General features: G+C 47.1%; 4 protein-coding genes across 7 annotated transcripts in view; 1 reads left to right on the top strand and 3 right to left on the bottom strand.

The window, feature by feature from the left end:
* Positions 1-17,695, bottom strand: part of FBXL16 (F-box and leucine rich repeat protein 16) — a 64,874-nt gene extending 47,179 nt beyond the window's left edge. The window contains exon 1 of the mRNA XM_044304292.1: positions 17,676-17,695. Coding sequence (XP_044160227.1) covers positions 17,676-17,681 — 6 coding nt within the window. The 5' untranslated portion in view covers positions 17,682-17,695. The remainder of the gene's footprint in view (positions 1-17,675) is intronic.
* Positions 17,696-27,157: 9,462 nt separating this feature from the next.
* On the top strand, positions 27,158-40,476 carry WDR24 (WD repeat domain 24). The gene is made up of 10 exons (XM_044303003.1): positions 27,158-27,392; positions 28,674-29,324; positions 31,034-31,211; positions 31,501-32,176; positions 33,750-33,865; positions 33,941-34,056; positions 34,137-34,241; positions 37,685-38,022; positions 38,384-38,568; positions 39,209-40,476. The coding sequence occupies exons 2-10, from the start codon at positions 28,844-28,846 to the stop codon at positions 39,375-39,377; spliced, it is 2,364 nt and encodes a 787-aa protein (XP_044158938.1). The 5' UTR covers positions 27,158-27,392; positions 28,674-28,843; the 3' UTR covers positions 39,378-40,476.
* A 4,940-nt stretch (positions 40,477-45,416) lies between these two features.
* LOC122945026 (scavenger receptor cysteine-rich type 1 protein M130-like) lies at positions 45,417-52,889 on the bottom strand. 4 transcript variants are annotated; one of them, XM_044303831.1, is made up of 8 exons: positions 52,745-52,889; positions 51,399-51,719; positions 48,896-49,213; positions 47,883-48,221; positions 47,299-47,613; positions 46,886-47,203; positions 46,472-46,780; positions 45,417-45,955 (listed from the first exon to the last, which is right to left on the bottom strand). In XM_044303831.1, exons 1-8 carry the CDS (start codon positions 52,809-52,811, stop codon positions 45,627-45,629), a joined length of 2,316 nt encoding a protein of 771 aa, XP_044159766.1. In that variant the 5' UTR covers positions 52,812-52,889; the 3' UTR covers positions 45,417-45,626. The 4 variants fall into 4 exon arrangements, with proteins under 4 accessions (XP_044159766.1, XP_044159767.1, XP_044159768.1 ...); XM_044303832.1 differs by having other exon boundaries at positions 52,699-52,830; XM_044303833.1 differs by lacking the exon at positions 48,896-49,213.
* Positions 52,890-57,815: 4,926 nt separating this feature from the next.
* LOC122945522 (tripartite motif-containing protein 16-like) lies at positions 57,816-59,168 on the bottom strand. The gene has a single exon (XM_044304586.1). The coding sequence runs from the start codon at positions 59,166-59,168 to the stop codon at positions 57,816-57,818; it is 1,353 nt and encodes a 450-aa protein (XP_044160521.1).
* Positions 59,169-71,618: the final 12,450 nt, after the last annotated feature.

Here is a 71,618-nt window from a genome sequence, read left to right as displayed (position 1 = left end):
GTAATTTCCCCCAAACTGCCCCCCTATAGTAGTTTGCCCCCACACAGTAATTTCCCCCAAACTGCCCCCCTATAGTAGTTTGCCCCCACACAGTAATTTCCCCCAAACTGCCCCCCTATAGTAGTTTGCCCCCACACAGTAATTTCCCCCAAACTGCCCCCCTATAGTAGTTTGCCCCCACACAGTAATTTCCCCCAAACTGCCCCCCTATAGTAGTTTGCCCCCACACAGTAATTTCCCCCAAACTGCCCCCCTATAGTAGTTTGCCCCCACACAGTAATTTGTCCCTCACTGCCCCTACATAGTAGTTTGCCCCCACACTGCCCCCACATAGCAATTTCCCCACACTGCCCCCACATAGTAATTTGCCCCCACATAGCAATTTTCCCACTGTCCCCACATAGAAATTACCCCCATACTGCCCCCACACAATAGTTTCCCCCACACTGCCACCATATAGAAATTTGCCCCCACATAGTAGTCCCTCCCATAATAATTTGCCCCCACATAGTATTCCCTCCCATAATAATTTAGCCCCATACAGCGCCCACATTCCCCCCCCATGTACTCGATTTATCTTCCCTAATATGTCCTCCTGTGTGTCCCCCCCACAAGTCCCCCAAAGTAGGCACATGAAATAAACCTATGTCCAGGGCCATTCGCTTGCTCGCAGAGGAAGGCGGGATGAGTCAGCCGCATCACAGTGCTGCGTCCCGGCGCAGGTGCGCGATGACATCATCACGCACGCGTGCGCCGGGATTTCACTACCGCATAGGCCTCAGGCCTACAAGGCCTGAAGCCTATGGCGGTGATCGGCGACGGGACAGGGAGCTATGCGCTCCCGTGCCCCGCCGCAGTATGTGGGCGTTCGGGTCAGCGTTGGGCCCCCCAGCGGTGCTGGGCCCGGACGTCCCTATTGTAATCCGCCACTGATGCTGAGGACAGACACTCGGGGGGGGTTTGAACCCCCCTATCCCCCCCTTATCTACGCCCCTGGCTCATTATCACTGATGGAGTGTGAACAAAAACATTAAAATCAATGGGTATGTGGAAAATGCGGACAGCACATGTCAGTAAAAAACGGAAATGTGAATGAAGCTCATGCACATGACCGTTGTTTGCGGCTCGGATGCGGACCTATTCACTTCAATGTGGCCACAAAAGATGCGGATAGCACTCCATGAGCTGTCCGCATCCGTCGCTCCATGACTCAGCAAAAAAATTGAATATGTCCTATTCTTGTCCGTTTGCAGACAATAATAGGCATATCTATCCTGGGCAGTCCGTTCCATATATTATTGCGGAATGCACACATCCGGCATTCTTGTTTTGCGTTGTCGTGTGCATGAGCCCCCTGCTTGGCAATATTCGCAGCTAAAGGGAAAAATAAACCAAAGTGACAGTGACCCGAGGATTGTGCTGTACAGTGATAATCATGAGACTCGTTCCAAAACATGGAGACTATGAAACATAAACCTGATGTGGAGATTAATGGAGGAGCCGGCAGGGAGCAGAAGACCTCTGGATGTATCATCTGTTTGCACCATTAGAACATACTGCAGGGTTAGCTTCCTGGAGACCACACAGTAGAAGACAAAAGTATGTGCACCCCCTTCCTTTTAGTCAGCCCCTACCATGGCTTGAAGAAATGTAAGCTTCACCATACAGCCATGGAGCGGCGGCAGAGCTCAGTGACACGGTGCTGCCATGGGACACAGAATCACCAACAAACACCAGGACTACTCCGTGCTGAAACGTACAAGAAGCAACCGTCCTCGATAGCGCCATAAACTTCTACTTACCTATTACCTCCAGAAGCATCGAAGGTCAGTACATGAACTGTCCATCCAGGTCTTTTTGGATTGGGTTCCCACGGTCATGCATCTATGAGTTCATTGTGCTCAATGCCAGGTGTAGGCTGGAATGGGATGAAGCCACCTCACTAGATCCTAGAGCATGGGTTCTGCAGAGATGAAACACAATTCAGGATCAATTAGTCCTGTAGGTGGTTCAGGGTTGGTGTAACGACGGTTGCTGACCGCCTATGATCCCTTACTCACCACCACGGTCCTCCCTGTCCGCCTGCGGCTGCTTTAAAGGGCAGGTAGCTGCGGTAATCTGCTACCAGTGTCTTCCCATTCACTGCTGCGGTCCTTGCAGCCGTTGTCCTTACTAGAATCCGCTATTCCGCTCCATGGTTTCCTTCCAGCATGTTCCCTCTAGCACCTCGTTAAGGGCGGGCGCATGTCACTTCCTGTGATTTAAAGGGGTTGCTGCACAAAAGATATTCTAGTTTTCAAACCCGCACCTGGATCTGAATTCTTTTGTAACTGCATGTATTTACAAATTTAGCACAGCCACTGAGTTATTCCATAAAATATATCTGTATAGTGCCACCTGCTGTTTTTCTTATTTCTTTGACCTGCCCACTGAGAAGGCCGCACATGCTCAGTTTCATCCGTTAACTGCCCCCTTAGCTGTGATAGGGAGCGCTGAGACACGCCCCCTGGGCTGTGATAGGGAGAACTCAGACACGCCCCTTAGCTGTGATAGGGAGAGCTCAGACACGCCCCCTTAGCTGTGATAGGGAGAGCTCAGGCACGCCCCCTTAGCTGTGATAGGGAGAGCTCAGACACGCCCCTTAGCTGAGATAGGGAGAGCTCAGACACGCCCCTTAGCTGTGATAGGGAGAGCTCAGACACGCCCCCTGGGCACTAGCAGAAAAGACCTCCCCTTGAGCTTCCAGCTTGATATAAATCTAGCAGAGCAATGAATGGGGAGATCTCTAGATCCAGGTGAGGTACAGGGCTGGTTCTAGTTTTCTAACAAAGATATTGCACTATTGCAGTGTACTACATGATATCCGATTCTCATTTTTAAAATTAATCATGGAATAACCACTTTAAGGTTTTGCAATTGACCTGTGACCAATCCCAGCCCTCCTGCACCTATATAAGTGGTCCAGCCCCCTTCCCAGGTGTCTGAGCGTCAAAGGTCCTTGTGTCCTACAAAGTTGCTGTTGTTTGCGCTCGTGTTTCTGCATTCCTGACCCATGCTTATATTCTAGACTTCATTCCTGTTTGATCCTTATCTGCCCTGTCTCGTCTCTCCTGTTGCTGATGCGTATTGCCTGCCCTGTACACGGACCCGCCTTCCCTTACCCATTGCTTGTTCGACTCCATCTCATCCTTCGGTCCTCCACTGTTACTCCGGGTTACGATTCGGCCTGGTACCCCTGGACCAGCAGCTTAGTGTGCCAATCCACCTCAACAGGTAGCGACCTGGTCCTCCCCTTGGGAAAGTCTGTCCCCACCGTCTGGCGTACCGTGAAGAACACGAGTGGTTCTCTTGGACAGCGCCCTTGGAGGAGGTTGGTTACATGGCACAGTACGTTCACATCCGTTGGTTTGTGACAGTTGGATGGATTCCAGGAGAATAACTGGTGGGAAAAGAAAAATGTTTGAGGACTGTTCTCTGTGGTTTGAACTCAATAGAAAACCATGAAGTTCCAGCATAAAACGAAATTCCACCTCACCCTTTCCACTAATGTGTCCTTCTAACCAGCCACAAGGAGTGGGACATTTTACGTCTGCATTTCCAAGCCCCTCTCTTTCACATTGCCATATTTTCAGTTTGGTTTCTCCACTACTAAGTTCCATCAGGAGGTATCATGTTTTCCTTCCACTCAGACCAGTCAAAAGCAGGACGTAATGGAGATTCAACACTCTGTGTACTTTCGTCCAAGACCATTGGTAAGTCCTATATAGTCTCTCAGTCACAAGGATTCATCTCACATTTACTTCCTGACTTGCTAGAAGTAGGAACATTCATATTTCCCCATCTTTTCATTAGAAATAAAAAAGTGCTGGATTTTCCCACATCTTGGACCTGCACAATTAACAAATATGTTGCTTTTCCCAACGCTTTATACTTTCTTTTATGCACCCAAGGAAGACCCACATTGTTTCTTTGTCAATCACAAACATTTGGATGTTTTACATGTCTTCTCTACTCATCAGATTTACTAGAAGATTCACATTTTCCTCACCTCTTACACTCAGTTGAAGCTAAGCGGTTCTAGATCTAGTAGTGGTTCTACCAATTCTAAATTTGGCCATGCACATTACACAGAAATTGGTTAATGGTAAAACGACTGTTTGGTGGAATATCCTATTGCAGATGAGGCCATTCTCATTTTAGTCCATCAAAGCAATTACAGTTCACAAGCACCCCATACACGTTCAATGACAAGCAAGGGATGAAACATCTTTTGAAGAACTTTCATCCACACGACCTTTCTTTGAACAGAAGAACTTTTGTCTGACTATAGGCCCTTTTATGAGGTCCAATGATCAGGAATGAACATTTGTAGAAGCAATTGATCATCGTCCCTTCTAAACACCACATCAATCAGCTGACAGATGAGGAACCGGGTGTTCGTTGAGGCATCAGATCTTTTGCGAAGCTGCAAAAATAATAGTTTGTCAGCAGCATAGCTCCTCTTGTACGGGTGCATCTCCATAAAATAGAATTATCGAAAGGTTTATTTATTTCAGTAATTCAATTAAAAAAGTGAAGCTCATATATTCTGTAGATTCATTTCACACAGAGTGATCTAGTTCAAGCATTTATTTCTTTTGATTTGATGATTATGTATTACAGCTAATGACAACCCAAAAGTCAGGATCTCAGATAAATAGAATACAGTGAAAAAGTTCAATACTGTAGACTTCTGGTGCCGCGCTTTAATCAGCTTATCAACACCAAATACCTTCAAAAGGTTCTTAAGCCTTAAAATGGTCCGTCAATCTGGTTCAGTAGGCTACACAATATGGGGAAGACTGCTGACTGGACAGTTGTCCAGAAGACAGTCACTCACACTCTCCATAAGGAGGGTAAGCCACAGAAGGTCATTTATAAAGAAGCTGGCTATTCCCAGAGTGCTGTATACAAGTTAATTAATGGAAAGTCAAGTGGAAGGAAAAAGTGTGGGAGAAAAATGTGCGCAAGCAACAGCCTTGAAAGGATTGTCACAAAAAGGCCATTCAAGAATTTGGGGGAGACTCACAAGGAGTGGACTGTAGCTGGAGTCAGTGCTTCAAGAGCCACCACACACAGACGTATTCAGGACATGGACTCCTTGGGTGAAGCCACTCATGAACCAGAGACAACGTCTGAAGCGTCTTACCTGGACTAAGGAGAAAGAGGACTGGACTGTTGATCAATGGTCCAAAGTCCTGTTTTCAGATGAAAAGAAATTGAGCATTTTATTTGGAAATCAAGGTCACAGAGTCTGGAGGAAGAGTGGAGAGGTGCACAATCCAAGTTGCTTGAGGTCTAGTGTAGAGTTTCCACAGTCAGTGATGGTTTGGGGAGCCACGTCATCAGCTGGTGTTGGTCCACTGTTATATCAAGTCCAAAATCAGCACAGCCGTCAACCAGGTCGTTTTAGAGCTCTCCATGCTTCCCTCTGCTGACAAACTTCATGGAGATGCTGATTTTATTTTCCAGCAGGACTTTGCACCGGCCCACACTGCCAAAGGTACCAATATCTGGTCTAATGACTGGATTGCCAGCAAACTCGCATGACCTAAACCCATAGAAAATCTATGGGGTATTGTCCAGAGGAAGATGAGGGACACCAGACCCAACATACAGATGAGCTGAAGGTCGCTATGAAAGCAACCTGGACTTCCATAGCCCCTCAGGAGTGACACAGGGAGATGGCCTCCCTGCCGCGCCGCATTCATATTCTATTTTATTGAGACCTGTAAATAGTTGACAATTTGCAAATTATCTGAGGGACGCCCACCATGCACTTTCTATTGGCCCGGGTGAAGGCATTTTAGGTGGGTGCCAATCAACGTGTTAATTAGTGACCGGCGCTTGGCATGGCCCCACACTGGACTGTATAAAAAGATCTTTTTAGATGAAATTTTGAACACGGTTGAAAACCTTTCTGATGATTACAGTTTGTCATCGGTCAGCTGCAATGACCGCCTGTTGTTGAATTTCACCCAAAGACTGATCATTGCGGTTGAATTTGTCTGTCTTTGCTGTACGACTCCCACAATTGTTGCCGCAGGTTTATAGATGTGGCAGTGGTATAGTGCCGCCCCACTACCACTGAACCATCTCCCTTTCAGATATGTTCACGTTGCGAGGGCGATGCAGTCCACACGTATATGTTCCTCTATATTCCACGTCCACAATGAAAGCCGATAGAAGAACAGGATCCGGTGTTTTCTGGCATCTGATGAGCAATCCCCTAATAAAACATCCACACATGATTAACACTGCTATATGAAACGCTTCCTTCTCCTCCAGTAATTAAGCCCCGCACTCATTTATATTTCAGCCGTCATCCCCCCTCCCCGTGACTACAACTCTATTAAAGTTTAATTAGAATCAAATAAAACATATCAGGCTTTATAATAAAAAGCTGAAGATGGATATGCAGAACATCGATATTTAATAGTTCCACATGAGCCAAGTGGAGGCAGCTAAACTGTGAGCGGCGGTAATAATCAGACACTGCCATCAACAAGCGAGAGGTAAATCAGATTGTGACAATGGGAAATGGAACATCAAAGGAAAAAGAGGGAGATACAGTATTACATATTGGTGTATGATGGTTATAGTCTTCTACATACTGTATTATAGCAGTTATATTCTTGTACATAGGAGCAGTATTATAGTAGTTATATTCTTGTACACAGGAGCAGTATTATAGTAGTTATATTCTTGTACATAGGGGGCAGTATTATAGTAGTTATATTCTTGTACACAGGAGCAGTATTATAGTAGTTATATTCTTGTACATAGGAGGCAGTATTATAGTAGTTATATTCTTGTACATAGGAGCAGCATTATAGTAGTTATATTCTTGTACATAGGAGCAGTATTATAGTAGTTATATTCTTGTACATAGGAGCAGTATTATAGTAGTTATATTCTTGTACATAGGAGCAGTATTATAGTAGTTATATTCTTGTACATAGGAGGCAGTATTATAGTAGTTATATTCTTGTACATAGGAGGCAGTATTATAGTAGTTATATTCTTGTACATAGGAGGCAGTATTATAGTAGTTATATTCTTGTACATAGGAGGCAGTATTATAGTAGTTATATTCCTGTACATAGGAGGCAGTATTATAGTAGTTATATTCTTGTACATAGGAGCAGTATTATAGTAGTTATATTCTTGTACATAGGAGGCAGTATTATAGTAGTTATATTCTTGTACATAGGAGGCAGTATTATAGTAGTTATATTCTTGTACATAGGAGGCAGTATTATAGTAGTTATATTCTTGTACATAGGAGGCAGTATTATAGTAGTTATATTCCTGTACATAGGAGGCAGTATTATAGTAGTTATATTCTTGTACATAGGAGCAGTATTATAGTAGTTATATTCTTGTACATAGGAGCAGTATTATAGTAGTTATAGTCTTGTACATAGCAGCAGTATTATAGTAGTTATATTCTTGTACATAGGAGGCAGTATTATAGTAGTTATAGTCTTGTACATAGGAGCAGTATTATAGTAGTTATATGTACATAGGAGCAGTATTATAGTAGTTATATTCCTGTACATAGGAGGCAGTATTATAGTAGTTATAGTCTTGTACATAGGAGCAGTATTATAGTAGTTATATGTACATAGGAGCAGTATTATAGTAGTTATATTCCTGTACATAGGAGCAGTATTATAGTAGTTATATTCTTGTACATAGGAGCAGTATTATAGTAGTTATATTCTTGTACATAGGAGGCAGTATTATAGTAGTTATATACTTGTACATAGGAGGCAGTATTATAGTAGTTATATTCTTGTACATAGGAGGCAGTATTATAGTAGTTATATTCTTGTACATAGGAGCAGTATTATAGTAGTTATATTCTTGTACATAGGAGGAGTATTATAGTAGTTATATTCCTGTACATAGGAGCAGTATTATAGTAGATATATTATTGTACATAGGAGCAGTATTATAGTAGTTATATTCCTGTACCTAGGATGCAGTATTATAGTAGTTATATTCTTGTACATAGGAGCAGTATTATAGTAGTTATATTCCTGTACATAGGAGCAGTATTATAGTAGTTATATTCTTGTATATAGGAGCAGTATTATAGTAGTTATATTCTTGTACATAGGAGCAGTATTATAGTAGTTATATTCTTGTACATAGGAGCAGTATTATAGTAGTTATATTCTTGTACATAGGAGGCAGTATTATAGTAGTTATATTCTTGTACATAGGGGGGCAGTATTATAGTAGTTATATTCTTGTACATAGGAGCAGTATTATAGTAGTTATATTCTTGTACATAGGAGCAGTATTATAGTAGTTATATTCTTGTACATAGGAGCAGTATTATAGTAGTTATATTCTTGTACATAGGAGCAGTATTATAGTAGTTATATTCTTGTACATAGGAGCAGTATTATAGTAGTTATATTCTTGTACATAGGAGGCAGTATTATAGTAGTTATATTCCTGTACATAGGAGGCAGTATTATAGTAGTTATATTCTTGTACATAGGAGCAGTATTATAGTAGATATATTCTTGTACATAGGAGCAGTATAATAATAGTTATATCCCACACCATAGTTCTGGGAGTAGGACAAGTGTGATGTTCCCTTGTGAAGGCCTCTTCATAGCGTTACCCACATGGTCTGCAGACCAATCTCTGGCTATCACTGTGTCTGTGACAAAAGTGGCACCCATCACTGAACAGGATAGACCTCCATTCTTTGACATCTTGCTGTGCAACATGAAAGCCTATGAGCGCGGTGGATGTTGGGTTCGTAGCCGAATGTCATGGAAATGCCTTCTGATGGTTTGTCTTGACACTATTTGCCGCCCTAGGCTTGGGATGGAAGGTCCAATTTCACTTGCAGTACAGAATTGATCACCACTTCTAATCAGACGATCCGTCCGTGTACAGGTTCGCCTCTCTGCACCTCTTGCTGTCATTCCAGTTCGTCGTTGTTCTCTCCACATTGACCAGTGCTGACATCTTGACCATGACGCGTGGCGATCTGCCGGAATGATAAATCAAGGTCTCTCAGATCAAGGATTCTGTCCCTCTAATTCTGCGACAGGTGGAGATAACTGTCAAGTCACTTTACAGGAGGCTTCATCCAATCACCCCACACAACCTGATCCAATTTTTTGAGGAATCCTGTGGCTAAAAAAAAGTTTGCTTTCAATCTGCTTTATGCCCCTCCCACATGCCACAAGGTGGAGCTAGGTGCTTGAAAATCTGATCATCTGTAGATCTTACTAACACCGGTTACTTTCTCGATTTGCATAACCTTACAGCTTGTTCTTGGTTTTGCATCGTCAATGTTGAGGAGTTTAGGAGACAGTATTATAGTAGGTGCGTTCTTGTCATAGGGGGCAGGCTTCTTGTTAGGGCCCCGTGTATAGCTCCCGCCAATCATCCGACCAAACAAGCAAATACTTATTTCTCGGGTAATTGTATCTTTTATGCAGCACTTCGTCCAAGTGCATTCAGCTTGTATAATAGGGCACTTACAAGACCTTGAAGCAAGTTTATATAACAGAAGCCTATAACAATGTAGAACCGAATGGGAGAGGGTCCCAGCTCATAGACCCCACTAATGACAGCATCTTTTGTCTTGTTAGGTTGGATTACCCCTTTAAAAAATTAAAGGGGGCATTCTGGTTGTTAGAAGTTATCCCCTATCCACAGGGGATAACTACTAGATTGGTTGGGGTCCTACCACCAATCCCGAGAGCGGGGACATCGTACCCCCGTGATATGAACGGAGCGGTAGGTCGCGCATGTGAACTGGTGCGCCCTTCATCTCTATGGGAGCTTCGAAAATAGCAGAACCCTTTACTTGGGCGTCTCGAATAGTTATCCCCAATTGGAATACCCCTCTAACACCATTTTAAAATATATTGATAGGTATTATTTATTCCCCGCGCTTGGACATGCGACTAGTAGGTCGTGATTACGAGAGCGCCCACATCTGCTCCCCGTTGACGTGACACCTTGCATCAGCCCTGGGCTTTGGATGAGTCTTTCTCTTCTCTGCTCGATTATTTAAGAGTCTGATCAGGTTTCTCTGGTGTAAGGTGATGGGAGGAGGGAGCGGGGCCGAAAATAGAAACTCGCTCACACGACACGCTTTCCCGCTCTGCACGCACCTCAGTCTCCCTTTACCCCCCCCCCCCCATTGTTATTGTCATCAAGTATGTGAGGCTTAGTGCTGTATCAATGCCGTGCCAAGACGCAGCAGAGGATTCTGGGAGACTGGCAGCTGCAATATTTCATTTGCCAAAATGAATGGGTTTCCCCGTCATATTGATGTGTGAAGATGTCAATGTGCGATCACTGGGGGGACAACCCCCCCCTACAATATGGTGGTTTTGCTGTAATGGGTGTGACCTCATTTTTAGAGTGGTACAAGGTCATCACGTGATCCACCATTCGCCAGGTAGAGGGTAAAAAGGTACGTTTTTATACCCACGTAGCCTGAGCAATCGTGGCGATGATCTGACAAGAGTTGGCTCCAGTCCATGGAGATGTACGTTTCTGTGCGAGCACGATCAGGACGGGTTTTGTGCCTTTTTAGATACAAGATTTCCATTCACTAACAGCAAGCAGAGAACCTATAAATTGGCGAGGAACAGCATCTGGTGTGATTTCTGACCAGTTACCATTATGTGAGATGTCGCTGCTGCCTCTTGTAGGTTCCTGAAAAAGAAAATGTCAAGAGTGGAACAATCGTATAACGCGGTGGGTGACACCCAAACATCTTCATGGTCCTTTGGGTCCCAATGTTGTCTCCTCCAGGCTGCTTCCCCCGAGCTATCACCTGCAGTGGGCTGGAGATTACACACTGCCTGTGACATGCATGCTGCTGCGCAGTGCAGCGTCTCCTGGGCCTTACCCCTGCATATGGTTCTTCAACTTTCCCAAACAACTGGAGCTTCTGGTAGATGTCGTCAGGCCCACTCATGCCCTGGGCAAGACTTCACGGGACACGTAGTGACCAGAGGAACTCCCTGAAGACAGTGACTTCTATAATTAAGAGAGAGAACAAAAAATGGATGATTCTCTTCTAAGGCTAGTTCCACACTTGCGGCTGTCCTCTACGGGAGGCAGTTCTGGCATTGAGCAACCTGCCGAGGTTCTCCGGATCCAGCATTGCCGGATACTGCCGCCATCGACTACAAGGCAAATATGTCTGAAATCAGTCGGACAAAATCCACTGCCCACAAGTTTCTGTCTGGCTAAATCCTGGCATTCTATGCCGGGGAGGACAGCCAAAACTAGCCGAGAAAAGCAGCATAGCCGGGGGAGGGGGACAGAGGAGCACTAGAATACTATGGGCGAGGTTAGGGGTGCTGGAAAAGATCTCACATCTTCACTGGTGTTTCCATTACCGGTCAGTCACCTCTTTAGTTTTTGTTAGGTCTCTCGTCCAGTTGTACAGCATTAGGGTCCAGTCACACGTCCGCGTCCATTCTGCAATTTTGCGAAACTGGTGTGGACACATTAATTTCAATGGGGCCGCAAAAAATGAGGACAGCACACCGTGTGCCGTCTGCATCCGTACTTCCGTTCCGTGGGCACGTCCTATTCTTACCCGCAGCCACGGACAAAAACAGGCATTTCTATAATGGGCCGGCCATGTGCAGTCCACAAAATGTGGAGCGCACACAGGTGGTGTCCGTGTTTTGAGGGTCCGCAATTTGCAGACCACAAAACACTTGCGGACATGTGAATGGACCCTTACACTGGTGACTTTTCGCTACAATTGTATCCGATCGAGACTATCCTTTTGTAAGCTACACACAGCACAAGCCTCTGTCCTGCTCTGATCATTTGTTACAATGTATCATTGGAACAATTAGAAATATTTTCTACATAAACAAGAAGATCAATAGATAGAAAAAAGATAGAAGATAGATAAATAATAGATATAAATATAGATAGATATGAGATACATAGATATTAGATAAATAATAGATACATAGATAGATAGATATGAGAGACATAGATAGATAGATAATAGATAGGAGATAGATATGAGAGAGAGATATGAGAGCGATAGATATGAGAGCGATAGATAATAGATATGAGATAGATAGATATGAGAGACATAGATAGATAGATAATAGATAGATATGAGAGCGATAGATAATAGATAGATAGATATGAGATAGATAGATAATAGATAGATAAGAGAGCGATAGATATGAGAGCGATAGATATGAGGGATAGATAATAGATAGATATGAGAGGGATAGATAATAGATAGATATGAGAGAGAGATATGACAGAGATAGATAGATAGATATGAGAGAGATAGATAATAGATAGATATGAGATAGACAGACGGATAGACAGATGTCCAGTGTATATGTGGAGTGGGTCAGGTGTATATATATATATCTGATCGGTTTCTTCCTCGGTCTCCGCTCATTATACTTGTACACACAATGTCGCCGTCATCTGCAGAACGTTGCTGGAGCCGCCCGGGGACTTCGATATCATCATCATCATCATCGTTCCATCCTTGACGACATGTTTGGTCCAACTGCACTGCGGATGAGACGGGCCCCTGCTGTCGCCTCGGCAACTGCCGTCACCTGGCAATGGCTGTCTCCCCCAGTAACAGCGGTCGCCTGGCAACAGGATATTTCTCACCGCTCTCTTGATGCAAAGGGGGGGAGGGGGAGAGGCGCGAGTCTGCGTCTATTTATAGTGGAGAGCGGGGGCTCCTACCGGAGGACGCTTCTGAGGACAAATAAAAGTGTCTATAAAATACATGGGTCCTTAGTAATAATCAGGGCACGGCGTTGACCGATCGGATGCAGGGGCGGACACCATGGGGCAGGGATCGGTAACGAGTGTCGCGGCGCCGCCTCACGGTTCTCAGATGCCACTGAAATGAACATCAGCCTTGAAATCTGCTCGTCATCTTCTGGTGGAGATCTGTCGCCATACGCAGGTGGACGGGATCCATGTGTAATCCACGGTGGACGTGACGAGAATGAGATGATGGGGGGGGGGGGAGAGGAAATTCTGTGCCATGTGAGTCTCTATAGGTTTTCTGTATCTGGGAAAGCTGAGTACCCAACAAGTGCTCCTATCATAGCGGTCACCCAGCTTTCCCGAGGTCCTGAAGCACCATGGCGGCCAATACAGCACCTCAGGGCTGTGAACCATTCAGGACACCACCAGCGCTACTAAAGAAATTGTCACCCAGCTTTCCTAGGGTCTTAAACCAACTCTGCCACCGCTGAGATACCATTCAGCTTTCCATAAACCACTATGAAGGACACCAGTGACTCCACAGGAGCGGTCACCCACCATTCTGGACAAATATGGGAGTGGGAAAGCTGGGTGGCAACAAGTTGGAGCCACATTGGTTGTAACGCAATGTCACATGCCACCATATCGTCCCTTACCAGTGCTCCTGACCCGAGTCCAGTGCCCAGAATTACATGGGGGGGTGCTCCAGGCTTCATCTGGGACTGTTCACACGACGGGTTTCACTGCAGAATGACAGCCGCATTGACATTTCGCCGGCACCCGCGTGGTTAATTTCAATGGGAGGCAGCATTAAGGATCGGCGGCTCAATGTCGCAGTCACGCCCAGAATGGACATGTCCGCCATGATCCTCACGGGTGAAATTTCAGCTCGAGAGTCCGCGCCAAAGTTCCAAAAGATGCCATGTGAACATACCCTAAGGATGAAGAGAAACTGTCGTGTTAGTGTATGACCTGCAGATGAACGTCCACCAGAAGCTATCACTTATGGACCACGAGTGCTGGCTAAGATGTCCTATGATCATCCCTGAGGCGCCTCATGACTCAAACCATGGCAAGGACAGGTAGCCTGCACCTCCAGCCCACGCCGGCCCCAGCTGTATGGTCGGTCTGGAGCCACCTAAGCTTAATGGTCTCAAACAAACAGCTATGCAACATCCGACCCTCTACGTGATGGTGGAAGCCATGACCTGCTGGGAAGGATGCATTAGGTGGCAGTGTGGGTGGATCACCCAGCAGAGTGATGATCTATGGCTACGCTGGTGAGGTTTCCCAACTCACAGTACAGGCCGTTATCTGGGACGGACCCCCCCCCCTATAATTATCTGCCTGAGGAAACACTAAGCAGGAACCCATGGGGAGAGCAGATGGTGGAGAAACACAAGAGTGTCACACCCTGCATGTCACACTGACAGGAGAAGGGAGCATTAGAACCACGAGGCGGAGCCCGGGCCCAAGGGCATTGTAAAAGAGGAGCTCCCTGGATTTCATCTACTAAAAGGACAATTCTAGTCACACAAAATAATAACATCACTGCAATCTCTAAAACCTCTTCAAAAATTCACATATTTCACAAATCACTCTGAGGGCTCATTCAGATGGCCGTAGGTTGACCGCAAAAATCCATTTTTTTGCGGACAGTTCACCATGCATTATTTTTGCGAACCCATAGACTTCAATGGGGCCACGTCCTGATATTCACTGACAAGTATAAGACATGTTTTATTTGTTTGGCAGAGCCACAGAACGAAAGAAAAGGGCCCCATAGAAGTAAATAGGTCCGCAACTAATCCGCCAAAAAATGGGCCGTCTGAATGACCTCTTATTGTAATACTATCCCCTACTTTCAAAAATATAACTACTATAGAACTGCTCCTATGTATAGGAATATAACTGCTATAATACTGTTCCTATGTACAAGAATATAAATACTATAATACTGCTCCTATGTACAAGAATATAACTACTATAATACTGCTCCTATGTACAAGAATATAACTACTATAATACTGCTCCTATGTACAAGAATATAACTACTATAATACTGCCCCTATGTACAAGAATATTACTACTATAATACTGCCCCTATGTACAGGAATATAACTACTATAATACTGCCTCCTATGTACAAGACTATAACTACTATAATACTGCTCCTATGTACAAGACTATAACTACTATAATACTGCTCCTATGTACAAGAATATAACTACTATAATACTGCCTCCTATGTACAGGAATATAACTACTATAATACTGCTCCTATGTACAAGAATATAACTACTATAATACTGCCTCCTATGTACAAGAATATAACTACTATAATACTGCTCCTATGTACAAGAATATAACTACTATAATACTGCTCCTATGTACAAGAATATAACTACTATAATACTGCTCCTATGTACAAGAATATAACTACTATAATACTGCCTCCTATGTACAGGAATATAACTACTATAATACTGCTCCTATGTACAAGAATATAACTACTATAATACTGCTCCTATGTACAAGAATATAACTACTATAATACTGCCTCCTATGTACAAGAATATAACTACTATAATACTGCTCCTATGTACAAGAATATAACTACTATAATACTGCCTCCTATGTACAAGAATATAACTACTATAATACTGCTCCTATGTACAGGGATATAACTACTATAATACTGCTCCTATGTACAGGGATATAACTACTATAATACTGCTCCTATGTACAAGCATATAACTACTATAATACTGCTCCTATGTACAGGGATATAACTACTATAATACTGCACCTATGTACAGGGATATAACTACTATAACACTGCTCCTATGTACAAGAATATAACTACTATAATACTGCTCCTATGTACAAGAATATAACTACTATAACACTGCCTCCCATGTACAAGAATATAACTACTATAATACTGCTCCTATGTACCAGAATATAACTACTATAATACTGCTCCTATGTACAAGAATATAACTACTATAACACTGCTCCTATGTACAAGAATATAACTACTATAATACTGCTCCTATGTACAAGAATATAACTACTATAACACTGCCTCCCATGTACAAGAATATAACTACTATAATACTGCTCCTATGTACAAGAATATAACTACTATAATACTGCTCCTATGTACCAGAATATAACTACTATAATACTGCTCCTATGTACAAGAATATAACTACTATAATACTGCCTCCCATGTACAAGACTATAACTACTATAATACTGCTCCTATGTACCAGAATATAACTACTATAATACTGCTCCTATGTACAAGAATATAACTACTATAATACTGCTCCTATGTACAAGAATATAACTACTATAATACTGCTCCTATGTACCAGAATATAACTACTATAATACTGCTCCTATGTACAAGAATATAACTACTATAATACTGCTCCTATGTACAAGAATATAACTACTATAATACTGCCTCCCATGTACCAGAATATAACTACTATAATACTGCTCCTATGTACCAGAATATAACTACTATAATACTGCTCCTATGTACAAGAATATAACTACTATAATACTGCTCCTATGTACAAGAATATAACTACTATAATACTGCTCCTATGTACAGGAATATAACTACTATAATACTGCTCCTATGTACCAGAATATAACTACTATAATACTGCCTCCTATGTACAGGAATATATCTACTATAATACTGCTTCTATGTACAATAATATAACTACTATAATACTGCTCCTATATACAAGAATATAACTACTATAATACTGCCTCCTATGTACAAGAGTATAACTACTATAATACTGCCTCCTATGTACAGGAATATAACTACTATAATACTGCTCCTATGTACAAGAATATAACTACTATAATACTGCTCCTATGTACAAGAATATAACTACTATAATACTGCTCCTATGTACAAGAATATAACTACTATAATACTGCTCCTATGTACAGGAATATAACTACTATAATACTGCTCCTATGTACAAGAATATAACTACTATAGTACTGCTCCTATGTACAAGAATATAACTACTATAATACTGCCTCCCATGTACAAGAATATAACACTGCTCGTAAAGTTTGTGCACTGTGATATATACCGCCATGTGTGGTATCTTTACTTCTGTGTAGATGTTTGTGCAGATTTTAATTAACATAAACCCTTTCTTAGTATCATATGTAAATCCCCTTTTTCCACTGTAGTATAATACCGCCCCCTAGTAACATCCTGGATGCTGCTGTCTCTGGTACAGGTGAGGCGTCGCCTAGGTTCAGTGCACACAGTCGGCGGTACGTCTATGATCAGATCACGATGTGACGGTCACTGGGGGTCAGTGCAGCTATTAGTGGGCCCAGGGGAGCGGCATTGTCTGGATGTATGGCGCCCCCTATGCCACCCCCCCCCCCCCCCAACTGGTGACCACTTTAAGCCTCTATTATACTGGAATTAACAGAGATAAAACCGCCACTGGGAAAGGATGAGCAGCGGGTGCCGCTGGCTGCTACACATGGCGATGCCAGGCTACGCCCGCCGGGTCCTGCCTACAACAGCAGAACTGGGCAGCTGTCAGCTCATGGGGCCACGCCCATTCAGGGGCGTGATCACGCCTGCTACGTTTAGGTCTCCATGATACGGGTTTTAAAATAAAGACGGTGGTCCACACTGAATATTGGGCGCAGTCACCCAGCACAGCTCTACCAAATGGTGCAGGGTGGAATTAGAGGGCGTCACTACATGTAGCTAGGAATTCCTAAAAAACGCTGGGAGTTGTAGTTCTCCACCTCTTGTCAGGCAATATTGGTTTCCATAGACATCAACCAAAAGAAAACACAACCTCCATCCTCCTCCGCACTGCCTGCGGCTCGGTGACCCTGCCATAGAGAACAGGAGCGCCGTGACGTCACAATGACGCACGCACAGAGCCAGCCGCCTCCGGGCAGAAGGAGGACGTCTGCAGTGAGGGCGGAAGTGTCTTCGTCAGCTGTTACGACGACTTCCGGGGATTCTGCCAATGACCGAACAGGATGGAGCAGTGCGCGGCGGCCATGTTTATTGTGGGCAGCAGTCAATTATCTTTCTCATGTAAGGAAATAGGAATTTTTGCTGATAACATGGGGATAATTATGCTGATAGAAAATATAAAAATATTTTACACAGAAAATTTCCAGTGAAACATATGACAGGAGGAAGCACTTGTTTCCATGGAGACAGGATGTAGAATGACATTTTTTTTGTTTTATTACTAGACAGAACTGCCAATAAAAAAACGACATATACACTTACAGACTTGTGTATTTTCAATGGCACTCTATAAATGTGCCAAGTACCTACCTCACAAGTACTGTAAGTGCCTGCCACAGATTCCAGGTACCGGCTCAGCGCCTGCCTCAGATGTCCGTGTAAAGGGGCTGCCGTAAAGGGGTTGTGTCACCTCTCACAAAATGGTGGCATTTAGCTAGGATTAGCCGCCAGTGTCAGAGGGGTGCGGGTCCCCGAGCTAGCCATCTCTAGTACGGGGCCCCCAAAGTGAACCAAGGGGCATCGCGTATGTGCAGCGGCCTCCATTCACTTCTATGGCTGTTCCGAAAATAGTTGAGCTCGGCTAATTTCAGACCTCCTATAGAAATCAATGGAAGCAGGCGGCGCATGACGGCGCATTCTCATCCCCTTTAAGGGGCTCCCAGACGTTAGTGCCGACCCCTGGACTGTATACAATTTTATCAAACCTCACCTTGCCCCGTTTCCCCGGTAAACAAATTTGAGACAGTTGGGAACCACCCCACCGATCGGGTGAATGGGTGCCCCGTACCCCTCAGAGCGTCCGGTCAAGCGTGCGGCCGCTCCATTCATCTAATGGCAGCGCGGGGGGGGGGGGGGGGGGGAGGCATATCCTAGCGATATGCCCCCATTGTTTAAAATGGCCACGTGGTATTGGGGGGTGCTGCACTGTTTAGTCGGCCTGCATTGTTAATGGCCCCGTGGTATTACCGGTGCTGCACTGTTTAGTCAGTCTGCATTGTTAATGGCCCCGTGGTATTACCGGTGCTGCACTGTTTAGTCAGTCTGCATTGTTAATGGCCCCGTGGTATTACCGGTGCTGCACTGTTTAGTCGGCCTGCATTGTTAATGGCCCCGTGGTATTACCGGTGCTGCACTGTTTAGTCAGTCTGCATTGTTAATGGCCCCGTGGTATTACCGGTGCTGCACTGTTTAGTCAGTCTGCATTGTTAATGGCCACGTGGTATTACCGGTGCTGCACTGTTTAGTCGGCCTGCATTGTTAGTGGCCACGTGGTATTACCGGTGCTGCACTGTTTAGTCGGTCTGCATTGTTAATGGCCACGTGGTATTACCGGTGCTGCACTGTTTAGTCAGTCTGCATTGTTAATGGCCACGTGGCATTACCGGTGCTGCACTGTTTAGTCGGCCTGCATTGTTAATGGCCCCGTGGTATTACCGGTGCTGCACTGTTTAGTCGGCCTGCATTGTTAATGGCCCCGTGGTATTACCGGTGCTGCACTGTTTAGTCGGCCTGCATTGTTAATTGCCCCGTGGTATTACCGGTGCTGCACTGTTTAGTCAGTCTGCATTGTTAATGGCCATGTGGTATTACCGGTGCTGCACTGTTTAGTCGGCCTGCATTGTTAATGGCCACGTGGTATTACCGGTGCTGCACTCTTTAGTCAGTCTGCATTGTTAATGGCCCCGTGGTATTACCGGTGCTGCACTGTTTAGTCGGCCTGCATTGTTAATGGCCCCGTGGTATTACCGGTGCTGCACTGTTTAGTCGGCCTGCATTGTTAATGGCCACGTGGTATTACCGGTGCTGCACTCTTTAGTCAGTCTGCATTGTTAATGGCCACGTGGTATTACCGGTGCTGCACTGTTTAGTCGGCCTGCATTGTTAATGGCCACGTGGTATTACCGGTGCTGCACTGTTTAGTCAGTCTGCATTGTTAATGGCCCCGTGGTATTACCGGTGCTGCACTGTTTAGTCGGCCTGCATTGTTAATGGCCACGTGGTATTACCGGTGCTGCACTGTTTAGTGAGTCTGCATTGTTAATGGCCACGTGGTATTACCGGTGCTGCACTGTTTAGTCGGCCTGCATTGTTAATGGCCACGTGGTATTACCGGTGCTGCACTGTTTAGTCAGTCTGCATTGTTAATGGCCACGTGGTATTACCGATGCTGCACTGTTTAGTCGGCCTGCATTGTTAATGGCCACGTGGTATTATGGTTGCTGCACTGTTTAGTCGGCCTGCATTGTTAATGGCCACGTGGCATTACCGGTGCTGCACTGTTTAGTCGGCCTGCATTGTTAATGGCCACGTGGTATTACCGGTGCTGCACTGTTTAGTCAGTCTGCATTGTTAATGGCCACGTGGTATTACCGATGCTGCACTGTTTAGTCGGCCTGCATTGTTAATGGCCACGTGGTATTATGGTTGCTGCACTGTTTAGTCGGCCTGCATTGTTAATGGCCACGTGGTATTACCGGTGCTGTGTGGTCATTAACAATGCAGAGCAACTACACAGTGCAGTCCTAGTTAGATTGTTGTAGTCCGCTGCAGCTCATACGGTTTGCGCGGTAGTCGACCGCAGGGCGTCCACGTCGCAACCTCCCGTGTCTTGTCACAATCACGCCGTGTGGTCTTGCCCTGAATGCTGAGGATTTCCCGCACAATTCCACGGAGGAATGTCTGCAGCGTATCCGCCCCATGTGGTAAGTTGACCCAGGCAGGAGGATAACCTTCGAGCATCTGCTTGCTGGAGTCAGGCGTGATCTCCAGCTCTGGCGTGAAGCGACGTTGCGATCTGGCCGCAGGGTGAGCTGCCACAGGTGACAGGTGGCCCGTACCCTGCCCCCATCTGGGGTCCCCAGACCACGCTGACTCCCCGTGGTTCTCCCTTGTCTCAGAGTGTGACGAGCGGCACAATGTGCGAATAAAGATTCTGCTGAGTGTAAAGGAAATAATCTCATTCTGATTGCATTTAACCCCCGCGGTGTCAGCAGGACTGGGTGGGGGAGACGCTCAGCCCCTTCGTACCTAGTGCTGGCTGCAGGGGGGAGACCCAGCAATTACAAGGCATCGGCGCCACCTAGTGGAGGTTTAGGGTCACCACTGCAGACTCAATGTGGTGTAGATTTGCCGTGGATTCCACCCCGTGCATTGCAGAAATTGACAAGCAGCAGATTTAAAATCTCCTATGTGGAGAATCGCACGTGGATTCTGTGTCGGACCCCCATGGCCTATCCTAAGGATAAACCATCGACATCAAAGACCTGGAAAATCCCTTTAAGAATAACCTGGATGTCTAGTCTTAAAGGGGTTGTCTTACGAAAAACATGTATTTCCTATTCACAGAACATGGAATAAGTGTCTGATCAGCTGTATGGGACCGTGGGAGCACTTACCTGTCTGGAGCGGCAGGGGGGTGCGGGAGCACTTACCTGTCTGGAGCGGCAGGGGACCGCGGGAGCACTTACCTGTCTGGAGCGGCAGGGGACCGCGGGAGCACTTACCTGTCTGGAGCGGCAGGGGGTCATTCAGAGGGGACACTCAGGACAGACGCTTGTCCCCTATTCTCAGGGGACACACGGACCCTCTTAAAGGGATGGTCCTTCTCCTTGAATATTGTTCCTGAAAAGCTTGAGCTACTTTCACACTGGCGTTTTGGCTTTCCGTTTCTGAGATCCGTCATGGGCTCTCACACGCGGTCCAAAACGGATCCGTTTAGCCCCAATGCATTCTGAATGGAAAAGGATCCGCTCAGAATGGATCAGTTTCCCTCCGTTCCGCTCTGGAGGCGCCTGCAGCGTCTTGGTGTCCGTCTGACGAAACTGAGCCAAACGGATCCGTCCTGACACACAATGTAAGTCAATGGGGACGGATCCGTTTAAATGGTCTAAAATAACAAGCTGAGCGGTACTTACCCCCCCCCCCCCCCCGCGTCCCCCCCCCCAGTCTCTGGCGTCCAGTGATGATGTTTCTATAAGGACATGAGACCGCTGTGGTGGCGGCAGCAGTGACCTCAGAGGCGGCTGTCATTATGGGGGCACCCTGCCTGTCAGTATGGGGGCTCTCTGGCTGTCATTATGGGGACACTGGCTGTCATTATGGGGGCTCTCTGGCTGTCATTATGGGGACACTGGCTGTCATTATGGGGGCTCTCTGGCTGTCATTATGGGGGCTCTCTGGCTGTCATTATGGGGGCTCTCTGGATGTCATTATGGGGACACTGGCTGTCATTATGGGGGCTCTCTGCCTGTCATTATGAGAGCTCTCTGACTGTCATTATGAGAGCTCTCTGGCTGTCATTATGGGGACACCCTGCCTGTCATTATGAGAGCTCTCTGGCTGTCATTATGAGAGCTCTCTGGCTGTCATTATGGGGGCTCTCTGGCTGTCATTATGGGGGCTCTCTGGCTGTCATTATGGGGGCTCTCTGCCTGTCAATATGGGGGCACTCTGCCTGTCATTATGGGGGCACTCTGACTGTCATTATGAGAGCTCTCTGGCTGTCATTATGGGGACACTGGCTGTCATTATGGGGGCTCTCTGACTGTCATTATGAGAGCTCTCTGGCTGTCATTATGGGGGCACTGGCTGTCATTATGGGGGCTCTCTGGCTGTCATTATGGGGGCTCTCTGGCTGTCATTATGGGGACACCCTGCCTGTCATTATGGGGGCTCTCTGGCTGTCATTATGGGGGCACTCTGCCTGTCATTATGGGGGCACTCTGGCTGTCATTATGGGGGCTCTCTGGCTGTCATTATGGGGGCACTGGCTGTCATTATGGGGGCTCTCTGGCTATCATTATGGGGGCACTCTGCCTGTCATTATGGGGGCACTCTGCCTGTCATTATGGGGACACTCTGGCTGTCATTATGGGGGCACTCTGCCTGTCATTATGGGGGCACTCTGCCTGTCATTATGGGGACACTCTGGCTGTCATTATGGGGGCACTGGCTGTCATTATGGGGGCTCTCTGGCTGTCATTATGGGGGCACTCTGCCTGTCATTATGGGGGCACTCTGGCTGTCATTATGGGGGCACTCTGCCTGTCATTATGGGGGCACTCTGCCTGTCATTATGGGGACACTCTGGCTGTCATTATGGGGGCACTGGCTGTCATTATGGGGGCTCTCTGGCTGTCATTATGGGGGCTCTCTGGATGTCATTATGGGGACACTGGCTGTCATTATGGGGGCTCTCTGCCTGTCATTATGAGAGCTCTCTGGCTGTCATTATGGGGGCTCTCTGGCTGTCATTATGGGGACACTGGCTGTCATTATGGGGGCACTCTGCCTGTAATTATGGGGGCACTCTGGCTGTCATTATGGGGGCTCTCTGGCTGTCATTATGGGGACACTGGCTGTCATTATGGGGGCTCTCTGGCTGTCATTATGGGGACACCCTGCCTGTCATTATGGGGGCTCTCTGGCTGTCATTATGGGGACACCCTGCCTGTCTTTATAGGGTCTCTCTGGCTGTCATTATGGGGACACTGGCTGTCATTATGGGGACACCCTGCCTGTCATTATGAGAGCTCTCTGGCTGTCATTATGAGAGCTCTCTGGCTGTCATTATGGGGGCTCTCTGGCTGTCATTATGGGGGCTCTCTGGCTGTCATTATGGGGGCTCTCTGCCTGTCAATATGGGGGCACTCTGCCTGTCATTATGGGGGCACTCTGACTGTCATTATGAGAGCTCTCTGGCTGTCATTATGGGGACACTGGCTGTCATTATGGGGGCTCTCTGACTGTCATTATGAGAGCTCTCTGGCTGTCATTATGGGGGCACTGGCTGTCATTATGGGGGCTCTCTGGCTGTCATTATGGGGGCTCTCTGCCTGTCAATATGGGGGCACTCTGCCTGTCATTATGGGGGCACTCTGACTGTCATTATGAGAGCTCTCTGGCTGTCATTATGGGGACACTGGCTGTCATTATGGGGGCTCTCTGACTGTCATTATGAGAGCTCTCTGGCTGTCATTATGGGGGCACTGGCTGTCATTATGGGGGCTCTCTGGCTGTCATTATGGGGGCTCTCTGGCTGTCATTATGGGGGCACTCTGGCTGTCATTATGGGGACACCCTGCCTGTCATTATGGGGGCTCTCTGGCTGTCATTATGGGGGCACTCTGCCTGTCATTATGGGGGCACTCTGGCTGTCATTATGGGGGCTCTCTGGCTGTCATTATGGGGGCACTGGCTGTCATTATGGGGGCTCTCTGGCTATCATTATGGGGGCACTCTGCCTGTCATTATGGGGGCACTCTGCCTGTCATTATGGGGACACTCTGGCTGTCATTATGGGGGCACTCTGCCTGTCATTATGGGGGCACTCTGCCTGTCATTATGGGGACACTCTGGCTGTCATTATGGGGGCACTGGCTGTCATTATGGGGGCTCTCTGGCTGTCATTATGGGGGCACTCTGCCTGTCATTATGGGGGCACTCTGGCTGTCATTATGGGGGCACTCTGCCTGTCATTATGGGGGCACTCTGCCTGTCATTATGGGGACACTCTGGCTGTCATTATGGGGGCACTGGCTGTCATTATGGGGGCTCTCTGGCTGTCATTATGGGGGCACTCTGCCTGTCATTATGGGGGCACTCTGCCTGTCATTATGGGGGCACTCTGCCTGTCATTATGGGGACACTCTGGCTGTCATTATGGGGGCACTGGCTGTCATTATGGGGGCTCTCTGGCTGTCATTATGGGGGCTCTCTGGCTGTCATTATGGGGGCACTCTGCCTGTCATTATTGGGGCACATCTGCCTGTCATTATGGGGGCACTCTGGCTGTCATTATGGGGGCACTCTGGCTGTCATTATGGGGGCACTCTGACTGTCATTATGAGAGCTCTCTGGCTGTCATTATGGGGGCTCTCTGGCTGTCATTATGGGGGCACTGGCTGTCATTATGGGGGCTCTCTGGCTGTCATTATGGGGGCTCTCTGGATGTCATTATGGGGACACTGGCTGTCATTATGGGGGCTCTCTGGCTGTCATTATGGGGGCTCTCTGGCTGTCATTATGGGGACACTGGCTGTCATTATGGGGGCTCTCTGGCTGTCATTATGGGGACACCCTGCCTGTCATTATGGGGGCTCTCTGGCTGTCATTATGGGGACACTGGCTGTCATTATGGGGGCTCTCTGGCTGTCATTATGGGGACACTGGCTGTCATTATGGGGGCTCTCTGGCTGTCATTATGGGGGCTCTCTGGATGTCATTATGGGGGCTCTCTGGCTGTCATTATGGGGGCTCTCTGGCTGTCATTATGGGGACACTGGCTGTCATTATGGGGGCTCTCTGGCTGTCATTATGGGGACACCCTGCCTGTCATTATGGGGGCTCTCTGGCTGTCATTATGGGGACACTGGCTGTCATTATGGGGGCTCTCTGGCTGTCATTATGGGGACACCCTGCCTGTCATTATGAGAGCTCTCTGGCTGTCATTATGGGGGCTCTCTGGCTGTCATTATGGGGGCTCTCTGCCTGTCATTATGGGGACACTGGCTGTCATTATGGGGGCTCTCTGGCTGTCATTATGGGGCACTCTGCCTGTCATTATGGGGGCACTCTGGCTGTCATTATGGGGGCACTCTGACTGTCATTATGAGAGCTCTCTGGCTGTCATTATGGGGGCTCTCTGGCTGTCATTATGGGGGCTCTCTGGCTGTCATTATGGGGACACCCTGCCTGTCATTATGGGGGCTCTCTGGCTGTCATTATGGGGACACTGGCTGTCATTATGGGGGCTCTCTGGCTGTCATTATGGGGACACTGGCTGTCATTATGGGGGCTCTCTGGCTGTCATTATGGGGACACCCTGCCTGTCATTATGGGGGCTCTCTGGCTGTCATTATGGGGACACTGGCTGTCATTATGGGGGCTCTCTGGCTGTCATTATGGGGACACTGGCTGTCATTATGGGGACACTGGCTGTCATTATGGGGGCTCTCTGGCTGTCATTATGGGGACACCCTGCCTGTCATTATGGGGGCTCTCTGGCTGTCATTATGGGGACACTGGCTGTCATTATGGGGGCTCTCTGGCTGTCATTATGGGGACACCGGCTGTCATTATGGGGGCTCTCTGGCTGTCATTATGGGGACACCCTGCCTGTCATTATGGGGACACTGGCTGTCATTATGGGGGCTCTCTGGCTGTCATTATGGGGACACTGGCTGTCATTATGGGGGCTCTCTGGCTGTCATTATGGGGACACCCTGCCTGTCATTATGGGGACACTGGCTGTCATTATGGGGGCTCTCTGGCTGTCATTATGGGGCACTCTGCCTGTCATTATGGGGGCACTCTGGCTGTCATTATGGGGGCACTCTGACTGTCATTATGAGAGCTCTCTGGCTGTCATTATGGGGGCTCTCTGGCTGTCATTATGGGGGCTCTCTGGCTGTCATTATGGGGACACCCTGCCTGTCATTATGGGGGCTCTCTGGCTGTCATTATGGGGACACTGGCTGTCATTATGGGGGCTCTCTGGCTGTCATTATGGGGACACTGGCTGTCATTATGGGGGCTCTCTGGCTGTCATTATGGGGACACCCTGCCTGTCATTATGGGGGCTCTCTGGCTGTCATTATGGGGACACTGGCTGTCATTATGGGGGCTCTCTGGCTGTCATTATGGGGACACTGGCTGTCATTATGGGGACACTGGCTGTCATTATGGGGGCTCTCTGGCTGTCATTATGGGGACACCCTGCCTGTCATTATGGGGGCTCTCTGGCTGTCATTATGGGGACACTGGCTGTCATTATGGGGGCTCTCTGGCTGTCATTATGGGGACACTGGCTGTCATTATGGGGGCTCTCTGGCTGTCATTATGGGACACCCTGCCTGTCATTATGGGGACACTGGCTGTCATTATGGGGGCTCTCTGGCTGTCATTATGGGGACACTGGCTGTCATTATGGGGGCTCTCTGGCTGTCATTATGGGGACACCCTGCCTGTCATTATGGGGACACTGGCTGTCATTATGGGGGCTCTCTGGCTGTCATTATGGGGACACCCTGCCTGTCATTATGGGGGCTCTCTGGCTGTAGTCCGTGGTCTCCCGGACACGTTCAGTACACGTGGTGCAAAGTAAACCGTGAGGGAAATTTAAGGATCAAAAAGAGGGACACTTGGGAGGAGACTGTACGTCCTGATATGTGACCCGTCTATAGACTGACACAATGCAGCGGGCGGAACGCTCTGAGCGCGGAACCTTTATTCTTTTATGTCCGAGCATGTGGGGAAGAAAATAAGCGTCGGACCATTTACACTTTCGGCTGTTTCCGGTGTCAGGTGCGAGCCTGTGAGTGTCCCGTGTTCCCGGTGGCCCTGGCGGGGTGTGGTCAGTGACCGGTGACCCGGGTTTTGTGCCTCTTCTCCCGGGGTTAGTGGCCGGACACGGCGGGTGCACTCTCCTTTTGCTTCCCTCCTGCAACTTTTCTCCTTGTTTCCAGCCACAGGCGGCGCCGTCCTGGTTGTTATTTGTAGACAGCCTCGTCTCCCAGAGATGTCCGCACAGGTCAGTCCTCCATAGTCTGAGAGTTGTAGTCCTCTCATTGCTGATTGTGTGGGAGTAGTAGTTCTTCCCATATCTGATCCCGTGGGAGTTGTTGTTCCCCCATATCTGATTGTGTGGGAGTTGTAGTCCCCCCGTATCTGATTGTGTGGGAGTTGTAGTCCGTCCCGTCCCCCCCGTATCTGATTGTGTGGGAGTTGTAGCCCCCCCCCCGTATCTGATTGTGTGGGAGTTGTAGTCCCCCCCCGTATCTGATTGTGTGGGAGTTGTAGTCCCCCCCCGTATCTGATTGTGTGGGAGTTGTAGTCCCCCCCCGTATCTGATTGTGTGGGAGTTGTAGTCCCCCCCGTATCTGATTGTGTGGGAGTTGTAGTCCCCCCCGTATCTGATTGTGTGGGAGTTGTAGTCCCCCCCGTATCTGATTGTGTGGGAGTTGTAGTCCCCCCCGTATCTGATTGTGTGGGAGTTGTAGTCCCCCCCCGTATCTGATTGTGTGGGAGTTGTAGTCCCCCCCGTATCTGATTGTGTGGGAGTTGTAGTCCCCCCCGTATCTGATTGTGTGGGAGTTGTATTGTGTGGGAGTTGTAGTCCCCCCCGTATCTGATTGTGTGGGAGTTGTAGTCCCCCCCGTATCTGATTGTGTGCGAGTTGTAGTCCCCCCCGTATCTGATTGTGTGGGAGTTGTAGTCCCCCCCCCCCGTATCTGATTGTGTGGGAGTTGTAGTCCCCCCCCGTATCTGATTGTGTGGGAGTTGTAGTCCCCCCCGTATCTGATTGTGTGGGAGTTGTAGTCCCCCCCGTATCTGATTGTGTGGGAGTTGTAGTCCCCCCCGTATCTGATTGTGTGGGAGTTGTAGTCCCCCCCGTATCTGATTGTGTGGGAGCTGTAGTCCCCCCGTATCTGATTGTGTGGGAGTTGTAGTCCCCCCCGTATCTGATTGTGTGGGAGTTGTAGTCCCCCCCGTATCTGATTGTGTGGGAGTTGTAGTCCCCCCCGTATTTGATTGTGTGGGAGTTGTAGTGTCCCCCCCCGTATCTTCTTCTTCTTCTTCTTCTTTTTTTTTTTTTTCTTCCTCTCTGCTGTTTGGGGGAAGGGAGCTGACAACCTGACAACCCCACCTGATTAGTGAATGCATGTAAATTAGAAAGTTGTCAGATTGCCTAGGTATCTGGTGGACATGGTGAGAACAGTCCGCCATAGTCCCGGCACACTCCACCGGACGCCCTCTAGTCCCTCCATACTCATTAGACTAATCCCAGAATCCTCTGCTCTTCCTTCTGTAGGTCCGGTTCTTCGGAGGGTCGGTGTAGTATCTGTACCAGAGGCGGCTCCTCGCCGGAACGTCCGTCGCGCTCGCGGAGCAGCATGGTTTTTCTCACCGCTGGTCTGTAGAACCGCTCTTGTGGAGACCCTCAGCGGCGTTTGGAAGGGGGCCAGCGGCCGGGTACCCGCCATGGAGAAGATGGCGAGGGTCACCACGGCCCTAGGCGGTAACACCCTGACAGGGCGCACCATGTTCTGTCACCTCGATGCCCCCGCCAATGCCATAAGCGTCTGCCGCGATGCCACCCAAGTGGTGGTGGCCGGTCGTAACATCTTCAAGATCTACTCCATGGAGGAAGACCACTTTGTGGAGAAGCTGAACCTGAGAGTGGGCCGCAAGACGTCCCTCAATTTCAGCTGTGCCGATGTGGTGTGGCATCAGATGGATGAAAACCTTCTGGCCACGGCTGCCACCAATGGCGTGGTGGTGACATGGAACCTAGGCAAGCCGTCCCGGAACAAGCAGGACCAACTCTTTACGGAGCACAAGAGGACGGTGAATAAAGTCTGCTTCCACCCCACCGAGGTCTACATGCTGCTCAGCGGCTCCCAGGACGGATTCATGAAGTGCTTTGACCTCCGGAAGAAGGACTCGGTCAGCACCTTCTCAGGTGATTGGGTTACGATATCTCGGGACGCATCTACGTGCGAGACCGAGGACGCTTCTTGAACTGATCTTGAAGGAATGTTTCAGTCTTGTCTGGAGGGGTTGTCCCACTATAAGAACTTTTCACTGTCCATAAGTGTCTGATCGTGGGGGTCTGACACGTGAGACCCCCAGAGATTACAAGAATGAGCTGCTGGAACGGTGGTTGCGCTGCCGCTTAGTTTATCTGTATGGCACTGCCGGGGATAGGCGAGCGCTGGACGCGGCTTCTCTTCGACAGTCCCATAGAGTTGAATGGAGCGGCAGCAGGTATGTGTGACCTCCTCTGGGAACTCCGACACCTCGTTCTTGTCATCAGTGGGGGTCCCAGCAGTCCGACCCCCGGCGATCAGATGCTTTGCTCCGATTCTGTGGATAAGTTCCCATTTACACTGCCGTAGTGCCGCCGTGCCAGTGTTGCGGTCTCCAAACCATTTAAACTCTGCATCGTAGTGTGGGCCCATTGACTTCAATGTGTCTGTGATCTGCAAGCTATGGCGAAAGTTTGGACCTGTCCTATTTTGCGGAGCCCATGGAAACACCCAGAAGCCCTTCCAGGTGCCTCCTCTCCGCAGAAGATAGGACAGGTCTGAACTTTCGCCATATCTTGCGGATCATGGACCCATTGAAGTCGATGGGTCTGCACTATGATGCACAATTCACGCGCCCAGTCCGCAAAACGGGCATAGCGGCACTACGGCCGTGTAAGTGGGCCTAAAGGGACCTTGAACTGTCTAATGGACTTTTTATTTCAGTTCCTCCCCAGAATCTCGTCAGGGAATCTCGTCTTGTTCCCCTCCAGAGGTTGACAAAAAAATGTAAAGACTTAAAGGGGTATTCCCATCTCAGACAATGGGGGCATATCGCTAGGATATGCCCCCATTGTCTGATAGGTGCTGGACTCGCACCTACAAGGAGAATGGAGCGGAGAAAGTTGAGGAGGGCTCATGCGCCGCAGCCCTCCATTCATTTCTATAGAGCCGCCGAAAATAGCCAAGCGCTGGCTCGTCTATTTCCGTCGGGCCCCATAGAAATGAATGGGAGCGGTGGCCGCGCATGCGCGGTGCACTCCCATTCACTTCAGTGGGAGAGGCGGGGAGCTGCGCCTGGTGGTGGACAGACCCCGGAGCCCAGGGTCCTCCAGCCACAACTCTCCCTGACTCCGTTCTCCTTGTAGGTGCGGGTCCCAGAGATGGGATATGCCCCCATTGTCTAAGATAGGATAACCCCCAACCTGTTACCCCCCTCTGTACCCTTACTGCAGACTGCTAGCAATTCATTCATAACTTCTAGTGCAAATAATAAAGGAAGGGCCCAACAAGATCAGAGGCTCCAGAATTGTTATTACATGAGGAATGCATAAAGCTATTAAAACAGGCATGTCAGGAGCGGTGAGAGGTCCTGTTTAATACTTGTGAAAGCTGAGGGTTTGTTACAGTTGCTTCTGGTTCAGGCAAATGTCTGTGAGCTAAACTCAGCAGCTGCTCAGTTCTGTCTTCTCGTTTGTTACAGTGTATCAGTCCAGAGTCCGCAGAGGGATACCATAGTAACGAGCCCATCAGCTGTGAGAGCACGGCGAGGGCCGTACAGATTTTCCGCCGCCGACAGCAAGCAGAGATCTTTAAAATGTCATTCTCTGTGCCGACGTTCTGACTGTTTTCCTCCCGTCCCCAGGTCAGTCAGAGAGTGTGAGGGACGTCCAGTTCAGCATCCGGGACTACTTCACCTTCGCCGCCACCTTTGAGAATGGAAACGTCCAACTCTGGGACATCCGAAGGCCGGACCGATTTGAGCGCATGTTTACCGCCCATAACGGCCCGGTGTTCTGCTGCGACTGGCACCCTGAGGACAGGTAGGTACCCCAGAATCACATTGTAGGACATAGAGGCTCTATTCTCGTTCGAGATTATCTCCAGGATGTGTTTGTGGTCCTCTAGGTTCACGCCCGCAGTCGGTGACCTCTGTACACCCTACCTGAGACTTGTATGTGGTCTTCGCCCCCTTGCCTCCTGAACAGGTTGTCTGTTCCTGGTCTGATGCTACAGCTGCTCGCTCTCCCCTCTCACAGCGTTGAGAACCTGCAGCTGCATCTCCCTCCTCCTTGCCTTCTACCTACTATGTCTTTGATCCCTTCCTTGCAGGGGATGGCTGGCCACTGGCGGGCGTGATAAGATGGTGAAAGTGTGGGACATGAACACCAACCGGGCCAAGGAGATCTACTGCGTACAGACCATCGCCTCCGTCGCCCGGGTGAAGTGGCGTCCTGAGAGGAAGTACCACCTCGCAACATGTTCCATGATGGTGGACCATAACATCTACGTGTGGGACGTCCGCAGGCCTTTCATACCGTTCGCTACTTTCGAGGAGCACAAGGACGTGACGACGGGCATCGTATGGCGCCACCTCCACGACCCGTACTTCCTGCTCTCGGGATCTAAGGACAGCACCTTGTACCAGCACATCTTCAGAGACGCCAGGAGGCCGATAGACCGCGCCAATCCCGAAGGCCTCTGCTACGGACTGTTCGGAGATTTGGCTTTTGCAGCCAAGGAAAGCCTGATTTCTTCCTCCTCCTCCTCCTCCCAGGACTCCAATAGGAAACCCTACGACAGGCGGCACCCGATCTTCTTCTTGAGGAAGCAAGACCCCATGGAGCAGTTTGAGAACATCTCCAGTGGTCTGATGGTATTTGAGGCGGGGGGCGAGGACATGGGCTGGTTCGTGGCCACGGCGGAGAGGTACGCTCTGGCTGGGAAGCCTCTGGCGGAACTTTGTGATCACAATGCAAAAGTGGCTCGAGAACTGAACAGATGGCAGGTGAGCGGAAGGGTGGGGGATGGGCGCGGACCTGGTCATACACTAGAGGGGGCAAAGGATCGCTCTTTAAAAGGCGTTATCCCATGAAAAATATTTGTCACCTGTTGACAAAATGAACATTGGATCATGGGGGGGGTCTGACCGCCGATCCCGAGTCCACTCTCTGAAGGGAACGGTAGTGTGCAGGTCGTTCACCGCTCCATTCACTTCTATTGGACTGAAATGAACGTAGCGGCGGTCCAAAATGCGCTCTACCGCTCCCTTCAGAGGGGGGGGCTCTGGGATACCATGTTCTTGGGATCGCGGGGGGTCCCAGTGGTCAGACCGCCCTGTGATCCGATATTTATCACCTGTCCCTTGGTTAGCGGATAAGTACTGTTTGTGAGAACTCCACCATCCATAACCCCCCAAACAACATTCCTGTGGACCCTCCTCCGACCTCTGTGTGTTACGGGCTGGCCCACGTGAAGCCTTCAAGGGGTGAGCGATCACTGAAAACTCGCGTGGTCGGGCGGGGGCACTCCATGCATTTTCCCTGCTTGGTCCCTTTAAAGGGGTTGTGTCACCTCGACGTTGGTGGCATATTGCTAGGATTTGCCACCAGTGTCATATAGGTGCGAGTCCCACCTCTGTATACCACACCTATCATGTGCGGCGTGCTCTCCATTCGCTTCCAAAAACGAGCGAGTGTGCTTTCGGAAGGCTCATAGAAATGAATGCAGAACACAGCGCAAGCGCGGCCACCGCTCCATTCACCTCTGCCGGAAATAGCCAAACCAGTGGTCGGGTATTGTCAGAGCTCCTGTAGAAATGAATGGAGGGCGGCCACGAATACGCAGCTGTTCTTCTTCATTCACTTCCGGTGGTCCCGTTCTGGAGATAGCAGCAGGTCCCAGAGGGGGGACCCCCCCCCCCCCCACCTATCTGACATTGATGGCATGTCCAATGTCTGATGGGGACTGGACGTTTTCTGTGCACTGGTACATTGTAGCAAAACATCAGTTGTAAAAAGTATTAGGTCAGAATGAATTTTCAGTGTCTGTATATTATCAGGAAGGTTTCTGTTCACTGCCAGCAAGCAGAAATCTGAAAGGCAAAGAACGAAAATAAACTCTATTTGCATAAAATCGGAAAATCCCTTTAAAGGGATTTTTTGGGATTTTGATAGTGATCACCTCTCCTCGGGATAGGTCATCAGTATCTGATCGGTGGTGGTCTGACACCTGGGACCCCCAACAATCGGCGGTATGAGGAGGCACTAGCGCCGCGGCCTTCTCTGCCCTCTCCAAGCACAGCGCCGTACACTGTATAGAAGCAAATGCGGCTGAGCTGTAATACCAAGCACAACCACTATATATGTGCGGCGCTGTGAGCGGGGAGAAGGCCGCGGCGATCCCATACTGAGGATAGGTCATCATTAGTAAAATCCCGGAAAACTCCTTTAAACCTGTATGGAAAGCTGTTCAGGGGTGCCAGCTGTTGGGAAACTACAACTCCCAGCATGTTCACCGCTGTAAAGCTTTATCACACCCGAGGTCTTGTAGTCGTCTCATTATATTACTCTTCCTTCCAGGTTGCTCAGACGTGGACGATGCTGGGCATCATCTACTGCAGCCCGGGCACCGTGCCCCCCACAAATCTCAACCACAGCCTGGGCAAAAGCAGCAGCTCGCAGCCCGTTCTGAACAGGTGGGGTGCCAGCGCCTCCTGTGTCCCGTCTGTGTCACCAGGCCCGTCCCTTTAACTGTCACCTTCTCTGTGCAGCTTTAACCAGAAGGAAATGCCAGCGGGGGTGGGCAGCGAGGCTTGGCTGGAACACAGCAAAGGAGACAGCCGGGCGGACAGCATACTGATGGACTCTGCAGCCATTAATAATGAGGGTAAGGAGAGAGGCCGGGCTGTCAGGACGGTCCCGGCCGCCCGCCGCCTCTCATCTGCTTTCTAACCCTTCTGTATTCAGAGAACGAGGAGACAGAGGGCAGTGACGTTCCTGCTGACTACCTCCTGGGGGACGTGGAGGGAGACGAGGATGACCTGTACCTGGTGGACCATGATCATCCGCACCGTGAGTCTTACCTACCCTGCCTGTAACCTGCACGGAACCGCAAGGCGCGAAAACTGTCATTTGTATATGTGCAGTCATAATTCTGCTGGAAACAGTCAGCAAGCTTGTAGTCAGCCATACCCCTGACAGCTCAGCTGTGCTCCTGTAATGCTAGGGAGCAGGCAATCTTCAGATGAAGCCTGCAGAATACTGAGTGCAGCTCTGGAGTATAATACAGGATGTGACTCAGGATCAGTACAGGAGAAGTAATGTATGTACACAGTGACTGCACCAGCAGAATAGTGAGTGCAGCTCTGGAGTATAATACAGGATGTAACTGAGGATCAGTACAGGATAAGTAATGTATGCACACAGTGACTCCACCAGCAGAATAGTGAGTGCAGCTCTGGAGTATAATACAGGATGTAACTCAGGATCAGTACAGGATAAGTAATGTATGTACACAGTGACTGCACCAGCAGAATAGTGAGTGCAGCTCTGGAGTATAATACAGGATGTAACTCAGGATCAGTACAGGATAAGTAATGTATGTACACGGTGACTGCACCAGCAGAATAGTGAGTGCAGCTCTGGGGTATAATACAGGATGTAACTCAGGATCAGTACAGGATAAGTAATGTAATGTATACACAGTGACTCCACCAGCAGAATAGTGAGTGCACCTCTGGAGTATAATACAGGATGTAACTCAGGATCATTACAGGATAAGTAATGTATGTACACGGTGACTGCACCAGCAGAATAGTGAGTGCAGCTCTGGGGTATAATACAGGATGTAACTCAGGATCAGTACAGGATAAGTAATGTAATGTATGCACACAGTGACTCCACCAGCAGAATAGTGAGTGCAGCTCTGGAGTATAATACAGGATGTGACTCAGGATCAGTACAGGATAAGTAATGTGTGTACACAGTGACTGCACCAGCAGAATAGTGAGTGCAGCTCTGGAGTATAATACAGGATGTGACTCAGGATCAGTGCAGGATAAGTAATGTATGTACACAGTGACTGCACCAGCAGAATAGTGAGTGCAGCTCTGGAGTATAATACAGGATGTAACTCAGGATCAGTACAGGATAAGTAATGTATGTACACAGTGACTGCACCAGCAGAATAGTGAGTGCAGCTCTGGAGTATAATACAGGATCAGTACAGGATAAGTAATGTATGTACACAGTGACTCCACCAGCAGAATAGTGAGTGCAGCTCTGGAGTATAATACAGGATGTGACTCAGGATCAGTACAGGATAAGTAATGTGTGTACACAGTGACTGCACCAGCAGAATAGTGAGTGCAGCTCTGGAGTATAATACAGGATGTGACTCAGGATCAGTACAGGATAAGTAATGTATGTACACAGTGACTCCACCAGCAGAATAGTGAGTGCAGCTCTGGAGTATAATACAGGATGTAACTCAGGGTCAGTACAGGATAAGTAATGTAATGTATGTACACAGTGACTGCACCAGCAGAATAGTGAGTGCAGCTCTGGAGTATAATACAGGATGTGACTCAGGATCAGTGCAGGATAAGTAATGTATGTACACAGTGACTGCACCAGCAGAATAGTGAGTGCAGCTCTGGAGTATAATACAGGATGTGACTCAGGATCAGTGCAGGATAAGTAATGTATGTACACAGTGACTGCACCAGCAGAATAGTGAGTGCAGCTCTGGAGTATAATACAGGATGTGACTCAGGATCAGTGCAGGATAAGTAATGTAATGTACACAGTGACTGCACCAGCAGAATAGTGAGTGCAGCTCTGGAGTATAATACAGGATGTAACTGAGGATCAGTACAGGATAAGTAATGTATGCACACAGTGACTCCACCAGCAGAATAGTGAGTGCAGCTCTGGAGTATAATACAGGATGTAACTCAGGATCAGTACAGGATAAGTAATGTATGTACACGGTGACTGCACCAGCAGAATAGTGAGTGCAGCTCTGGGGTATAATACAGGATGTAACTCAGGATCAGTACAGGATAAGTAATGTAATGTATATACACAGTGACTCCACCAGCAGAATAGTGAGTGCAGCTCTGGAGTATAATACAGGATGTAACTCAGGATCAGTACAGGATAAGTAATGTATGTACACGGTGACTGCACCAGCAGAATAGTGAGTGCAGCTCTGGGGTATAATACAGGATGTAACTCAGGATCAGTACAGGATAAGTAATGTAATGTATGCACACAGTGACTCCACCAGCAGAATAGTGAGTGCAGCTCTGGAGTATAATACAGGATGTAACTCAGGATCAGTACAGGATAAGTAATGTATGTACACAGTGACTGCACCAGCAGAATAGTGAGTGCAGCTCTGGAGTATAATACAGGATGTAACTCAGGGTCAGTACAGGATAAGTAATGTATGTACACAGTGACTCCACCAGCAGAATAGTGAGTGCAGCTCTGGAGTATAATACAGGATGTGACTCAGGATCAGTACAGGATAAGTAATGTGTGTACACAGTGACTGCACCAGCAGAATAGTGAGTGCAGCTCTGGAGTATAATACAGGATGTGACTCAGGATCAGTGCAGGATAAGTAATGTATGTACACAGTGACTGCACCAGCAGAATAGTGAGTGCAGCTCTGGAGTATAATACAGGATGTAACTCAGGATCAGTACAGGATAAGTAATGTATGTACACAGTGACTCCACCAGCAGAATAGTGAGTGCAGCTCTGGAGTATAATCCAGGATGTAACTCAGGATCAGTACAGGATAAGTAATGTATGTACACAGTGACTGCACCAGCAGAATAGTGAGTGCAGCTCTGGAGTATAATACAGGATAAGTAATGTATGTACACAGTGACTCCACCAGCAGAATAGTGAGTGCAGCTCTGGAGTATAATACAGGATGTGACTCAGGATCAGTACAGGATAAGTAATGTGTGTACACAGTGACTGCACCAGCAGAATAGTGAGTGCAGCTCTGGAGTATAATACAGGATGTGACTCAGGATCAGTACAGGATAAGTAATGTATGTACACAGTGACTCCACCAGCAGAATAGTGAGTGCAGCTCTGGAGTATAATACAGGATGTAACTCAGGGTCAGTACAGGATAAGTAATGTAATGTATGTACACAGTGACTGCACCAGCAGAATAGTGAGTGCAGCTCTGGAGTATAATACAGGATGTGACTCAGGATCAGTGCAGGATAAGTAATGTATGTACACAGTGACTGCACCAGCAGAATAGTGAGTGCAGCTCTGGAGTATAATACAGGATGTGACTCAGGATCAGTGCAGGATAAGTAATGTATGTACACAGTGACTGCACCAGCAGAATAGTGAGTGCAGCTCTGGAGTATAATACAGGATGTGACTCAGGATCAGTACAGGATAAGTAATGTATGTACACAGTGACTGCACCAGCAGAATAGTGAGTTTTCTTACTTATAGTGGACTACCTTTTCTTACAGCTGAGGATCAGGAGTATATTCTTCCCCAGGAAGGTTTTCCCTTGCGTCACGAGATCACAGACACCCCTTCGGCTCTGGACCACCTGCAGGATAAGGCGGACTCTCCCCACGTGAGCGGCAACGAGGCTGAGACGGTGTCCCTGACTCCAGTAGAGTCTTTCTCCCTCATCTCCATCTCCCATGCCTTGTATGAGAACAGGCTTCCTTCTGACTTCTTCAACCCCACCGTGCGGGACATGTTGTGTTACTACGCCGAGCAGGGAGACGTGCAGATGGCGGCCTCTGTCCTCATTGTGTTGGGAGATCGAATCCGCAAGGAGATCGATGAGCAGATGCAGGTAACAATCTGAAGAGGGGTCATCACCATTGTCATCTGTGTGATAGTTCTCTGGATGATCTGAGTGGCCGCCCTGACAGCCAAGGACTCCACCTGCTCTTAATTGTGTGCAAGAGTAAGATATTCGCAGGGTTAATAATTGTGGCTTCCTGCGGCCACCACAAGGGGGAGCTAACAGCCAGCATTTGGCCTTATGCAGCTAGAATTGAGCTCAGTGGCAACTATATAAATCTGTATGTACCGTGCTCCCCCTAGTGGTAATTGCAGGTAAGTACTGTACCATTTTAACGGCACAAAAGGGAAGCGGTCCAGCGCTGCACCTCCACGGGTCGCCTTGTAAGATCTGTGCCTCTCTTCCGCAGGAACACTGGTTCACCTCTTACATCGACCTACTCCAACGCTTCAAGCTGTGGAACGTCTCCAATGAAGTGATCAAACTGAGCACGTCCAGCGCCATCAACTGCATGAACCAGGCCTCCACCACCCTCCACATCAACTGCAGCAACTGCAAGCGGCCCATGAGCAACACGGGCTGGATCTGCGATCGGTGAGTGCGGACAGGAGGTGGCGCTATACAGTGATGACTGAGATGTGGTAACTAGAGATCAGCGAATTTCTTCAAAATTCGATTCGGCCGCTTCGCCGAATTTTACAAAAATATTTGCTTCGTGACGTAGTGGGTAGGCGGGTGCAATGACGGGGAGTTGCGATAGCGCCACTCCCCATAATTGTACCCCTCAGATGCCGCGTTCATACGCGATTGCGGAATCTGAGCGTAAAAACGGTGTAAAATTAACAGAAAAAAAAAAATGCTACTTGCCGCCTCCATTTGCTTGCGGTGGGCTGGCTGCCTCCATCTTGCTTGAAGATCGGCCCGAGATTACGTTGTCACGCTGGTTGGCGTGGTGACGTCGTACGTCATCGCGCATGGGATTTCGGCTGAGATCTTCAATCAAGATGGCGGCAGCCGGGCCCGTCGCGAGCAAATGGAGGAGTTAGTTAAGTATGATTTTTTTATTTTTTGCTACCACGAAGCAGGAGAAAATTCGGCTTCGCCGTGAATCGAATTTGTCCTGAAATTCGGGATCGAATGCCACTTTGTTGGATTCGATTCGCTCAACTCTAGTGATAACGTATGACCAGAGGGTGTAACGTAGTGATAACCTGGTCTGGTTCTTCCTTCCCAGATGCCGGCAGTGCGCCAGTATGTGTGCCGTGTGCCACCATGTGGTGAAGGGCCTGTTTGTCTGGTGCCAGGGCTGTGGGCACGGTGGCCATCTTCAACACATTATGAACTGGATGCAGACGAACTCTCACTGTCCGGCCGGCTGCGGTCACCCCTGTGAATACAGCTGAGCGTAGGGTTTGTATGTCGAAGCTCATTGGCGCCCTCTGGTGTGTACTGGCAGCATGGCAAGAGATTTTCCCATTCTTAGCTTGTTCAGATGAGCCCTAGTTCTGTCGGGTAAAAACATCCGATTTTTCCATCCGCGTCAAATCAGGATCGTTCTGGAAGTCAGTTTGTTCCGTCCGCATGGCATCAGTGCACCTTCTGTTTTTCATGTGTGTGAAAAATAAATGACCGCCTGCCCAGCGTTTCTAGCAGCCATCAGTGAAAAACGCACCACACGTGGATTGCGTCTGTTTGTCCAAACTGACAGTGATGGAACGTGCTGAACGAACCGATGGTCTGTGAAAAAGAAAGTGACGTGAATTGTCCGGAGTCTTGTTCTGCTCTCGGCAAGCATCTGGACGGGACAGACATTCAGCACCGAGCTTCCCATATTGGTACGTCCTGTCCCCCCCCCCCAACTCTAATCTTAATATTGGTTTATACTCAGAGTGATGGCCGCCATCAGTGTGCTTCCTGAGCCTGCCAGGAGATGGCGCGCTTTTATCAGTGAGTCATGTGGACTCCTTTTCATCCATTTTATGTTGTTAGTTCCCTGCTACATCCGGGGTCTGCACTGCAGAGTCGGGAACCCCCTGCCCTCATGTGATGTCCCCGGGATGAATGGCGCAGCGGCCCGTTGTGTGTAGTCACCGCAGGGACTTCTAGCTGCCCCGGCAGAGCGTAGGAGCTAGGACCCAGCAGGGTCAGGTCAGTGAGTGGTTTTCTTATTTTTTTTAAGGTGTCACAAGGTGACATCTAAGACGTCTGAAGGCCTTAATATAAATCTGTTGTAAAATAATAAGTCATTCTCCAGAACATGCAGCGTCTCATAGGTTACATCACCCGTCTCTGCCCCGGTCCCAAATGTCACCATCACTCTCACCCTTTCTAACCCCTCTCTCTCTTCCCCTGCTCTGTCTTCCTCTTTGCTCTGACCCTCCCTTTCTTTTTCTCCTTTTTATTCCTTCTTCTTCTCTTCCTTACACTCTTTCTTTCGTCTTACACTATCTTTTCTTTTCCTCTCTTCCTGGCACTCTATCTCGTCTCTTCCTTCCTCTCCTTCTCTCTCTCTCTCATTTCTTTCTTACACTCTCCTTCTCTTTCTTGTCTCATCCCTGCACTCTCACTTTCGTCTCTTCCTTGCACTCTCCTCTCTCTCTCTCTCTCTCTCCTCTCTCTCTCTCTCTCTCTCTCTCTCTCTCTCTCCTCTCTCTCTCTCCCCTCTCTCTCTCTCCCCTCTCTCTCTCTCTCTCTCATCCTTGCACTCTCCTTCTCTCAAGATCTCTGCTTGATGCCAGTGAATGACGCAGGTCGATGGCTGACAGCCGTCCTGTAACGCACTGTGCACCATTGCGTCTGTCACAAAACCTGGAAGTAGACAGTGACTGTGGCAGCAAGCAGAGATCTTGAAAACTGCAAGGAATTGGTACAGAAAGAATATTGGCAATTTCCATATCTGGGTAGAATCCATGCTGTCCTCCACCAGGACCTGTGTTTTAGTTACTCCGCACCGATTACCTCGTGGTGACGGCCCTCTCGTGCCGCCATTGTGAAAAACTGATGTTTTGGATTGTGCGTCTATTTATTAAAGCCTGCAGGCATTTTGTACCACTCCCCTCGGGTGCTGCGTGTGGTCTGTGCACAGGTAGGGGGCGCTGCTGAGCAGTGGGTGTGTGGGGGATGGTTCTGTGCTGCAGAGGGATGTCTGTTGTTTCCTGTGGATGTGTATAGACCAGGGGTCTGCAGCCTCTGGCACTCCAGCTGCTGTGGAACTACAACTCCCAACATGCACACTTGGTTGGCTGTTCTCAGAAGTGAATGGAGCATTTGAATCTTTGAAAACATAGGAAGCGGAGAACGCTGGCGGGGGATACAAGCGTCTCGCTGGCTGCAGCTCATGGAAGGACAGACGCCGTGGCCCAGGTAGGTTCCCGCTGATGGCAGTGGAGCCTTCAGATGGATCTTCATGGTACAGAGCTGAGATACTTCCGGATTTCTCATTATAGCCAGTGTATCACCGGCCTACTCTCCATCTATTCCCTCCAATCATCCGGTTCTGTGCCCTGCTTCAAGGGGTTGTGCCACGAATCTGAATGCTTTTGTAATTGTATGTAATTAAAAGTGTATTATAGCCACTGAGCTATTCAATAAAATGTATCTGTACAGCGCCACCTGCTGTTTATTCTTTTCCTTATTTCTTGTCCAGCTCACTGAGGTGGTCGCACAGGCTCAATTTAAAGGGGTTGTCCGCTTTTTACTGTTGATGGCCTATCCTCAGGAAAGGTTATCAATATCAAATTGGCCGTGGTCTGACACCCGGCACCCCTGCCGATCGGCTGTATAGCTGCTCGCCGCAGCAATTGCAGTTTAATTAAAGTATGGCGCCCCCATTCACTCCTGTGGGATGGCTCTGTAGTATTCATGTGAACAGTCAGGAGCTGTCCCATAGAAGTGAATGGGGATGCCATACTTGTAATTACACCTGATCACCACTGCAGTTGCTGTGGCGAGCAGTTAAGCAGAGCAGAGAAGGCGGCTCTTGTATGATTGGTGGGGGTGCCGGGTGTTCGACGCCATTGATCTGATATTTAAGACCGATCCTGAGTATAGGTCATTGATAGTAAAAAGAGGACAACCCCTTTAAATCATCAACTCATCTGTTAGAAGCTGTGACAGTTACAGGGAAAGAGCTACAGCACAAAGGACACCCTTCCTCCCGAGCTGCAGCAGAAAGGACACGTCCACCTGGAATGCCAGCTTGAAATAAATCTAGCAGAGCAACTGGAGCAATGAATGAGGAGATGTCTGGATCCATGTGAGGTGCAGGGCTGGTCCTAGCTTTGTTAGAAAGAGATTGTCAAGTACTATATGATGTCTGACTTTATATATTTTTTTTACATCAATCATGGCATTACACCTTTTAATCCTTCTGCTCCCTGCGCCGTACATGTACAGTGCTGGAGCGATGGGTAAACATGGCGCCTACTCGAGCGTGCAGCGGGTGCCATGGCCGACTGGGCTAAAGACTGCAACTAATGCCGATCGCAGTCATTAAAACCTTTTAGATGCCATGATCAGATGTGATCACGGCATCTAAAAGCTGAAAAACCCAGAAGCTCGCGCTTCCAAGCTTCTTACCGGCATCCTCTGCGGCCAATGAGGATGCCGGCAATTGAATTCAATATGCTCGGTCTCTCTGAAGAGACCCAGGGTATTGGAGCTGTAATTCTTATTTTGGGCCGCAGGTGGCAGGCCAACATTAGAATTGAGCAATTCTGCTCTGATCATGGATCTCTGACAAACATGATGGTACAGGAATAAAAAAACAAAAAAAAAATTGTCTTGTAGCCCCAAACATGAGCTACATAACCATAAAAAATGTTTAAAAAAATGAATACATAAATAAATAACAAAAAATATAAACATCATGGGCAACACTGCGTCCAAAAAACGCCAGTGTTATTAAAATAGAAAAATATTTTTCCAATACGGCGAATGGCATATGAAAAAGTTACACACACTTCAAAATGGTATAACTAAAAACTACAGATCGTTGCGCCAAAAATGACCCCCACACAGCTCAAAAAGTTATGGCGGTCAGATTATGGTGATGTAAAAATATATATATTTTTTTTCAGTTTTAATTTATTTTTACTCTATGTAGACATAACCTATGTGGTCTCATTGTTATTGCACTGACCCAGAGAACGCCGTAGGGACAAAACCTGTAGAACGGTGGAGGAATTGTGTTTTTTATTTTTTCCAAATGCACCCCATTTCGATTTCCTGCTTCCTACTACATTGGAGGCCGTATTAAATGAGGGCATTAGAAAGTACAACTTGTTCCGCAAAAAATAAGCCCTTATATATGGAAAAATAAAAAGGTTATGGCTCAAGGAAGATGGAGAAGAAAAATGAAAATGAAAAGTCTGCCAGTAATGTGTACCTGAGAAGAATCTGCAGAAGCTAAAGGCCGGCCATGATCTCTGCTTGATCCAGATAAGTCATGGAGGTGAGAGAAGAGGAGTCCCACATGTAAGGTCACTGGAGAGGATGTCCAGTAAGACATTACACTTTATCATCTGCTGAAATCACAAGTTATCTCCCTGTGCACCCGGCTCGCTGCACGTGACGTCAGTGAGTTACGGCCGCCCGCCCTGCTCTGCTACAGGACATTTAGTAAGTAGTACAGATGGGGCTGGGGATCGGAACTTCAATGAAAGCTATTATTATAAAATGTTTAGGCAATAAAGCAGTGAGTGAGCGGCGGGGCCGGAGTACAGTGACCGCACCGCCCCGCCGCATTTGCATGACACCGGCCCCTCCCACAGGTTTACCATAGCGCCGTTATATTAGGGCATCTGTGGATGCCACTATTATGGGGCGGGGGGATCTGTGGCTGGCACTGTTATGGGGGCGGGGGTGATCTGTGGAAGGCACTGTTATGGGGGCGGGGGTGATCTGTGGATGGCACTGTTATGGGGAGGGGGGGGGTGGACCTGTGGATGGCACTGCTATATATGTGTCACCCACAGATCCCCCACCCCATAACAGTGCCATCCACATATCTCCCACCCCATAATAGTGGCATCCACAGATCACCTCCCCATAACAGTGCCAGCCACAGATCCCCCCCCATAACAGTGCCATCCCCAGCCCAGATCTCCCATAGTAGTGTCATGCACAGACCACCATTAGTTCAAAACCCACCAAAAGCACACCTTTTGGTTAAAAATATTTTTTTCTTATTTTCCTCCTAAAAAACCTAGGTGCGTCTTATAGGGCGAAAAATACGGTACCTCAAATGGAGTGGCCTGCACTTTCTTCAGAACTGAATCCCATTGAAAACCTATGGGATCAGCTGAGTCGCTGTGTAGAGGCTCATATCTCTGTACGCGAGAACCTCAATGACCTGAGGGCCGCCCTTCAGGAAGAGTGGGATGCCATGCCTCAGAGGACAATAAGTCAACTTGTAAACAGCCTGAGATGTCGTCGAGCTGGAATTGATGCTCAAGGCCACATGACAAGTTCTGGAGACACTGACATGTTGTGGCGGTATACCCAGCACTGGTGTCGGCTTTTGTCTCAATAAATTGTTTGAGATGAGGAAATCGCCATCGCTGCTTCTACTGAAATGCCCGACTTTCATGATATAATATAAATGGAGCTGGAACGTTTTACGTTTTCCATAAATTTCATCCAAAAGCCAAATATCACTAATTTTTTGTGAGTAATGTATGTACAGTTGGTATAAGTTACACATCTTGTATATAGTGATATGGACCATGCTGGTATAACCTGGGCATCTCCTGTATATGATTATACAGGGTGGCCCATGAAAAAGTAGCCCGGCTCCAGCAATAGTAGAACAAGATGAATGAGCAAGTGGATTATTTTTTTTTAATTACCCACCAGTCAGAAAAGATGCTGAAAGTGGTCCCCGTTCAGGTCTCGGCATCTCTGGGTCGGTCGGATTATCTTGGCTGATACTGCTCACAGCTCTTCAGCCGTGAGGCTGCAGAAGAAAAAATGTCCTGCTTTTTCTAACAAGATGGGGCACGTGCCGCACCTCAACGAACTCACTGGATGAGTTCATGAACGACCAAACTGTGAGCAAGGGGTTATGGCTGCCACGTTCCCCAGACTTTTCTACATGCAATTTTTATCTGTGAGGAAATTTAAAACAGAAAGTGTCCTCTCACAATCCACATCCCCTGGAGGAACTCAAGGAGAACATCACAAACACCATCCACAGCATCACTGCTGAAGAGCTGCAAGTAGTATCAGCCGACAGAACCCGACCTGTCCAAAGATGCCAAGACCTGAACGGCGACCACTTTCTGCATCTTTTGTGACTTGTGAGTAATTTAAAAAAACAATCCACTTGCTCGTTCATCTTGTCCTACTATTGCTGGAGATGGGCTACTTTCTCTTGGGCCACCCTGTATATGTATAGCTGGTATAACCATAGCAGTAAGGACCATATAGAACCACACTTTTATACTGGTTATAATGTTTAATGAGGTTAATGGCAGTTGTGGCTGGAGATCGGAGGTTGGGGCCCTACTTGTTGTTTATTTGGGGGCTCAGGTATGTAGTTTTGAAATGTTCTAAAACAGAAGGTTCTTCAGAATGTAGTTTAATCTTCTCCTTGCCACACTGTGATGTTCCTCTTTGAGATTCTGATCTCTCTGGGTAACAATGGCCTTCTATCAGTCAGATTCCTCATGAGTACATTGGATATGAGCCTTCACATCACACATCTTCCTGCCCCAGGGAGAGGAAGGGCACTCGCCCAGAGATCTATCACTATTTCTACAGTTGATAAATTCCAGCCAGGAGGGGGCAGCATTAACATCTGAGGCAGGAGCACCTTTCTGAGAGAGTAATCCTGATCCACACCGCAGCTGCTTGCATATCAGCGAGGCAGTCTGAGTCGTCATCACATTATTACAGACCGATCCCCAGCTTCCATTATAGTAAATTTCAAGCTGTCCTTCGCATCTGTTACCTCCTCCCACCAGGCGAAGGTCTATGAACTCTGCCAAAAAAAATTCATTATCTTTAGAATATGTCCACATGTGATCACCAGCAATTCTACAGAGTTAAAATCTCCCAGTGTTCCCTACTTGGTCTGGTGATTTGTATTCTGGGAAATGTTGTATATAGAGTCCTCTTTAGTGTAGGAACTCAGCAATGTTGGCAGAAGTTCTCTTTAGGAGCTTGCTCACTGTTTCCAGTAACTATAGAAGAATTGCGCATGCAGCTCTAAAGCGTAATCAAATTCTAGAACTAAAAATATATATATTTTTACACCTTATGGTCCAGATAATCCTGCAAAGTCCAAGAATAGCCTCACACTAGATTAATAGGAATTTGAGCAATTGAGATCCTCTGGGGCGGGTCCAAGAATCTTGACATTGTAGCTAATAGCCAATATGAAATATTTTTTTGACCAATGCTATATCTACATATTAATAACATAGTTTAAGCTTTAATGATTGACCGTATTTGGTCGAGGCCTCTGGACAATATAGAACAGGATTTCTTATCTTACCAGAGCACACAAGTCGTGCAGCTTCCTTATCTTCTGAGTCCACCATTTCCCAAGAGCTTGAGGGACATTCCCATAATTTGCTTTCATGTCCTGCACATCTTAAACCCTTCAGCCATATATTCCCAGCTCCATGCATGACCATGGTGGTAACGTTAATGGGATGGCCACACTTCAGCTCCCTGCAGACTACATCAGCATTGACTGATGTCCATGTGTCACCACTGACCATTGACCATTTTCCTTGGTGGTAAATTTGCACTGTCCCGGCACATCGTGCAGGGCCGTTCATCAGCTGAACACTTTGACTCTCTGCAATGTTGGAGAAAAATGAATGGTTATAGGGCGCTCATTGCATTTTTGACCATGCACCTCACTATTATAACCACAATGTATGCAAGAAAGGAGATATCCAACCTGAGCAGATGACTCCCACATCTCTACCAAGGTCGGTAGAGGCAGCTGAAGACTGGGGTTGGGTCTTCAAACACTCTTTTAGGTCCATCTCACTTCCTTGACATATGAGACTGTCCCACTGTATAATTTCATGTGCTGGTCCCATTAAAGTGAATGAATCAATTGCTTCTCCACAGTGTAGCTGCCTACACACAACTTGTGCATCCTTGTTGTCCCATTGATGGTCTGTCACACGGCCCCAGATATCATCCTGCAGGACCTCCAATCTCCCATGACAGTGGCTTGCACCCCCTACCAGACGTAGAGTTTCCATGGTACCTGATGGGTATACCAATGACGTCCAGATGGTCAGAAATGGTTCTATCAGCATGTCAGCGGAGGTTAATAAATCTGAAACCTTGACCTGCGCTTACCTGAACATATTACGCTTGCTGTGGCTTGTTCTGGACACACACTGTTCCCCAGTGTTGTCTTTGTACATTCCCTGAGGCTGGACTCTGTGCCTTCACAGTAAAACTCATCTGTCCAGAGAAGACTGTTTTCCCCAAAATGACCGCCATCCGGGATTGACACTGCCGTTCCACATTGTAACTGTCTGCAAAGAACATTGGCAGCTTGGAGGTTCCAGTGTGAGTGACACAGAGAACCCCACTTTCCAGCAAACATCATCTCTACCCTTCCAGAACATCTCTGGCTGTTGTTCGTTAATCTGAAGTCTGTGCTCAGACCTAAGAAAAGACAAAGACGGGAAAGAAGGCAACGATACATTACACAAGAAGATAACATTCCTACTACCTGGTGCCACCAGTAGGAGGAGCTCAGAAGCATAGTGCCTACTGCGTTATTATTGACTTAAATGTATAAAACAATGTATGTCTATTGGTGGCATCCAAAATTTGATCATTTAACTCATATTTATGCAGAGGATTTGGAGATCCATATCAGAAAACACTAAGCTCTTACCTTCACTTTCATAAAACTCTGAGCATTAACTTACCTCTCCTTTTATTCTCACAGATGACCCCAACGTCATTTTTATGTCCACATCGATCGATTCCCCACATCGGGTGATTACACTCCCATATAGCCGACTCTGCGCCAGAGCATTTCACGTGACTCAGCCAAACCTTTCCAGATCCAGCTCCAAAGCTGGCCACCTTGGCTTGTCTTTCATCTTCATGGGTGCCACCACATCCCAGTTGTTTACAAACTATGGTGGCCTCATTGACACCCCAGAAATAGCCACACACTGTTCCCCATTGTCCCTCATGGCGGACCATCAGCCTTCCCTCACACTCATTCTTTCCATCAACAAGCTTGATCTCCTCTGGTTCACCTGTAAACATATGTGAGATCAGTAACTGAAGAAAACCCTAGATTATGACCTACTAGATTATCTATTTAGACCCTAGTGAGGTGGCTGTATAGAGTAAGGAAGTTTGTATCTGCAGGTGGGTAACTGGGTGAGCAAGGAACGCTCTCCTTAATCTCAGTATTGGTTGCAACTTCTATTACAGTTAGAAGAGCAGCTCCGGAGCACAAGCCGCTGCTCTAACTAGTGAAATACGGTGCAGACTAAAGGAACAGGAACACTCATGAGTACGGTAGAGTTTTACTATTTGGCAGAGGAGCACGGTTAATTTTCTTTGTCCCCTTGTTATTGTTTTGCAGAAGATTCTTGATGAATTTCTTGGTTTCAAGCATTTTACAAGAATCTGGATGATCTGACACATATTGTTGGATGTGTAACATGAGAACTTGGACCTGAAATTATCTTGGATGAAATGTGGTTTTTGGTTCTATCACTTTTTTGTGTCAGTTCCAACAGTTGCGCAATTTGTGCTGCAGAAAGAGATGGACGAGGCTTGGTCTGTCTGAGAAGAACATACGTAACTTAGAACACAGCTCAAATTTACAGGTAATTTAAGCAGGGATTCTACCTGTGGTGTCATGCTCTACCACTCAGGCCCTGCGCCAGTTTCCCCGGGAGTATTAGTGATTGCACATTACCTGCACACATAACGCCGACGTCCTGTTCGTGGTCACAGAATGGATGTCCCCACATCTGGTGCTTGCATTGCCACAGGTTTGACTCTTCTCCAGTACAGACAGCATTACTGAACCAAACCTTCCCTTCTCCAGGACCAAATGATACTGCCCTCATTCGAGCGCCGGGGGTGCTGCAGCCCAACTGGCGGCAAACAACTGCTGCATCCTTGTCATTCCAATAGTCACCACATACTGTGCCCCACACGCCCTGGTGACGCACCTCCAGCCTCCCTTCACACGCGTTGGTTCCTCCCACAAGTCTCAGTTCCTGAGGACCACCTATGGTATGCACATATGCATAAGATTCATATACAGTGCCTTGAAAAAGTATTCATACCCCTTGAACTTTTGCACATTACACCCACAAACTGAAATGCATTTTATTGGGATTTTATGTGATAGACCAACACAAGTATGTAACAAGTGAAAAGAAAATGATAAATGTGTTTTTATCATGTTTTTATAAATAAAAATCTGGAAAGTGTGGTGTGCATTTGTATACCCCTTAATAAAATCCATGGTGACCAATTGCCTTCAGAAGTCACCTAATTAGTAAATAGAGTCCACCTGTGTATAATGTATTCTCAGTATAATTGCAGCTGTTCTGTGAAGGCCTCAGAGGTTTGTTAGAGAACATTAGTGATCAAACATCATCATGAAAACCAAGGAACACGACAGACAGGTCAAGGATAAAGCTGTGGAGAAGTGTAAAGGAAGGTTAGGTTATAAAAAAAAAATATCCCAAGCTCTGAACATCTCACGGAGCACTGTTAAATCCATCATCCGAAAATGGAAGGAGTATGGAACAACTGCAAACCTAGGAAGACATGGCCATCCACCTAAACTGACAGCCCAGGCAAGGAGAGGACTAATTAGAGAAGCAGCCAAGAGGCCCATTGTCATTCTGGAGGAGCTGAAGAGGTCCACAGGACAACTATTATGCCTCATTCACACATCAGTGTTTTGGTCAGTGATTTCCATCAGTGATTGTGAGCCAAAACCAAGTGTGGTTCTAAACACAGAACAGGTGCAGATCTTTCCCTTATACCTTATGTCTGTGGAGGCTCCACTCCTGGTTTTGGCTTACAATCCCTGACGTGTGAATGAGGCTTTAGTCATATACTCTACAAATCTGGCCTTTATGGAAGAGTGCCAAAAAGAAAGCCATTTTTGAAAGAAAGCCACAAGAAGTCCAGTTTGCCACAAGCCATGTAGGGGACACAGCAAACATGTGGAAGAAGGCGCTCTGGCCAGATGAGACCAGATAAGACCAAAGTTGAACTTCTTGGCTTAAATTCAAAATGATACGTGTGGTGGAAAACTAACACTGCCCATCACCCTGAACACACCATCCCCACCATGAAACATGGCGGTGGCAGCATTATGCTGCGGGGATGCTTTTCTTCAGCAGGGACAGGGAAGCTGGTCTTGATGGGAAGATGGATTGAGTTAAATACAGGGCAATCCTGGAGGAAACCCTGGTAGAGGCTGCAAAAGACTTGAGACTGAGGCGGAGCTTCACCTTCCAGCAGGACAACGACCCTCAACATCCAGCCAGAACTACAATTGAAGGGTTTAGATCAAAGCATAGTCATGTGTTAGAATGGCCCAGTCACAGTCCAGACCTAAATTCCACTAAGAATCTGTGACTTGAACATTGCTGTTCACAGATGCTCTCCATCCAATCTGACTGAGCGCAAGCTGGTGGAGACATAACCAAAAAGACTTGCAGCTGTAACTGCAGCGAAAGGTGGTCCTACAAAGTATTCAGGGGGGCTGAATACAAATGCACACCATACTTTCCAGATTTTTATTTATTAAAAATGTTGAAAACCTTGTATTTATTTTCCCTTCACACATGCTTGCTACTTTGTGTTCAAGGGGTATGAATACTTTTTCAAGGCACTGTACCTGAGCAGATAACTCCAGCGTCATCTCGATGTTTACATGAACTGCTTCCCCACATTTGATGCTTACAGTCCCATACAGCTGTCTCATCTCCTACACACTTGACGTTACTGAGCCAGACTTTGCCCGTTCCGGCTCCAAATGAAGCCGCCTTGACTTGGAGGCCATCGGTGACATTGCAGCCCAGCTGTCTACAGACTACGAGGGCGTTTCTTGTATACCAGTCCAGACCGCACACGGTGCCCCACTGTGCTCGATGCTTAACCTCAACCCGTCCCTCACACTCGGATATAGGATATAGACTACGTATGACTTATATAGATCATTTCCATTTAAAAAAATATACCCCACTAAATATAAATCCTTATGGGATGTCCCAAATAGGCTATTTTCTTACTGTTTATAGTGGTCATTCTCATAACCTTCAGCCACCACTAGAGGGAGCTCAGAAGCTTTCTGTATACTCTTATACATTGACCTGTAATAACAGTATACAATAAGCTCTTAAGTCCCTGTTTTCCGCAGAGTTTTCAAATCTTCTAGATACATTTCTCACCTGCACAGACTATGCCGATGTCCTTCTTGTGGTGACAGATGTCTTCCGATTCAGTGGAATATTTGCAGTGATTCAGAGTTTCTTCTTGTCCATTGCAAGTCACACTGGTCAACCAGACTGTCCCAGTCCCGGCACCGAATGAGGACACCCGAGCATCATGCCCTGATCCTCGGGGGCAGCCCATCTGTCTACAAACCACTTCTGTGTTCTTCTCATCCCAGTCATCTTCGCACACTGTGCTCCACTCTCCCCCAATCTTCACCTCTAGTCTCCCTTCACATGGACCAGATCCCCCCACGAGTCTCACTTCTTCAATCCCATCTAGGAGACAATCAATGGAATGTCACAGGGATAGAGTAAGGGAAGAGTTGAACTACAAACTCTAGTATCTTGCACCTAGTTAAGGATGAACTTAAGTGGGGGAAGGGTTAGTTCATTTTGCTTCCCAGCCTGTCTCTATGCTCCTTGCTTCCTTTTTTTTTTTTTGTTATGTTTTGAGCTACGGAAAAATCGGAGTGGCATGGAAGTCCCCCTGGTGTCTTACACCTAGTTAAGCAAGAAGTTAAGCGGGGGCGGGTCTAGGTGATTTTTTCTTCCCAGACTAAGGCACCTTGTCTCTGATTCTCTCTATACTCCGTGCTCACTTTTTAAAATTAATTTTTCAACTATGGAAAAATCTGAGCAGCATCAAGGGCCCAACTAGTGTCTTCCACCCAGTTAAGCAAAAAGATAAGCGGGGACTGGGCTAGATAATCTTACTTCCCAGATAAAGGCACCTTGTGCTCCTCTCTGCATCCATTTCTCCCTTCCTTTTGATCCCTCTCTCCTTGCTCCCTAGTTTTCGATCAATTTTTCATTTCTGAAAATATCTGAGCAGCATCAAAGACCCCCATTCAAGAGGCTAAGCGGGGGCGGGTCTTAGCAGGGGTGGGTCTAATCGGGGCGGGTCTAGGTGGTTTTGGTTCCCAGATTAAGATACCACATCTCTGCTCCTCCCTACATTCCTTGCTTGCTTCTTTTCAATCACTGTCTTCAGTTGACACCCTTGGATGTGGAGACCCCAATGAAGAAGAATTTTTATGATTATTGACATGATACAAGTGACAACAAATGTCTTTCATATTCTATGGGGTGATACTAGACCGTAGATATAAAATGACATTGTCCAGTGGGGTTCCAAAGGTCAGTTAACATTGTGGCTCAATACCTAGGGGCCCGTAGGTCTCCTTGTTACATAAAGCATTTGAAATAACCCAATGTAGATATGTCCAGACAACTAGAGAGTGTGGTGTGGACCTACCTGCATGGGATGTAATCAGCAGAGACGTCATGAAGCCAGCACCCACCTGAGATGGTGCCGATCACAGCCCCGAGCAGGATCAGAATGGACCCGAGTTGTCTGCCGCGCTCCATGGTACCTCACATAATGCTCTGATTTTAGCAATAGAAACTGAACATCTGGAGCTGAAAATCCCCTCCAGACCCAAAATACAGGCAACAACACAAGAATGGAAATGCTGGATGTTCTCCAGGCTGTGCCTGGCAGGAAAGAAGGTTGTTATCTCAGGAACGTAGAACATTTACCGTCTATCTATCTATCTATCTATCTGTCTGTCTGTCTATCTGTTAGTGTTGATCGCAAATATTCTAATCGCAAGTTTTTATCGTGAATATTGGCACTTTGAGAATTCACGAATATCTAGAATATAGTGCTATATCTTTATAACCGCGAATATTCTAGATTTATTTTCTTCAGAACCCATGATCCCTCCCTTCTTCTAGCTTGTGGGCCAATGAGAAGGCTGCAATATCTTTGACTTTAGGAGTAGTGTTGATCGCAAATTTTCGTATCGCAAATTTTCCAATTGGCGTTTTTTCGCAATCAAGAAAAAAATGACTGGAGATCAAATTCGAATGAATATTCACCCAAATATTCGTGAAATATCGCGAATTCGAATATTGCCCCTGCACCACTTCTATCTATCTATCTCATATCTATCTAATGTGTAATCAGGATAGGGAGGAAACACATACAGGACTCCTATTGACCCTCAGATGACAGCCGTTCCCTTCTTTTCTGCTCTGACTTCAGGGACACTAAACCACTGGAGCTCAGGTTTCATCTTTTCATCAGATGGTTTCATAGATGGCCTCTTAGGGTGTTGTTTGATTGCCGTCATCTTTTCCCTACAGCGCGCCTGACATCGTAATGAGAAGTATTTCTGGTATTTATGTCAAAGGGCGAAGAAAGTTCCTTGTACTTTGTTATTTAGTGGAGCAGAGAAGGTTGTCATAAATCATGTATGTATGCTGCAAATCACCATCAACATCACTGTCCACATGCAGTGCCTAGAAAAAGTATTCATACCCACATTTTTTCACTTTACACCCACAAACCTAAAGGTATATATGTATGTGACAGACCAGCACAAAGTCGCAGGTAAGTGTGAAGTGAAAAGAAAATGATACAAGGGTTTCAAAGGTTTTAATAAATAGAAATCTGGAAAGTGTGGCGTGCATTTGTATTCAGCCCCCCTGAGTCAATACTTTGTAGGACCACCTTTTGCTGCAATTACAGCTGCAGGTCTTTTGGGGTCTGTCTCTACCAGCTTTGCACATCTAGAGGCTGAAATCTTTGCCCATTCTTCTCTGCCCATAGCTTGGGCTCAGTCAGATTGGATGGAGAACGTCTCTGAACAGCAATGTCCAAGTCTTGTCTCAGATTCTTAAAGGGATTTAAGTCTGGACTGTGACTGGGCCATTCTAACACATGACTATGCTTTGATCTAAACCATTCCATTGTAGCTCTGGCTGGATGTTGAGGGTCGTTGTCCTGCTGGAAGGTGAACCTTTGCCCCAGTCTTAAGTCTTTCGCAGCCTCTACCCAGTTTTCCTCCAGGATTGTCCTGTATTTAGCTCCATCCATCTTCCCATCAACTCTGACCAGCTTCCCTGTCCCTGCTGAAGAAAAGCCTCCACACAGCAGGACATTGCCACCACCATGTTTCACAGTGGGGATGGTGTGTTCAAGGTAATGTTCAGGGTTAGTTTTCTGCCCCACATAGCGTTTTGCATTTAGGCCAAAATGTTCAACTTTGGTCTCATCTGAGCAGAGCACCTTCTTCCACATGTTTGCTGTGTCCTCTACATGGCTTGTGGAAAACTGCAAATGGGACTTCTTCTGGCTGCTTTCAAAAATGGATTTCTTCTTGCCACTCTTCCATAAAGACCAGATTTGTGGAGTACACGACTGATAGTTGTCCTGTGGACAGATTCTCCCACCTGAGCTGTGGATCTCTGCAGCTCCTCCAGAGGGACCATGAGCCTCTAAACTGCTTCTCTAATTAGTGCTCTCCTTGCCTGGTCAGTTTAGGTGGACGGCCATGTCTTCCTAGGTTTGCAGTTATGCCTTACTACTTCCATTTTCGGATAATGGATTGAACAGTGCTCCGTGAGATGTTCAGAGCTTAGGGTATTGTTTCATAACCTAACCCTGCTTTTCACTTCTCCACAACTTTATCCCTGACCTGTCTGGTGTGTTCCTTGGTTTTCATGATGCTGTTTAGTCACTAATGTTCTCTAAGAAACCTCTGAGGCCTTCACAGAACAGCTGTAGTTATCCTGAGACTATTTACTAATTAGGTGACTTCTGAAGGCAATTGGTCAAACTGGATTTTATTTAGGTGCATTAGAGTACAGGGGGCTGAATACAAATGCACGCCTCACTTTCCACATTTTTATTTATAAAAAATTTTGAAAACCACCTATCATTTTCTTTTTACTTCACAAATATTTGCTCCTTTGTGTTGGTCTATCAAATAGAAGCGCAAATAAAATACATTTCATTTTGTGGGTGTAAAAAAGTGAAAAAAGTTCAAGCGGTATTAATACTTTTTCAAGGCACTGTATTAACTAGCTTTAGTGATGTTCATACATAGACTGTAAACGTAGCAATGCTCCATGAGATAATAATATGTAGACCATTCTGTTTCTCTAGGAGGTACCTCGTTGGCAGTGGCGGTCCTGATCACCACTCAAACCCCACTGGGCTCCTTTACAGACTAATCGAGTAGAATTATTACTACTGGTGGGACTTTTGGGAGCACTTTGGGGGGCTATCTGTATGGCACTGTTATTTCTGCAGTATCGTATTTGGGGGTATTGGGGGCACAGTATTGGGGGTAGCAGCAGGATGACAATGTTGGGTCACCAGGAGGGGGAGGATGATGGAAAAGTGAGAAACCTAAGATGTCTGTGTGTCAAACTCTGCAGAGACAAGACGCGGCTGGAATACTTTGTCATGGCGGTCTGGGCTGAATGGAAAAAATTAGGAAAGAGAACGTCTACATCAGAGGCGACGTCATTGGATGGAAGAGGTGTGTGGTGCTGTATGTAATGTCCAATGCAAATAAGCTTTTAGCAGTAGGGCTGAGGGAGGGGTTGGATTGAGAATTAGACACGAGGGCGTGGGCGCCATTTCAGTTTCCGCCTCAGGCAGTGGAAAGCTAGAATCTGCCCAAGCCATAACTTTCAACTGTATCTGCGGCCTAAGGATAAAGATGCAGTTGTGTATACATAGTGAACCACTGCTGGGAATAGCAATTCCTGTCTAGCTGTCCTGATTAGGACCCCAATACATTGCTTAGCTTGGGGCCCCAGAAATGCCAAGCCCGCCCCTCCTTGTTGGATATGGACCATGACTAGTACAAGTTTATATTCTCTTCTGTTGCCATCTAGTGGTCATTCAGAAGCATTACACTTGTGATAATGGAGATTGTGCCTTTGCGAGTGGACTTGTTATGGATTGGAGAGTATTCTAGGAAACATTTGCACCTTCTATGATAAACCTGCCTTTAGATCATTACAGACCCACTCAGTGCCCCATAATAGAGAACATGGCTGACAGGTCAGAGAACTACTGACTAACCGTGGTACATAGAGTAAGAAGAAACAACAGGACACCGGTCAGCGGTCGGCACGCAGCCGTGTATTATACACCAATAAATCACAATGTCATCCGGTCAAACATTTCTGTAATTCTTGAAATTTAATGTTTTTTTTTTTTTTTTACTTTTGGTTGATTTCTTAGATTTTTCATTTTTTTTAATTATTTTATATCTGACAAAAAATTCACAAAAGTAAGTCTGAAGGATTCCGGAGCTGATTAGAAATCTTGTGAGATTAATCATGTGGATCCAGGTGGCAAAAATAGATAGAGGGGAGGGGGCTTCAGTGGATTAATCAAATTAGGGCCCCCTACTGGTGCCAAAGAACAACGTTGTCTTCTCCTGTGCTAAAGAGTCCCCTAGTGCCCTTCCCCCAGTTCCCTTGAAGGTATGCCTATAGGAAAGGGCAGAGGGGCAAAACTTGGCTATTTCTTAATGTGTCTCTGTCTATTCATGTTCGCGTGTTGCTGTCTTTGTATTTTCTTTTACATGTTTATTGAGCTTGCATTAGTTTTTTTCTGTGTTTTGTGTTGATTGCGTTTGTGAGCTTTATGCCCACTCACCAAAATCCATTTAAATAATAAATAGAGAAGATTCTGCAAGAGAATTTTTAATATGCCCCCCCTTACTTGCCCCACTGTGCCCCCGTAATAAAGCAAACTAGTATGGTCATATAAGCCAGTGTCCATTACAGTGCCCCCATAACAGAGAAAGCCACAATATCCATAATGACTAGCCAGCTCCACCAGGATTCAACCACTGTCCTCACAACTGCTTAAATGTGACCCCATAAGAGGAACATCATATGGAGAGGATATTTTAGACACCCGTCTGTGGCGCTATACAACGTTGCTAAAGCTTAGAGACACAACAGGATTTGATAGTAGGGCTATAATAATATAGACTAGAGGGCAAAAGGGGCAAATGCCCCAGTGGCACTAGTAGCCTCCACCTTCTGACCCTTAGCAGGGTTGACTGCTTATCTTGAATTCCCAAAAATAGGTCCTGTTATAGGAGCATTGTATGACACTGTAATTTAGGCATTGTATGGCAGTATTATTTTTGCACTGTGATCATATTCTTTCAACACTTTCTTACGTAGCCAAGTTTTCTTGAGATGTTCTAACATCTTGTTCTGATTGAGAGTTACAGACCAGCCATAATAGATACCACACCTCTCATACAGGTTATATAACTACCTAGTGTGGCAGGTTAAATAAGTCACAAACATAGTAAAAAAAATCTTTCCATTCAGTAGTTAAAAATATTCATAAAAGGGGCCTAGGAGCCCCATAGATAAGGCTAAAGTATATCATAAACCAGGACATAAAGTACATAGCAGTGGTAAATACCTATACCGTAGTCCTCCTGTGCTGCTGATGTACTACACACAAATGCATCAAGTGAAAGGATCCTTCAAAGGGTCAAGAGTCCTGGAAGTTCTGGATTCTCATGCACCTAAATATTCCCTTTAGCTTTTAATTTTAATGCAGCTATTGTCAAATATGTAGAACGCGGCAAGTAGAGGCTCGTAGAAGGTGGAGGTGAAGGTGTGCAAGTGTCTGGTGGGGTTCAGCTGATAGAAGGACAGGTACCCGGCATCATAGTCGAGGTAGATCCCAACTCCTTGCACTACGGAATCCGAGACTACTGTGTTCTGTATATTGTTGTGAGAGACTCCAAGAAATTTTTGGAAAAATAAGGTCCACGACTTATTGTTGTATCCGAGAAATGACTCGTTACCAGCGATCTTTCTCTCAATGCTCTTAAAGGCTACCCCAACAATCCACCTCTTGGCTTCGCTCACATCCACTTCCCAGTAATGTTGTCCAGAGGTAAATTCATTGGTGCTCAAGACTTGACATGACTTAAACCTCTCAGGGGTTTCCGGATACTTCTGAGATGTTGTGGAGTGAGAAGCGGATTTCAGATCGCTGGATATGATAATTTTATTTTGAGCGGTGTTCACATCTAACGTGATGTTTGTCTTCTTCAGACCTGTAAACTGTCGTAAGGCCTTGAGATCCTGCAGGCTTTCTGCAAAGTTTAGGAGCCCTATGTGTAGGATGAGGGAGATGGGGCCCTCATCTACACTTGTAGATACTTGAATATCTTTATCGCCTTCACTGGCTCTTTGAGAACTTCTACGCTTGACCACTTCATGAGATGTTCCCTTCAGCACCGTTAATGGATTGGTAACATTGCGCAGCTCCTTGAGGTGATTTATCTTTTTCGAGAGCTCATCCTTCTTTTTTTCAAGTTGTTCAGTCGAACCATTGACTCGGAATATAACTTTCTGCTCCTGCCTGGAGACCTCGTTCATGGCCCTGGCCTGAAGAGCCTCCAGCTGTTCATTTATATCTCGAAAAAGGGCAGCCACCCTTTCTGTGACCCCCGCGGTCGCTCCTTTCATGTTGTCTCGTTTCTTTAATAGTCTGTCAAGTTCTTTCTCATTTTCTTCACTTTCCAAAGCCAAGTTATCCAAGGCATCTTTAATACTTGCCTTTCGCTTCTCAAAGGCATCTTTGAGTGAGTCCACCTTGTGACCTCGATGGTCTCCGATGATACAACATGACACACAGATACAGGCTCCATCATTGGAACAGCAAAACTCAATGACCTTATCGTGGATGGAACATTTCATGTCCTTGATGGAAGTGGTGGGTTCCACCAAGATGTGCTCCGTAGCCTTACTGTGGACTTTAATATGTTCTTCACAAAGAGAAGCTTCGCAGTGCAGACATGTTCTTGTGGCAGGCACTGGTGACTGGACACAGTAGGTGCAGTAGATCGCATCTTTCTTTCCAGATTCACCTTTCTCCATCTTAGACCTTGGTCAAGGGGAAAGTGAAGTTTGCAGGGAACACTTGAGATCAGAGGTAGTCCAGACAATGTGCACAGCTCAGAGATTGAATGGAGCTGCTCTGTATTCTGAGCAGGTAATAAAAGTAATGTTACAGCAACTAGATATTTTGTTTATGAGTTTCACGCCTACTGAGTCACGTGGAGAGCAGAGTCCAGATCTATGGATGTACGTGTAGATTTAGTAGATAGATAATTGTGTATCTGGAGCACACACTTCCAATCCCACAATTGGTTTTGGTGTTTTTTCCACATTGGTAGCTCATAGACTATAGGGACAGAGCATCCATAGCCATTACTGCACATGGTACCAACAAACCTAAGGACTCCTTTACACTTCTCCGCGAAGTGTTCCTTCCAGACAATCGCTTGCTCCTCAATGAAAGACACCGTCGCTTTTACATGCAGCGATCTCCTCCACAGTATGGGGAGGAGCGATCGCTAATGCCATCACTCGTCCCCATACTGAATCATTGTTTGCCAGCAGCACAGTACTGTTGACCGCACCAACGATCCTACTACTCAATGAACAAGCGTTTTGGGTAATCAGTGGCACCTTTACACAGGCACCTTTATCTATCTATTTATCTTTCCATCTATCTAACCTTTCTAACCTATCTATTTAGGCTTTCTAGAAGATTTTGGAGTCTGTCTGTTGAAATTTTACCCTTTCATCCAGAAGGGCATTTGTGACGTCAGACACTGATGTTGAGAGGGCCTAGATTACAATCTATGTTCTAGTTCATCCCAAAGGTGTTGGATGGGTTGAGGTGAGGACTGTGGACATTCAAGTTTTTTTTTACAACAAGCTGACCCAACCATGCCTTTAGGGAGCTTGCTTTGTGCTGGAACAGCAAAGGGCCTTATTCAAACTGTTCCCACAAAGTTGGAAGCATACCATTATCTCGACTCCAATGTCTTGGTATCCTTAAGAATTAAGATTTGCCTTCACTGGAACTAAGGGACCTAGACATCAGTATTATAAATGTGTGGGGACCTGTTACAAATTTTGCACTGGGGTCCAGAATAGTTAGGTTGTGCCAATGCTGGTGTACCACCACACATCCACCCATTATAGATGTGAAGCATGCAGTAACAGTTCACACCCCTGGAGGTTTTGCAGTAGGTGTGAGCGCGGTCTGTATAATATTTAACTGCTTTGTTATTTCTAGATCCTTTACAGCTTTATTGCTCACATAGCTGCTTTCTTCTCGCACGTTTCCTCCGTAGTTTATGACCTCCAGGAATCTTCTTGCATTTCTTTCTAAAATCATTTCATGGAACATTGTAGCAAAGTCCACTGAAAACCCCGACTTATCTGAACAGGGCTTAATTTCTCTATTGTTCCTAGCCGCCTGTATTGTGAATACAATCCCAAAACTACAGTGAATACTGGCACACTGAAATAGCAGTAGAGGGCACCAGGAAATAATGCAGTCTTGCATAAGAATTGAGATTTATGTTATGCATGGTTGTTTACCAACCTGGGTGGAAACTCCAATGGGCATTGTAATCAATACATTGATGGCCCATGCCCACCACTGCCCTGCTCTCCTGACTGGGCACGGGTGCCGCTTCTCTCATGCCACGTCTGTCTTTCCAGCAGCTTGGACCCGCTGTCCTATCCCTGCTGCCGTGTGCCATTCCTGACCACCAGAGTCACCATTGTCGCACTTTTCAGTAGGCTGCAGCCTACTTCCTGTCGGCAGGTCTCTTCTCTTGGCCTGTAGGGTACAATGGCTGGTCAACATTGGGTACTTAAGGCAACTTCCCCTATGGGAAGATGCCTGAGCAATAGGTTACTTAGCTTGCTAGTTCCCTACAAAGGTGTCTTGTGTCCTGTGTACTGACTTTTGCCTGATTCCTGGACTCTGACCCTTCACTGCCTAAACCTGTGATGGCTGACCTCCGGCACTCCAGCTGTGGTAAAACTACGAATCCCAAGAAGTACACTTGCTTGGCTGTTCTCAGAACTCCATAGAAATGAATGGAGCATACTGGAGTGCTGGAGGTTAGCCATCACTGTGTTAAACAGAGCTGTGCCTGACCTCCATATTGACCCTTCACTGGCTTCCCCGACCTCAGACTTTTTATCGGATTTATCGTCCTCTGCCTGCCCCGACCTCAGCATGTTGCTGAGTACAGTTTTTGCCTGATCCCATGATGCCCTGCATCGGTATCTCTGGCCCCTGTGGGTCAGCTGTCAATCACATAGTGACTACCCCTGGAGGTAGTGGCCTGGTGATTCCCCTGCAGTGAAGTCAGGATCCCTGTATAGGGGTATTTTTTTCTCCCCAAAATAGGTAGGGGCCCATATCTCATGGACAAGCCATCAATGTTTAAGGTAGAAATACCCTGTGAACCAGTGGGACTCTTACAAAGTTGCATGAAGGTGCTATGATTGGGATGTAAGGGGAGTAAATATTAAGCTATTAAGGGAGGTGCTTGTGGCGTCTGGTATGTCATGGTGCAGTGAAGAATGGGTATAAAGATGTGTTTTTGCCGCCATTGCATATGTGTGCATGCAACCAGTCATCCAGAAAAAAATAAAACTGATGTGGTTGCCTGCTGTGAGTTTTGAGGTGAAAAGAGAGACATTAGGCCTGCGAAGAAGCTGCCATATGGGTCGTCTGCATATTTATTTGGAGGCCCAGTATCAAGGGATTTACCCCAAAGGGGTTGCCAAGCAAGGCCTGCACAATGTCATGGGAGATAATGGTGAAATGACTCATTGCTTGGGCCACTTCTGGCTTAGGAGTGAAGATTCTGACCCACAGACTTGGATAGTTCATGACATGATGTCGTCTGGTGCCCAGGTGGTAGAGGTTCAGCTTACCAGCAGTGGGGTGTGAGGATGAAAGCACCCAAGGCTGGCTTGTTGTCAACTAGGCCCGTATTTGGTAGGAAGTGTTGTTGAGGCATAGATAGCCATGGGTGGCTTGCTGGTCATGGACGTGGGCATCCCAAGTGTGTCTAGTAGGTTGAACTATGTAAGAATGGGTCAAACAGAGTTGGCGTGGAGGTGTAGACCATGTTTATACAGATATTTCTCATAAGTGGACTGCGTGACTGACTTTAAAGAGCACCTATCAGCAGGATCAATCCTATTAATGCAGGCATACTGTCTGGTAGGGTTGGCCCTGCTGATTAAAATAATACCTGTATTGTAAAAATAGGTTGTGGCGTTCCTGAGAATCAAACCTTTATTTAAATAAAAGCTTCAGTTCACCGAGAGGAGTGGCCAGCAGTGGAAAGCTAAGGGAGTCACTAATAGGGACTGGCGGTCTTGTTGCTTGGTGCTGGGCTTGCCACATTTTCCCCTGGCCTGTAAGAGAAAGCTGCTAGGAAAGAAACTTTGCTAAGAACCAACCCCCAAGGGAAAGAAGCAGTGAACTTTTACCGAAGGTTGAGGACCAAATTTAAGGGACAGTTCTTACACAGGGATAGTAAAGGTAATGCGTGCATGTGGCTGTAGACTTTCCTGCATGTGGTTTGGGTTATATTGCTTCTGCCGCCCACCACACTACTGAGATGGTCTGGCCATTGGATCAAGGACTGCGCCCCGCAGTTGGGCATTGCAGATAGACATTAAAGGGGAATTTATATGAATGACGTATCCTCTGGATAGCTCATTAATATCAGATCGTTGGGGGTCCGACACCCAGGACTCCTGCTGATTAGCTGTTAGAAGAGGCTGGAGCTCCTTGGGCAGCTGGTCTCATCCTAGACCATGGTACTTCACCGTACATCGGTCACATGGCCTAGTCAATGAGGCTGAGCTGCAATACCAAGCCAGCACTATACCAAGCCACTATACAATGCATGGCACTTGGTAAACTGCTGGGAGCCTGGTGAGCACAGAGGCTCCCTGAAACAACTGATCGGTGGGGATGTCTGGATGTGGACCCACACTGATGTGATAATGATGACCTATCCTGGGGATAGGTAACTTCTGGATAATCCCATCAATTCTTGGATAACCTCTTTAAGAGTGATTCCACGCCTTTGGTCATTTGGAAAGATTTCTTGTATCTATAGAAAGAGACTATACACAGCCCTTGGGAAAAGACTACTCTACGAAACACTTCGGAACAGTGACTGTTCAAGGGACTGTTATTGGCCTGGTCATTGGTCTTCCTATCTGAACCGGTCCACTGCTCTCCTGCCTTGCATCCTGCTACCCATTCACAATCAAATGCATCCCAGCCACCACCAGGCAGGAGACCCCAGAGTCTAGGGTGTGATTCAAGGGAAAGAACCAACTACTGCAACCACTGGCTGTCTATAGTGGTTGAGAGCTGCTACAAAGAGCGTCTCCCTCTGGAGGACCCAATATATCTGTGTGTTAAAAGGCGAGTCTTTAAGGTGGTGGAGTAGTGCCCCCTTTTGAATAAACAGATAACTGCAACTTATATTTATGATCTAGACGGAGTTCCTGGTACATGGGCTGGAATGGTCCACGTGAACAGTAGCGTTGTGTATGAGGTACTTGTTGTACAGTTCATTATGTGTATCTAAAAAGCCACGGCGCCACCTGGTGGCAGAACCTCATTATTGTAAGGCTGTGGTAAGTGTTTAGTGTAGCCTTCCTTAACCAATTTGATGACGGGGAAGTCACCATCATTGAAAGGGAATCCTTCTTATTGCAACTGTACCACGACCCTGTGATCCACACTTTACGAGGCCGTTGATTGTAATAACCTTGTAGTACTTCATTTCACCTGTGGTGGTGCTGCAGGGAAATTAAACAGCTGCTGCCAGGTTACCTCTCAGATCACGGCAGATAACAGGTGAGTCCTACCTAACAAAAAGGACTGTCCTCACCCAACGACATATGTCATGGCCACCATTACCACTGTCTGAAAAACAGATATAGATAAAGAAAGGTTGAATTTAATTTCTGGGACAAGGACAGGAGGAAGCGACTCAAGTCCTTGGATTACCATGGATTCTCCAGGACCAGGAGGCCTCCACTGTAATGTTATAACTCAGTACTGTTTATTCACTGAGTAGATAAAACGGTTAACTGAGAAGTAGAAGCTCTTGGCAATTACTCAGCTCCGAGCTCCCGCAGGTGGAGCAGGTTGTATTCCCACACCACTCGCTCTGCAGGACTGTATCACTTCTGTTTTTCTTCTTCGGCTAATGAATTGATCTCAGTAGAGGATTTCTGCCTGATTTCCCGGAGTTACATTAGAATAGGCCACTCGAGGGATGATTAGTGGAATGATTAGTCTCTCCCGATACGACACAAGCTTTGTTTCCAGAACTTTATTTTTAATGAGGCAAAACTCGTGTCACAGCGTAAAGATCAAAGCCAATATCTGGATGTATAATATCTATCATCTATCTATCTATCTATCTATCTATCTATCTATCTATCTATCTCCTATCTATCTCATATCTATCTATCTATCTATCTATCTATTTATCTATCTCATATCTATCTATCTATCTATCTATCTCATAACTATCTATCTATCTATCTATCTATCTATCTATCTATCTCCTACTATCTATCTATCTATCTATCTATCTATCTATCTCATATCTATCTATCTATCTATCTATCTCATATCTATCTATCTATCTATCTATCTATCTATCTATCTATCTCCTATCTATCTATCTATCTATCTATCTATCTATCTCATATCTATCTATCTATCTCCTGCAGGTTATAGTAGTAGCAATCATAACTGATACTAATAAAAGTGTAATAAAGGGATTGTCTCACTTTAGCAAATGGGAGAAAGTTAATACAAGGCACTTACTAATGTATTGTGATTGTCCATATTGCCTCCTTTGCTGGCTGAATTAATGTTCCCATTACATCAGACACTGCTTGTTTTCATAGTTAAGACTAAAGATGAGCAAATTTTCCCAAAAATATTCGATTGAATCTGAAGTTATTTGTAATGAATCGTGTTAAAAATCATCTATTTCCCGGCTGCAGAGAGCCTGTATAGCGGTGTAGAACACTGTGCCAGTAACTCATAGGGAGTCTGCTGTGGTAGTGAAATAATACTGTGAGTCCATATGACACGCAGATGACAGGTATCGCTCTTAGAATCACTGCACACTTCTCTTATTTGGGCAGTTACTGGGCCAAAACTGCCCAAATAAGTGAAGTGTGAACTCAGCCTTACAGGTTGATGTTAGCATCAGGTATAAAGAACCATGCAGAGGCCCAAGATCCTACTATAGTGTGAAAGAGTGCACTGCTTTTACACCGTCGGCAGCTGATTCCACATAGATGTCTACAGAACCTGTTCTGTTACATGCTGAGACAGGTAGAGCCCCACCGACAGAGTGGAGAGGGTGTCAGCAGTAAGTTTGTGTTGATGACACTGATTATTTTTCCCTTCTTCTCATCCGTCATAGCAACAACCCCCAAAAATGGATCCTGTCTTTTCAGCATCCACCTTCACTTGGTCAGCATTTGGTCAGTAATCTATCAGTATTACTAAGGCCCAAAAAATTGGAAAGTTTGCATGTCTTCTGTGTTTTGTACCCCCTCCTGCTTTTGGCTTCCAAATCATGAGCATATCCTGTATGCTCATGATACCGTGTGATAAAGGGCTTACGGATGATAAAGGGCTTACGGATTATAAAGGGACCGTGTGATAAAGGGCTTACGGATGCTCCAAAGACAAGATCAATTGTGTTTATCATCTTTCCGTCCTTCTGACAGATCAGAAGAAGGGTAAAATAAATTATGATGTCAAAAAGGTCAAACAGGGACACTAGTGGCCCAGTCACAGAGTGGTGAGGTGGCAATCGCATGAGGAGTCAACATAGTGGCCCAGTTACAGTATGGGGAGGGTGGCAACCGCATGAGGAGTCAACATAGTGGCCCAGTCACAGAGTTGGGAGATGGCAACCACATGAGGAGTCAACACAATGGCCCAGTCACAGAGTGATAAGGTGGCAACCACATGAGGAGTCAACATAGTGGACCAGTTACAGTGTATGGAGGGTGGCAACCGCATGAGGAGTCAAAATAGTGGTGAAGTCAAAGAGTGGGGAGGTGGCAACTGCATAAAGAGTCAACATAGTGGCCAAGTAATAGTGTGGGGAGAGTAGGCAACCACATGAGGAGTCAACATAGTGGCCCAGTCACAGAGTGGTGAGTCGGCAAATGCATAAGGAGTCAACATAGTGGCCCAGTTACAGTGTGGGGAGGGTGGAAGCCGCATGAGGAGTCAACATAGTGGCCCAGTTACAGTGTGGGGAGTGTGATAACCTCATGAGGAGTCAACACAGTGGCAAAGTTACAGTAAGCAGAGGGTGGCAACCGTATGAGCAGTCAACATAGTGTCCCAGTCACAAAGTGGGGTGGTGGCAATCGCATGAGGAGTCAACATACTGGCCCAGTCACAGAGTGGGGAGGTGGCAACCGCATGAAGGGTCACCACAATAGCCCAGGCACAGAGTGGTGAAATGGCAACCGCACGAGGAGTCAACATAGTAACCCAGTTACAGTGTGGGGAGGGTGGCAACCACATGAGGAGTCAACATAGCGGCCCAGTCACAGAGTAGGGAGGTGGCAATCGCATGAGGAGTCAACACAATGGCCCATTCACAGAGTGGTGAAGTGGCAACTGCATTAGGAGTAAACACAATGACTCAGTTACAGTGTGGGGAGGGTGGCAACTGCATGAGGAGTCAGCACAGTGGCCCAGTTACAGTATGGAGAGGGTGGCAACCATATGAGGAGTCAACATAGTGGCCCAGTCACAGAGTGGTGAGGTGGCAACTGCATGGGAAGTCAACACAGTGGCCCAGTTACAGTATGGAGCGGGTGGCAACCGTATGAGGAGTCAACATAGTGGCCGAGTAACAGTGTGGGGAGGGTGGCAACTGCATGAGGAGTTAACATAGTGGCCAAGTCACAGAGTGGTGAGATGGAAACCGCATGAGGAGTCAACACATTTTGGGTGGAGAGGCGAGTTCTCCTTGGGGTAACTATGCCCCCCACTGCACTAAACACCTTTTCTTATGCCACACTACAGGCCAGGCAGGAAAGCTTTTACAGGGCAAACACTGCCAGTTGTAGCCACAAATCAAGTTTGGCTGCCCAGTAGTCCAGGGGATCTTGGATGTGGGGCGGCAGGGTGCAGTACAAGTATGCCACCACCTGCTGGTTCAGGTTCTGCTCCATGTCTTGCTGCTTCTACTGGAGGATGGTTTCTTCAGTAGGCAGGTGAAGAAAACTGCTCATTAGAGACTTCAGACTTACGTTGCTGCTGATGGAGCTGGTGCTGCTCCTGCCCCCCACCCCCTTCCAGCAGTCATGGCAGAGGAATGTGAGCGCAGAGGGCCCCCCTGCTCAGACCTTCGTGATGGGCAATGGCGCTCATAGTCAGCAGCCAACTGACTACATAGGATGTCTTGATAGTAGTTGAGTTTATCCTCCCTCTCAGTGGGTGGAAAAAAGGCCCCCATTTTGGAGCGGTAATGAGGGTCTAACATGGCGGAAAGTCAGTAGTCATCCTTCTGCCGAATAGTGATAATACGGCTGTCACTACGCAAGCAATTTAGCATGCATCTGGACATTTGCGCAAGGGACTCAGAGGGACTTCCTGCTTCCATCGTCACTGCACACTGCCACGGTGTGTCAGGGTCATCTGCCTGGTTTTCCTCATTGCCCTCTAGCTCTTTGTGTCTGCATTCATTACTTGTGTGTGAATGTCCTCCTCCTCCTTCTCCAGTTCAGCCCCCACATGGCTCAGGTGGCCGTGAGATGTAGGCACCACGTTTCCTGTCCCTTGGCCAGCCTGATTTATCAGCATCTGCTCCAGGACGTGAAAGAGTCGAATAACATCGTTCATCCCATATTTCTCGCGACTGACAAATAAAGTGGCCTCCTCATAGGGCCTGAGCAAACGGCAGGTGTCACGTATAAACTGCCACTGGCTAATATCGAAGTTACACAGGGTAGTGCTCCTGTCTGCCTGCATCATCAAGAAATAGTTTAGGGCCTTCCTCTGCTCATATAGTCCAACATGTGGAGGGTGAAGTTCCAACGAGTGGAAACATTGCATATCAGGGGATGTTGGGGAACACTTCTGCCTTTGCTGCTCAAGGAGGGCATGTTTTGCAGTGTAGGAGTGGCTGAAGTACATGCACAGTTTACTGGCCATTTTCAGGATGTCTTGCAGTTGAGTGGAAGACTTCAGGAACCGCTTTACAACCAGATTAAAAGACATACGCCATGCAGGGTGCATGGATCAGTCCTCCTAGACACAGCACTGACACAGTGTTCTTCCTGTTGTCTGTGACCATGGTTACGAATTTCAGTTGGCGAAGAGAGAGAGCCAGGATTTGATTTCCTCTTGAAGGAGGTGGAGCAGTTCCTCCCCGGTGTAAATCCGGTCACACAGGCAAATCAGGTGCAGAGGAGGAGATTGGCTCTAGACTCACAGTTTGAGAGCGCGGTGGCGGCAGTTGCTGTCACTTGGCTAAGTTGCTGGTGTAGCTGGGCAGGCACCACATTTATACAGTGGCCCTTAAAGGACATATATTGTCCTTGACTGTAGTTACAGCTCCACCTGTCGGTGCTGCCGCAAACTTTAGCAGACACTGACAGGCTCAAGGACTGGCCCAACTTCTGTTCAACATACATGTGCAGTGCTGATACAGCCTTTTTGGAGAAGTAATGACAGCTTGGGACTCTCCACCTTGGCTCGGCACAAGCCATCAGTTCTCTGAAAGGTGCAGAGTCCACCGCATGGAAGGGGGAGGGACTGTAGTACCATAAACTTGGCCTGGAGCATGTTCAGCTTCTGCGCCGTTGAATAAGTGCACACATCCTTTTGCAATCACCAGTAGATGATGGGAAGGAAACACAGCTCCCTGCTGCTTCAGTGGTGGAGCCTTGACTGCTGGAGAAGGGGTGTAGGCCACTTGGCGATGCAGCGGTTGATGAGTCAGGCCATACCATTACATAAGCGCCACGGTTTTCCCAGGCCAACATTGGCACCCTGGCCATGCTTCACCTTCTGCCCACAGATTTTACAAATGGCCACGCTGACGTCCTCTGGCGGCTTGATGAAAAATTCCCACACTGGTAAGTATGGTATTTTCCCCACACCACTCCATGCTGACTGACTGTTAAAGCTGCCTCAATGAACTCTTGCACCGCTAGTTCTTTCCGAACAGGTAGGGTACTTCGTAGCCGGCGGTCTACCCAGGGCATGTTTTGCTCCAGACATTACACTGCTGCCACCCTGCTGATTCACGGCCACGCTGGCTCAGCCGCTGCCTCATGAGCAAACTTCCACCCTCTTCTCCTGATGATGATGATGAAGCACCCTCTTCACCCCGCTCCCACATGCGATCAGCCACATCATCGTCCACTACTGTCTGCACGTTACTGATGTCACCCTCACCAGTCTCAGGACCACGTGCCTGACCGCTCACAACACCAGCTCCTACGCGACTCGCATTGCCGCTACTTGCCCGCCTACAGGAGGAAGCAGTGGGCAGTAGCTGCTGACTGTCCTCTGAAAAGCGGAGCCGAGCTGGCAGCATACAATACTTCCAGAGACTAAGGAACAGATGAAAGAGGCAGGTTCAGGACAGGTGGGGGCACGGAGCTTATTCCCTAGCCATGCCCATGTGAGATGGGGAAACAGCTCTCATTGTTTGAACACTGTGAATTAAATTAAACGTTCTGGACTGACATTCAGCTGTTTGGCCACAAGATGCCGCTGTTTTCTAACACAACTGTGTGAGGAGAGAATCCCTCGACATCCAGCTGTGGTAGCACCCTTCTATGACCAAAGCTGTAGCCAAGTGAAGCTGATCGTGTCCAAGACCCTGATCCTCTCCAGAGGAAGAAATATCGCTGCTAGGAATGCTGATGAGAGCAGAGGAACAAAGCAACATACACTGTAGTACCGCATGCTTGTTAGAGAGACATTTGTTCTGTTCAGAGTCACCAGCGGATGCAGAGCAGACCCGGGTCGGTAAGATCGTGCACGCACCTCATTGCAGAGTTGGCATCTAGAGACTGAGACCAGGCCTGTAGTTAGCTAGTTAGGGTCTCTGCTTTGTGTCGGGCCTAAAGTGTTGCTACTGTTACTACAAGGACTCCATTACTTAAAGGGGCATTGCATATTGAGAGCTGATAAACACCCCCACGAACTCTATCCAGTTCAGCGTTTTGCCCAGGAGTAATAATCAGGCACATGCTACCAGACTAGTTATGGGAGGGGGAATACTATGGAACACGGTAAGATTGTAAACTGTTGTGTTGCACCGCAGGCTAGCCCGTAATAAGCACCCAAACAATAGTTTGTGTTTTCTTTAGGGTAAAAATAGGAACGGCAAGGTAATTTTAGTTGTGCCCGCCAGTAGGTAAATTACCGGAAAAATTTCCTCCACTATCCATCAGAGGGCACCATGCTGTGCAACACAGGGTTCTCAGCCTTTGGACTGGGTGTATGTAAATTTCTTTTATGTTCTCAGCATATGTGGTTGTGTTCAGTACCACATGTTAGCAAAATTCTGTTTTGGCAAAAGCTGGTGTCGGAGTTGCTTTCCTTGTTCGTGAGTTCGCTGTATCCTGGGGAGCCCACCCCTGTACATGGCTTACACCAACTAAGCGTGGTGTCAGAGGAACCCACCCACTCCTGGCTGGGGGTTTCTGATGTCACTTAAGATGAAGTTGAAGACTGAGTCAACCATTCAAGAACCGCTGGGTTGCTGGTCAAAACACGACTACTGGATGACACTGGCAGCTCTGGCTTGTCGCTGTGACTGCTGCTACCACCCCTCCTTCTTCTGCTGCTACTTCTGCCAGCTACAGAAACATTTTGTCCACTGCCTGTCACCTGTCTGTCAGACATACAATACTGTAACTGTAAGGGTAAAAGAGTAGTAGTGTCAGAACGCAATTTCACCCCTGAAAAAAGGAGGAATGGAAGTATTTATATATGAGAACTAGTGTTGATCGAGCACCATAGTGCTCGGGGGCTTGGGCCAAACACATCGGGATGCTCGGGTGCTCTACCGAGCACCCAAGCACAATGGAAGTCAATGGGAGAACCCGAGCATGAAACCAGGCACCCCTGCTCTGAAGAGGGGAGGGTGCCTGGTTCATAGGAAAAGTTCAGAATTTGACGGAAACACGACCAAAATAGTTCAGGAACAGCATGGGGAGGATGTCTGGATGCATCTTGGACTCCCAGGTCACTGCTGGGAACGATGTTGTCCAAGTAGTATGCCACTTTTACAGACTGACAATAATACGCACAAAACCAAAGATAAAATCAATTTTAGAGGAAAAATTATTAGGAAACATTATTTCCTGTATATTTACTTGTATATAAAGTGCAAGTGCTGCCAATTTTGTTGGTTTTCGGAACTGGGCCATGATTAAGAGGGATGGCCGGGGGCTTCTGTA

Source organism: Bufo gargarizans, chromosome 8 (genome assembly GCF_014858855.1).
Source record: "Bufo gargarizans isolate SCDJY-AF-19 chromosome 8, ASM1485885v1, whole genome shotgun sequence".
In the NCBI taxonomy this organism is placed as follows: domain Eukaryota; kingdom Metazoa; phylum Chordata; class Amphibia; order Anura; family Bufonidae; genus Bufo; species Bufo gargarizans.
The sequence above is the reverse complement of the archived record's forward strand: the minus strand, read 5'-3'. Positions and strand labels throughout refer to the sequence as shown.

What these genes read in the sequence shown, in the direction of transcription:
- LOC122945522 (XM_044304586.1), bottom strand. Translation starts at nt 59,168, where the DNA reads ATGGAGAAAGGTGAATCTGGAAAGAAAGATGCGATCTACTGCACCTAC.
- WDR24 (XM_044303003.1), top strand. Translation starts at nt 28,844, where the DNA reads ATGGAGAAGATGGCGAGGGTCACCACGGCCCTAGGCGGTAACACCCTG. An exon ending in TGCAGCCATTAATAATGAGG is followed by an intron (nt 34,057 to 34,136) that starts GTAAGGAGAGAG and finishes TTCTGTATTCAG; the next exon opens with AGAACGAGGAGACAGAGGGC. An exon ending in AGATCGATGAGCAGATGCAG is followed by an intron (nt 38,023 to 38,383) that starts GTAACAATCTGA and finishes TCTCTTCCGCAG; the next exon opens with GAACACTGGTTCACCTCTTA.
- LOC122945026 (XM_044303831.1), bottom strand. Translation starts at nt 52,811, where the DNA reads ATGGAGCGCGGCAGACAACTCGGGTCCATTCTGATCCTGCTCGGGGCT. An exon ending in TGTGATCGGCACCATCTCAG is followed by an intron (nt 51,720 to 52,744) that starts GTGGGTGCTGGC and finishes ATTGTCTCCTAG; the next exon opens with ATGGGATTGAAGAAGTGAGA. An exon ending in CTGTGAGAATAAAAGGAGAG is followed by an intron (nt 47,614 to 47,882) that starts GTAAGTTAATGC and finishes GTCTTTTCTTAG; the next exon opens with GTCTGAGCACAGACTTCAGA.